The 72,089-nt window shown below is 34.5% G+C and overlaps 2 protein-coding genes across 2 annotated transcripts in view; one reads left to right on the top strand and one right to left on the bottom strand.

Moving 5' to 3' along the window:
• The window catches only part of LOC131842340 (probable multidrug resistance-associated protein lethal(2)03659), a 58,862-nt gene extending 27,120 nt beyond the window's left edge, over positions 1-31,742 (top strand). The window contains exons 3-34 of the mRNA XM_059190881.1: positions 748-810; positions 1,716-1,792; positions 3,104-3,206; positions 4,120-4,224; positions 5,414-5,516; positions 5,991-6,222; positions 7,265-7,421; positions 7,917-8,267; positions 8,790-8,952; positions 9,912-10,073; positions 10,924-11,053; positions 12,038-12,147; positions 12,853-12,978; positions 13,388-13,522; positions 15,605-15,704; positions 16,223-16,373; positions 17,018-17,253; positions 17,706-17,877; positions 18,471-18,597; positions 19,477-19,627; positions 20,232-20,468; positions 21,695-21,804; positions 22,513-22,627; positions 23,423-23,621; positions 24,432-24,618; positions 25,015-25,187; positions 25,784-25,900; positions 26,972-27,029; positions 27,615-27,650; positions 28,695-28,798; positions 30,126-30,225; positions 31,088-31,742. Coding sequence (XP_059046864.1) covers positions 748-810; positions 1,716-1,792; positions 3,104-3,206; positions 4,120-4,224; positions 5,414-5,516; positions 5,991-6,222; positions 7,265-7,421; positions 7,917-8,267; positions 8,790-8,952; positions 9,912-10,073; positions 10,924-11,053; positions 12,038-12,147; positions 12,853-12,978; positions 13,388-13,522; positions 15,605-15,704; positions 16,223-16,373; positions 17,018-17,253; positions 17,706-17,877; positions 18,471-18,597; positions 19,477-19,627; positions 20,232-20,468; positions 21,695-21,804; positions 22,513-22,627; positions 23,423-23,621; positions 24,432-24,618; positions 25,015-25,187; positions 25,784-25,900; positions 26,972-27,029; positions 27,615-27,650; positions 28,695-28,798; positions 30,126-30,225; positions 31,088-31,123 — 4,426 coding nt within the window. The 3' untranslated portion in view covers positions 31,124-31,742. The remainder of the gene's footprint in view (positions 1-747; positions 811-1,715; positions 1,793-3,103; positions 3,207-4,119; positions 4,225-5,413; positions 5,517-5,990; positions 6,223-7,264; positions 7,422-7,916; positions 8,268-8,789; positions 8,953-9,911; positions 10,074-10,923; positions 11,054-12,037; positions 12,148-12,852; positions 12,979-13,387; positions 13,523-15,604; positions 15,705-16,222; positions 16,374-17,017; positions 17,254-17,705; positions 17,878-18,470; positions 18,598-19,476; positions 19,628-20,231; positions 20,469-21,694; positions 21,805-22,512; positions 22,628-23,422; positions 23,622-24,431; positions 24,619-25,014; positions 25,188-25,783; positions 25,901-26,971; positions 27,030-27,614; positions 27,651-28,694; positions 28,799-30,125; positions 30,226-31,087) is intronic.
• A 9,136-nt stretch (positions 31,743-40,878) lies between these two features.
• LOC131842320 (zinc finger protein swm) lies at positions 40,879-71,763 on the bottom strand. Its single transcript, XM_059190860.1, has 25 exons — positions 71,577-71,763; positions 65,459-65,577; positions 64,437-64,568; positions 63,575-63,768; positions 62,945-63,019; positions 62,558-62,652; positions 61,101-61,283; positions 60,132-60,269; positions 59,588-59,691; positions 59,086-59,184; positions 58,196-58,325; positions 57,647-57,726; positions 56,637-56,639; positions 56,386-56,522; positions 55,668-55,799; positions 54,897-55,049; positions 54,144-54,300; positions 53,751-53,869; positions 52,903-52,947; positions 46,081-46,164; positions 45,228-45,322; positions 44,000-44,156; positions 43,139-43,267; positions 42,616-42,723; positions 40,879-42,102 (listed from the first exon to the last, which is right to left on the bottom strand). The coding sequence occupies exons 1-25, from the start codon at positions 71,633-71,635 to the stop codon at positions 42,016-42,018; spliced, it is 2,814 nt and encodes a 937-aa protein (XP_059046843.1). The 5' UTR covers positions 71,636-71,763; the 3' UTR covers positions 40,879-42,015.
• Positions 71,764-72,089: the final 326 nt, after the last annotated feature.

Below are 72,089 nucleotides of genomic sequence, written 5' to 3'. Positions count from 1 at the left end.
AGCCACAGTCCTAGTAATGTAGCCTGTCAAGATGACTGTCCATCTGTAACCGTTATGGTGAATTCATACCTAACCTTTACAAATCGTATCCCTGCGTAATATATATTTTAATTGTGAAATTGATTTCGTTTCTTTTGACTGTTTAATGGTTAACCCAATCATCATGAGGGGAAAGCATTGGTTTTTTTTGGATATGATAATGAATAGGTACACCCGCCTGCGCTAACGGTTTACGCTGGCTGGGCACCAGTGGAAGATGATAAGATGAGAATGAGGTCAGGTCAGTTAGCCCATCCATGGTTTCCAGGGGAAACCGCGTGGAGGTCAACCTGACATGGTACATTGCTAGCACTGGGGTCGAGAGTCCACATTATTCCTATCCCTTTCTCCCCGGGAGAGCATTGTTAGAAATATGGACTAATAACTCCATTGCTGGCAGTGTACCATGTCAGATGGATCTACACGCGGTTCTCATTGGAAATCACTGGGTAACCAATGACTTCATTTTCATGGTCTCCTTCCCCATTGGCGGCCCATTAGCGTATAGTGTTAGCGCAGACAGGAACATTCTATCATCATCATCTGCTTCTTCCTTATCCCATTTATTTGTGGTCGGCGTAATATGTTTTTCGCTTCCATTCATCCCTGTTCGCAGTCATCGCGTTATTTACTTCCTTTCTTACCATATCATCTTTCACACAGTCCTATCATTGTATGGTCACACATTAAAATTAATTTACCTTACAGGTACACTTGGCCCATATTTCTGAAAGGTCGCAAAGGCCAGCTCAGCATATCGGATGCATATAGGTAAGTTTCGGTGGATCCCGATTTTTATAAATTCGATCGATTCTTATTATTAATAAGTAATTTTATAAATTCTTATTATTAACTAGCTGTGCCTACGACTTCGTCCGCGTGGAATAGTGTATCCTATAATAATTTGGATAGTATTTTTAATTATTTTGGCTCATTATATTTTTCAATACGACACATACTTACTTACATCAATACTTTAATAACGTATTTGCAGTGAAACAGTTATTAAAATATTTATTTAAAATGTATAAGGTATAAAGTATTTATATGATTAATATCAAAATGTACAATGTAATAATGACGTAATAACATGTAAATTCGAAAGTACTAGATTTAAGTATGATGATCAGATGTTGTCCTCCGTAATCCATATCCAATAATAAACCGTGCATGGTTTAAATATGGTACATTCCCATGCATATGGACGTATATTTATATAAAGTCATCTACTTTATATAAATATACGTCCCATCGATCCCCCGTTCAATTCGAACTGGGTTCGAAATTACGGCCTGAGCGAACGAGGTTCGAACCCCTAGCGGTGCCCTCGGACTAAAGTGGTATCTGTCAAACGGGAGTTGGCCTTCAGCCGCTCTATATGTCCTACTGCGGGTTTAAAGTGCCATCTATACTCGCTCCCTATCTTCCGGTGAAGCTGTAAAGGCCAGCTGCGACCAACAGCGTTAGTGTAGTTAAGAAAAAAAGTTATATAAATTCTACCTCTGGCAAATCTTTATTACACATTGATATTTATTTTATACATAGGAGGCTTCAACAACTATATATAGAACTTAATAAAAATTGTGAAGGAATTTGTAGCTTTTAACCGACTTCATACAAGGAGGAGGTTCTCAATTCGACTATATGTTATTTATTGTATTTTTTTATTTTGTCAGATGTATAGCAGATCATCGAGCAACACCGCGTGGCGATGTTATGTATGAGAAATGGGCCAAAGAACTAAATAAAGCAGGTAAGAATGTATTTATACTACAAATATAATTGCACACGTTAATTGCTGCGTTCTGCATACTTTTCTTAAGTAATTTGCTTACTTTATGTCTGTGATCATTTATGTCATATACATACATGTATTTCGACTGTAGTCTGTTACAAACTTCCAACAACGTCATACTTTAAGCAAAGTGTGACATTGTGTGACAAAATGGCGGGAGTTGGAAAGGCGGAAAACTTAATTTTAAACACGAAATTTGAACGGACGACCTAAACATGTTTCTATAATATTTATAACATTACTGCAAAATATGTGACCAACTGTGACAAGGACGGGGGAGAGTAAAAATCATGAAATTAGTACTTATTGCGTAATTTATGGATAGTCCTATAAGTGGGACGTCAGTGACAGGTATGACGTATTTTCCAAAACAATAGTAATTAAAAAAATAATTGATAAACATGAACTTATAAGAAATGTATAATAATACATTTAATCTTTAATACCTCTGACACGTTTTCATTTAAACATTAAATGAAGTCGCAATTTTGCAAATAGTTATTTGTAACTCGAAGTCAGTGTTTAACGTTACCTATTTTTATCTGTGATCTATTTATTTTGTAATAAAATGATATGTCATATCAGGACCATAAAATTATTAAGCACTTAACGCCTACTTGATGAAATGATAAGTGAAAGTCAAGAAAATGTCTTCTAATGATTTAAAATAGACAAACAGATAATTGTAGCATTGTTAATTTTTTTAAATATTTTTTTAAGTTACTAGCTACTTGTCCTGGCTTTGCCCGGGTGTACATGTATTACACATATAAACCTTCCTCTTGAATCACTCTATCTATTAAAAAAAAAACAATTCAAAATCCTTTGCGTAGTTTTAAAGATTTAAACATTCATAGTGACGGACAGACAGCGACAGCGACTTTGTTTTATACAATGTAATAAAGTAACGTAGTAATAAAATAAAATTTAGTGTTCTTTCAGCCCTGTGTGACCAAATGTGACAAACTGTCAAAGATGGCTTATCACAGTTGGTCACATTTATGAGACTCAGTGGTTTGATATTACATATTTTGAAACAGTAGGTACTAGTAATACTATTTGTGCCCCACCAGCGTTTACTGCATATAATTGTAATTGAATCTATATGTGTGTATTAAGACACAAATAAAAAGCTTATCTGTCTATCTATCTAAACCACACAGTTCTTAAAGAAACCGCTTTACGGTTGTCGGAAATGGTGTGATAGAGGTTCCTTTGGTAGATTTTCAAAAAAGGCTCATTAATAAATGTTTGCTTTTGCAATTTCAGACAAAGTAAACAAGCCGTCGTTGCTACGGACGATACTTAAAACCCATGGGTTGCGGTTTTTCTTGCTCAACATTATATTCGCATGTTTCGAGAGTGGCACCAGGTATGACTTTTTTTATTACTAATTTGTCTTGACTGAAACTATGTACCAAATGAGAATCTTAATCTCAATATATAATATTATAAACGCGAAAGTTTCTAAGTATAGATGTTTGTTACTCTTTCACTCAAAAATTACTGAACGGATTTTGAAAGTTTTCAGTAATGTCGCTTATGCATCAGAATAACACAAAGGCTATATTTTATATTGAAATTTAATGCGGGTGAAAGCGCGGGCGCAACTAGTACAAAATAATCCTATTCAAAAGTGCTTGTAATTTAACGGCTTGTATTTACTAAACCTCTAGACTATCCAAGTCTAGAGGTTTAGTACACCGCCCTATATCCGATGCTCGTGGATTCGATTCCCCGCACGTTGCAAACATTTGTATTTATGAGTACAATAACAATAATAATTTCAGGACAATTCACACAGCGCCATCTAGACCCCAAGTTAAGCTAGCTAAAGCTTGTGTTGTGGGTACTAGATAACTGATATATATACATAGATATTTTTTTTGTAAATACATACATATTATTCATAGAAAACACCCAGACTGATACAAACAATCATACTTATGAATACAAATGATTCGTGTGACGCACCATTAATTAAAAATGGTAAAGTCAATAATCATGTAACCTGAAACGGAACGTCAGAACCCGCAAGTGGATGACGGATGATTGAACATCGGACGTAAAAAAGTTGTGTGTTAATTATTATAAAAACAAATAAGAGATAGGTAATTGTGAATATTGTAGGATTGATGTGTCTCTCCCTGACTAGACCAAGTCGAGGTCGTCGATACGGACGTAAAGGAAACCGTACGATTATACAATTATTTGCATTGGTTGGGGTGTTGTATTAAAAAAATATTAATTTTCAGATTTATTAATACCACCATTATCGTTTTCAGATTATTAATACCAGTGTGCTTGGAAGGTTTAATACGATACTTCTCACCGTCTCACTCTGGCGTTACAGACAGACAAGCCTATATGTACGCGGCCGGTGTAGTAGGGTGAGTTTCGTTATTTCAATCATTGTTGTAGACACGAAATATATTGTCACAAGTTGTACCAGTAGTAGATTTAGTAGATTTTGTATGTTGTTTGCTGTTAGTCTCACCTATTTCTGCCGGTACGTAGCTTGTTTAGTAAGCTGTGTAGCGGTTGTATATATATAGATAGATTAGGCAGTGATAGTATAAGAGGCGTGACATCCTAGTACTAGTACTCCTACACATCACAGTAGACACACCTACAGTATCATATGGCAACGCATGAATGGAATCACAGGTGTAACAAAATAATGTTATGTTGTAGTGGTATTCATGCAGGCCCCTCTTCCAGGGAACACTGGGCACGTGCCCAGGGCCCCGCAATGGATTGAGCCCCGTAGTCTAGTCTAGTCTCTACTCCATTACCAAACGATAACTGACAGCTACTGTACTCCCCTGAAAATCAGTCATAACAAATGTTTTCTGTCTATGGTCAATTTGTTCGTTTTTGTAATTTTTTTTATAAATGTATAATTTGAAATCACATAACGACTTTTATACATCTCTATAGAGTTATGTTCAAAAATGACTGTCTATTCTAACAAAATAGTGCTTTATTACTATGGTCATAGGGGCCTCATTATATGTGCCCAGGGCCTTTTATAGGTGAAAGACGGTCCTATGTGCATATCTACTATGTAGCCAATGATTACCGCTGGGGGATTATTAGTAATGTGCCAAATGTCAAAAACGGATTACCTCATTGCCAGCAATATACCATGTTAGGTTGACCTCCACGCGGATCACCCATGGAAAACATTGTTAGAAATTCCTAGTGAATTTGTCACGACGTGCTAACTGACCTCATGTTCATCTTATGATCTTCCACTGGTGCTCTCCCAGGATATACAGTTAACGTAAACAGATGCATCTTTCCAAAATAATCCAATAAAAAAAAATAGTTACCGCTTACCATCAGTCATTATTTTGTTTGCCATTCCAATTAGAAATATTACTACATTATAATATAAGTATAGATTTAAAGAACTAACTCGTAAAATTCTCACATAAAAAAAATTCAGTACTATTCCTAAGACGGACAAAAAATGACCAAAATTAATAAGGTGGATTAGTGGCCACATAGGATTAAGATCTATACTGGTTACCATCAGGCTGGGCTGTTTACTAAACTACATATTTTATATTTCAGTTTAATGGCTATTAACGCTGCAATGTTGCACCCTATGTTGCTGTGGTTATTAGAGCTGGCATTGAAAATCAGGATTGGGTGTTCATCGCTAATATACAGAAAGGTTGGTCACTACTGTCTGTTTGTAATTTAAAGATAACAGCTTTTCTCTAAATGCATATGTAGGCTCTGACAAAAAAATGTGTGTCTGTTTGTTCTTGCCAATCTCTGAAACGACTGCACCGATGTTGATGGGACTACACCTAATGTAAAGACTTACATGAAAAATTAATTTAAATTATTTGTCGGTTTGTTTGTTCTTGCTAATCTCTGAAACGACGATACGGACTAACTCAGGCTACTTTTATTATTTTAGACATTTTAGAAATTGTTTTTATGTATTAACTAGCGACTCGTCACGACTTTTGAATTTTTAGGCTTGTTCTATTGCTGAAAACTGATTTAAAATCCGATCCTTAATTTAAAAGATATAAGCGAACAGACAGTGTAAAGATAAAGAAAAGGTCATTTCCACGTGAACGAAGTCGTGAGTAACAGCTAGTTTTAATTAATATCGTCAATAATAATTCCTTCGCAGCTTCTTCGACTGGACCTGACGGTCGGTGGCAAGGCGTCCGAGGGTCTGGCAGGTCACGTGATCAACCTGCTGACCACAGACGCCCAGAGGTTCGACATGGCCTCGCTGTTCATGGTAGATCTGGTGAAGACGCCAATAGAGAGTACCCTGATTATCTACCTCATGTACCGGCAGATTGGGGTCTCTGCGCTTATAGGCGTGGCGTTTCTTTTGATGTTTATTCCGTTTCAAGGTCAGTCAAACTACATACAACTATATATGTGGGAAAGAGATAGAAGTAGTATGTCGTCTCTAACGCACACTGCTGGCGTCGTGAGGACATTAAGCTGTGAACGTCGAGTAAGAACAGTGATTCCTGAGAGCGATAATTTGGAAGACAAACTGTAGCTAGTAGCGTACAATGCTTATACATGCACATATCAAATAAAAAAATATATATTCATGTAGGACATTTTAGCCGCGTATGTACATCGAGTTTTTATATTAATATTATTTTCTTTACCATCCAGTTCAGTATACAGATTCAATTGAGAAGTACTGGCAATAAATTTGATTGTTTTTTTTCTCTCTTATCTCTAGATTTCCCTCTCTTCTCCCTCTCTGTCTCTATCTCTCTTAAACGTATTTACATATTTATGCACATTAGAGCCATATACACACATAGACATCTTACAGACGTTTTTATGAGATGTGATGTCTGCGAACAGGGATGAATGGAAGAGAAAAACATATTACGCCGACCCCAAATAAATGGTATAAGGAAGAAGCAGATGATGAGAAGTTACTACTTGTAACTTTCATTCAGAAGTTTTATGAATACCCTTAATTATATCACGGGAAGTGTTCTGAGGAATTGTACGGATTAATACCAGCTGCTGAGTTTCACCACCGTACCACCCGCCAGAAACTGAAATACCATCCTGATCATCTGGATGAATGGCGGTCTTCCACAGTGCAGTTTTCTAGAAACGTTTTGCTTCGCACAACCACATTGTGGAATCACCTTCCAGCAATGGTATTTCCGAACCGATACGATATTGAAACCTTCAAGAAAAGAGCTTATTCCTTTTTAAAAGGCCGACAACGTACTTGCAATTCCCCTGGTGTTGCGGGTACTCATGGGCGGCGGTAATCACTTACCAGCAAGTGAGCCGCTAGCTCGTTTGTCCAGTGTTATAAAAAAAAAAATTATTGCACTTTGTATTTCACTTTCTGAACAGTTCAGTTTATTTTCTCAATGGTATCATATTGACTGATCATCCATTTTTCACCAGCGTACCTCAGCAAGGTGTCGAGCAAGCTCCGCAGGCAGACAGCCATCCGGACAGACAACCGGATTAGACTGATGAATGAGGTGATACAGAGCATCGAGGCGATCAAGATGTACGCGTGGGAGGATGCCTTCGCCGGGATCATAGGGAAGGCCAGAAGGTGAGGAACAAACACCTTATAAAAACATTGAGGAATAATTTGATACAGATGTATAACTCAGACCACCACGCGGTCCTACTTATGAATTACATAGAGGACCGCGTGACTACTTCAGTCTAAATAGTACAATGGATTTTAATGATATACGAAGATAAATGGTATTATGAATACTTAGTCTATATATTAGGTATATCAGCGCATTGAGCTTGTGTATTGTTACACGCAAACTCAACTTAGGCCATGCGGTCAAACACGTTTAAATTTAAATTTAAAAAAATTTAAGGAAACTATAAATGTTATAAAAATTGAAGTTTTTGTTTTTAATTTCAAATTGTCATTTTTTCAGCAAATGTATATGAAAGTATATATTCATAGGAATATAATATAAAAAAAAATTGTCTGTCTGCTTGTTCTTGCTCTGAAAGGGTTGCATCAATTTTGAAAAGTCTTCTCTTACTTGTAATATATTTTTTTAGCTTTAATTTTGTGTTTCAGAAAAGAAATGAACGTAATAAAGAAGATGTCCTGGCTGCGCGCTGTCATGATCTCCTGCGTGAAGCTGAACACGAAAGTGGCAATATTCCTAAGCATAATATCGTATCTGTCATTCAACAACGATTTAACAGCGGCCAAAGTGTTCGTTATATTCACATATTACGAAATGCTAAAGTTCACCCTCGTAGACTTTCTACCGCTCGGGATCACGTTCACGTTGGAGGCGTACGTGAGTGTGAAGAGGATGCAAGAGTTCCTCTTACTCACCGAGATCGATAATAAAGATGGCGTCGATTTGGTGACGATCGATAAGGTGCAAGCCAACGGTGTGTTCGAGAAGATTGGGAATGGGTGAGTGATTTTTTTTAGTGAAAATAGTTATAATGTACTAGCTGTACTTGCGACTTCGTCTGCGTGGAATAGTGGACCAAATAAAGAAAAAATATTTAATATTCTAACACAAGAAAGCCAAAGAGAAAATTTCATAGTTCTAGCTTCAAAAATTGCGAATTTCCCCTATTTTATTTTTATTATATATTTTATACAAACTTTGAATGTCATATTTATTTATATTTAATCAACAGCCTAAATAAGTTTCAAGCTTCTAGCTTTAAAAATGACAATACTTTTATACAATTTTCATCTCTCCTTTCAACCCTTAGACCCCTTTTTTTTATATTTTCACTTTGTTTCTCATTAACGTTGTTCGGTTATATGAGTATTTTACATGATTTTCTGCTTGGTATACCTTTTACGACTGACCCTCAATAGTAATACTTAAATAGCGACTGATCCCCTATAGTTAAATGCCATTTCTTCATCAATTCTTAACTGAACCTTTCATAGCTTTTTCTTATTATTTATATATTTCAGTCAACAAGCGTACATACGATCAGACAGTACGCTGGAGCAACCGAAGCCTCAATACATGGTCAGTATTAAGGACTACACCGCACACTGGAGGAACGTGGATGAAGAAGGTCAGGATAAAGTGGTGGACAGGAAGGTAGCCGCGCTCACTGATATTAATTTAAACGTGAGTATTTTGTAAATGATCTCTAGAGACTTTGTACATAGCTGCAAATCAGCTCACTTTGTGTATAATAATAATAATAATAATAATAATAATAATAATAATAACACACATACATCACTTACTTGGTTTCGGCCCGTAAGTGTGGAGAAAACCAGCAATAGCTGAGAAAAAATAAAGAATAATAATAATAATAATAATAATAATAATCTCAGGGCAATTCACACAGCACCATCTAGACCCAAGTTAAGCTAGCTAAAGCTTGTGTTATGGGTACTAGACAACTGATACAAATACATAGATATTTTTTTTTCGTAAATACATACTTAATATACATAGAAAACACAGATAAAAACACAGTATAATAGAAAAATATTAATTCATACGAAATATTAACTAATTTACTACAATATAGTCACTTATTATGATAAGTTAAATCTTCCGTCAAATATAAATCGTAATATCGTCAAACGACTTGCTTTATAAATCTAATAAAAAAACAATTATTCAATCAAAATATTAACAAGTTTATATATGTCCTGTATAATTATGTACAACAAACTGCGCTTTTTAAAATTTATGTGAACTGTTTGTGATGATTTTTTTAGTGATCAAAAATCCCTAAAAAAAATCATTTTAATGATGTGGTTTCATTTATAATAATCATTTATAATAATCTTTTATAAACTATTGTTTTTACATTTGTAAAGTAGTTAATAGTTAATCATTTTAGCCCAAAATTGATACGTTTATTGTAAATTGGAATATATATTAAATTTTTTATGTTGTCACTCGGTAAAGGCAACTTTTGCCCTAAATTGTACGTCAGTTCAAAGTTACATCCCCTATTCGATCCCAACCTGTCAGAAGCGCAAACTCTAAGCGGCCGGACTTTAAAAGTAATTCATAGATATATTAATTATTCGAGTGTTTAATCGTAAACGATTCGATATTGCTTTCAGATAAAACCGGAATCCCTAACAACGATAGTGGGGACAGTAGGGTCGGGTAAATCGACACTACTGCACGCGATACTCCGCGAGCTGACGCCTACTGCGGGACACCTGCAGGTCAACGGTGTCGTGGCATACGCCTCACAGGAGCCCTGGCTCTTCGAGGCTTCGGTAATTATCAAGTACATCCTTTATTCATTCATTCATAATTTGAGAGCTGTGCTCTTGTCGGTGGAGCTCCCAACATCGTTTATTAAATCAGTTATAAATGTTTTTTAAAAAGAAATCTGTACTTCCCAAAGGTAACGGGCAGAAAATGATATACCATTATTAAGTCCACCTTTTGTACCATATTATATTGGTCGAGCCGTCTCGGCTTCGCACGGATGCGTTACAAATCTTCGAAGTTCTCGGAAATTTATAAATCTTTCTCTTGAGTCACGTTTTTGTTGAAAACCGCATTAACATTAGTCGCGTAAATTAAATGACTTTGTTTTAAACCTTGTAAAGATAAAACATATAAATAATTTGGCTTTTTGTCTACATGTAAATAAAATTGGAGTGTCTGTTTGTAATATTGAAATAACGGTTTTTAATTACATGCATATTAGTAAATACGGTACATACACCAAAATAACATTTTTTACAATTTTTGTCTGTCTGTCTGTTTGTTCTGGCTAATCTCTGAAATGGCTGGACCGGTTTTGACGGGACTTTTTTTGGTAGGTAGCTGATGTAATAAGGAGTACCTTAGGCTACTTTTATTTTAGAAAAAACATTTAATTTAGAAAAATAAACTTAAATTCCACGCGGACGAAGTAGCGGAACCAGCTAGTATAATATAAATCTATATATTAATACTCGAAGCACAAATTTTGCACCCAGGGCGAGTTGCTAGTTAATTTATAAATGTTATTATAGATGTTATATACATTTACGCAACATAGTACGTAAGTTACCTTTAAACTTAAATACGTTGTTATTTTCGGACTCGGAGTAAATCTACTTTTACACTCGGCAGGTGCGTCAAAATATTCTATTCGGTCAAGACATGGATCTGCGCAGATACAAACAAGTGATCAAGTGTTGCCAGTTGAAGACTGATTTGGAGATATTGTCGCACGGCGACAAAACCATCGTTGGGGAAAGAGGTGACATTTATTTTCCTATATTTCTATGAAAGAAGAAAGAAATAAAGAAAAATGTTTTATTCAGTGCAATGTAAAAAATACAAGATGATATTATATTTATTTGTCAAGTATCAACTACGCGTTTCAACAAAATTTATATTTATTTATTATTAAAAATAATCCCTTGTAGTTTTATATATGTATAAAAATATGCATGATATGGATTATACATACACAATACAAACTATAACAAAAATGGCACCAGATGACAATGCCTCTGAATATATAAATATTAAATATACATATAATATTACCAGAAACATTCTGGTAATTTTAATGAACTGGTTAATTAAAATGAACCGGCTCATCCACATCCCTTAAGAGGGTGCAGGTAGAGTTGCCCTGGCATTCAAATTCAAAATATCTTTATTCATGTAGGTCTATTACAGACTCTTATGATATGTCAAATCTACCGTCAGTTCGGAATGATGTCGAGATGAGAAGAACTGACAAGAAACTCAGCTCATATTTTTTCAAATAATAGTGGAACATGTTTATAATAAATACAGTTATTAAAATTCAAATTTGTCTTGGTTGACGAAGAAAGCTACAAATTATTTTTTTTCATAATGAAGGAAAGGAAGTACGAGAATAGAGTGACCACCAGCATATGCTATCGCAAAGAACAAATAATCAGTGATCACAACCTGAACAGACCAGTCCCCACAAGCTGCACCCGTTCACGAGTATGACGTATGAGCCAGCCATCATTGTACTCAATCATATTTGAGGGAGCACATCGACCCGGCCCACCACGCCGCCACAAGTTTGAACTTTATAGCGAGCATGACTGTTTCAGGTTACTCCACTACGTCAATTATATTATTTACAGCATAGGTTGTACCGATCACTGTTTTCACCCATTGCTTCCGGGGGCAACGATATAAGCGCTTTTATATGAATAGAAAATTTACAAAAAGATTTTTTTCTGATGACGATGAACAGGCACGTCGTTGTCCGGTGGACAGAGGGCGCGGATATCGCTGGCCCGATGTGTCTACCAGAACGCGGATGTTTATCTACTGGACGATACGCTAGCAGCAGTGGATGCGAAGGTATTTGGTAGTGTGCTATTGTTACTAAGAAATAACTATTAATATTAGTACTTTCATAGAAGAAAAAAAACCTTAGAAGTTTTACTATTATTTGTACATGTGTAGACTAACCTTTAAAAGTTTCACTACATTTTTATAAAAAAGAAATACTAAAAATAATGTTTTTCTCTATACATATATATACGGCTTCGGTGATATAACGGTTTAACACACCGCTTCTCTTCCTATGGTCGCGGGTTCGATTACTCGCACGGTACATTATTTGTTATCTATGTGTATTATGTATTTATATCAGCTGTCTACCCATAACACAAGCTTTGCTTATCGTGGAACTAAATGGCGCAGTGTTAATTGTTTAGGGTTATTTAATACATACTATATTATATCTAACTGTTCTAAAGTTGTGTAACAAGCTGACGGCTGACGACGGACGGACGATAAGAGGCATGACATCTTAGTCTATAGTGAAATGGCATCAGAAGAGTGTTATCGTGGGTGTCACGTGATAACGTGATGTACCTTGTGTTGTTCATGTATATAGCCAACGCTTACCTCTAGAGACGTTTAGTTATTAGTTGCTTGTCGTTGGGAAGCCGTCTAGCCGGCTAGATTTGAATGGCAAACTATCAGAATATTTCTCCCATTTTACTTAAAAAAAAAGTATAGGTTGTATATGGAACCCTAAAACACGGTTTTACGCTGCAGGTGGCGCAAGCGATCTACGAGGACTGCATCCGAGGATACCTGCGAGACCGCGCGGTGGTGCTGGTGACGCACCACGTGCAGTTCGCGCGCCACGCTAGCCACGTGGCCGTTATGAGGGAAGGCCGGGTGCGTACACACTTCTCATTATTCATTATTGTTTGTGATGAGAAATAAGATTATTTTTATTTATGCGTCGTTACTATATTTAATCTTTCACATATTGTACATTATTATTATATAATTTACGATAATACAGTCTTCCTACCGAAGAACTGGTTAGGGCTAAATATATGGTCCTTCGAGCCGGATTGAACCAGCGACCTATGGATGTACTTTACTAATGTAATAAATATGAAAGTGTTTTTGTCCGTTTGTTTACTCACTACTGCTCCACAACTAAATGACAGAGCGTAGCGAATTTTATACTTTAAACCAATACTCATATGATTTTATATTGATTAACATTAAAACATATGTAATTATTCGAAAACTTCAAGTAAATTGGGTAATAAAAAATTAACATTTTTTTATAAAGATAGTTGCCCAAGGCACCTACCAAGAACTCAAGAATGGTGTGCCGGAATTCGAGGCGCTGATAGAAATGGGAGAGAAGGTCGGAGAAGAAAAACAGAAGCAAAAAGCTGTCGCCTACGAAACGCAAGAGTCTGTGGTGAGTTTATACTTTAAATAGAATAATTACATTCTGTCTTCATTTCTAGAGATTAGAGGCTAATGTCTAATGATATTTTATTGTATATTTTTAATCAAATACGTGCTTACAGATAATTTCCCTGTCGAGAATTAGTACAAAGTCATCTGCTTAGATACCTCTGTCGATAGTGCAGTGAAATTACTGGGTACAGATTATTAGTGAAGAAGAAGAAAAAACGAAAGAAAGGCAGATAACTTTGAAATTAGCGTTTACACTATACGTGTGTAGGCGATTCCCACACATAAATACACAGCTTCATAAATTTATTTACAGTTATTTACAAATATTTATTACATACAATTATTTAATAATAATAACCTTAATTATATACAATATACATATACTTATACAGAAATATATACGTAATATTTATTTACACTGTTATCAATATTAAACCGTACCGTTCGTCTAGTACAATTGCAGCGTGCAGTGGAAACGCTCAATAAGAGGTTGACGTCACAACTCTTTTGTTCGCTATGTAAAATATCAGCGCGCCGAGGAACCGGCCAACAGCGCGAGCGCACATTCAATTCGATATTACCAAACCAGTCGAGAACTATCTATGACGCGGAACGCTCGCTACTCGCTTGATAAATCGGCCGTACTGTAATTGATATTGCTCTGCTTATTCTCATTTACATATATCACCTTATTCATTAGTGCTTATATTCATTCTGTGCTTATTTCTTTATTGTGCTTGTGATATTCTTCTCCTTCTACTGTATATACTTTCTTCCTATCTAAGTGTAACTATGTTTACGTGTTGGGACAATATATACATACATATTTATCAACCGTAAGTCGAACTTTTATTTTATATCTACACTAATAAGAAGCCCAAACGTGTTTCATGTGCGATCAGCCAGTTTAGAAAATATTTGCTCTAAAATATGTTTTATCCTAGTTAGGCGAAATTGTTTTTTCATCGTCTCCACAGTTAGGAGTTTACGTTTTTTTTATAACGTATTTAATATTATACATTTCCATACCAAGGTGTGCATTGTGGCGGGAGTTAATGAAGAAAGAAAAGTGGATATTAAAAGTGTTAGTTTCAATTGTGTTTGTAGTAGTTACATAGTTTTAGTGACGTAAACTATACTTTTGGAGCTGATACTCCAGCTTATTCTAATGGTACACATTTGGGGCACTAGTGTAAAATGATAGGACGATAATGTGGCGAATTTACCAGGATTCAACTAGCTAAAATATTTTTTAATAAGTATCGCCAGTTTTATGACTTATTGTAGTGTAGCAATTAAATATTATTCTTCTTAAAACATACCCTTTTTCGATTAGAATCTAAGCGTTCAAATAAAATTTAACTGATTCATAATTTTTTCTTAAATAATGAAATTAGCTTCAAAGAAAGGGACAAAATAGTTCAATAGCTATAATATATGTATAGGTTTATTAGACCCGTTTATTATATATTGTAGTATTGCATATATAATTACTACCTTTAATATTTATTTTATGTTATTTACTTAAATACACCGTCCTTAACCTGTTGGCCTTATGGTGGACTGGGAGAAAATGCCATAATTCAATTCAATTTATTTATACATAATGGTCTGAAAACTATAATTATTCCAAACATGCCATGCCGTTTCCGGCGTGTAAAAAATTACAATAATATTTTAAGGTACAATAATACTATACAAGTTACTATAAGAATATCATAAGGTATTATATTCGACATATGCAGTTTTATTTATGTACATGTGCATTAAAATTTTAATAAGTAAAAATATATGCATCCTATTGTGATTATTACGGCTGGCAACGGCAGTGAATTAGGTAGTAATATAAATAAAATTACTTACCAAACTTGAATGATGTATTTAGTGGTAGAATATATGACACAATGTAGCAAAACAATATAATAAAAAAAATATATAAATATATTGTATATAAAAAATATATGGTATAAAAACAGAAATATCTATAAAAAGAGGTCTGTCGCCAACAGTGATGAACAGTCATAATTATCTGAAGTATATATTGTTTGATATAATTATATAGTAAAGCTTATGTTTACAGGAACACAATTACATGTTACGCTCGCAGAGGTCGATGTCGGAAGCTTCACAACTCTCGTTCAATTTGGATCTGGAGAACAATTTGGACCCTAAATACGAAGGTAATTTTTGATTTTAGAAATAAGGTCCACTTTTTAATTTGCATACAACCTACCACAACTAAAAATGTGTTGAGCCGTGGGAATTGTCAAGGGTTGTTATTATATTACTAGCGACGCCCGCGGTTTCGCCGCGTTACATTTCAATAAAATATATAAACTATATGTTATTCTGATGCATAAGCTATATTATTGTAAAGTATCATCAAAATCCGTTCAGTAATTTTTGCGTGAAAGAGTAACAAACATACATACTCACAAACTTTCGCGTTTATAATATTAATAAGATGTTTACTTAATACAAAATGAAATCGCTTCCGCTGTCTGTTGGCTTAGATCTTTTAAACTACGCAACGGATTATAATGCAGTTTTTAGCAATAGATAGAGTGATTCAAAAGGCAGGTTTATGTGTATAATACATGTACACCAGTGCGAAGCCGGGCCGAGTAGCTAAGTTTAGCATTTTAGTATATATTTTTTTTATTACACGTAACACTAAGTATATATTTTTTTATTGTAGGCGAAAGTCAAAAGAAAGGTTCCGTGGACAGCGGCGTGTATATGTCGTACATAAGGAGCGGAGGCAACAAATGTACAATGCTACTGTTGTTCGGATTGTTCATACTCGCGCAAATGTTCTATTCCTCTACGGACGTGTGGCTGAAGGAATGGTAAATTATTCTCTATCTAAATAACTTGATTATTCGTTCTTTCATCCATAATTTAGTTCGTAAACATTATTTCATATCTACTTTTATGAAAAAATATAGAGATATTTTTAAATTTTTCATTCATTTTCATTCAATTAACGTAACAACATTCACATGTCTACTGTTATGAATAGAAAGTAAATCTCTTATAAGTCTACTTTTATACATTATACACAAACTTGAAAGCCGTGTGAGTAAAGTTTGTAATTCGTTTTATGGTACGTAAGGTTATACCACAAAACTACCAGAGTCTGTTCTAAATCTACCTTTAAAACATTCAAATGTCATAAAAACATTTTCTTAGTAAAAAAACCCATATTATAAAATTGAAGAGTTTGTAAATGATAGTAATCTTTTTGTAGACAAAACTTAAGTCATAAGCACTATATTGATTATTGCATACCTCATACTTGTTACGGTGTATGTATTTAAATTAAAATAACATATATTAAAAAGAGCAACACACAAGTTTCTTACTCTTTCTTCTTGTGATGAGTCTGCGCTCTGAATGAATGATAGCATAAAAAAATATGACTATTCAAGAGTGCTTAGATGTATTAAGTTTATGTAACTGAAAGTTAGAACTTAGCAAATTTTTTTTGTAGGGTTAATCTAGAAGAAGCTAATAGTGCTGCAATGAGAAAATTAAGAAATCAAAGTCTAACAACCGATGGTTTTAACTATACCAGTCCCAATGGCAACACACTTAATGTAACTAGTCAATTTGGCGAAATTGTGAATCAAAATGCAGCTATAAACCAAACCACCGACTTAAATAATGCCGACAATCAGGACAGTTTATTGAACAACGTCATAAAGGAAAATATTACAGCCATTCAAAGTAAGTCACCTCTATTTTCTACTCCTTTTAATAATAAATCTGTTTGACATATTCTTATGAAATTTTATGAGTATATTTAATAGAGCTGAGAATAGGACGTAAATTATTTTTCATACAAGTGAAAGTCCACATCATTGATTTTATTATACAGCATTAAAAATACCTTAAACTTTCACCCTTCCACCAACCCCTAACTTCTTCGTAAGATGATACGGCAAGTAAGGGAGTAAGTAACGAGATGACTGCGAACAGGCACGAAGGAAGCGAAAGACATATTACGCCGATCACAAATAAATGGGATAAGGAAGAAGCAGTTAATAACGATAATAGTTGTAAGAAAGCAGTCATTATCCCAAATAAATATATATATTTGGCACATAATTAATGGTAAATGTTACTTTAAAAACATAAGTTAAATTAAGGCTGAAAGTAATCAAAGTATTCCTGCCCAGATGTGACCTTCCAAGACCTGCCAAACAACCACTTCCACTTGACCCGCGAGCAGTGCGTCTACGTGTACGCTTCACTGATCCTGGTCTGCATCTTCCTCACCTGGAACAAGCTGGTCATCTTCTACAACACCTGCATCCGGGCCTCCGTCACTCTCCACGACTCTATGTTCAGGTAAGTACGTAAAAAGTTTGTGCGCATGGCTGGACGTTTGTTTTGAAGGCCGTTTTGACATTTTTTATCAAGCTCACTCATCGATGTGTACAAATATACGTACCGCGTACCTATCCTGCACTATATAAAACATAGTGAGTAGAACTTTCTACTGAAATTTTTAAAGAAAATTCAAATCGCCTAATATAATTATAGTTATAGTTTACTATAGTGGGTTTTTATTATACACTAGCTGTTCCCGCGACTTCGTCCGCGTGGAATTTTATTTTATTTTTATAAAATAAAAGTAGACTAAGTTACTCCTTATTACATCAACTACCTACCAAAAAAAAGTCCCGTCAAAATCGATCCAGCCATTTCAGAGATTAGCCGGAACAAACATACCGACAGACTGACAGATAAAAATTGTAAAATAGATATTTTGGTGTATGTACCGTATTTATATTCATATGCATGTACTAAAAAACGGTTATTTCAATATTACAAACAGACACTCAAATTTTATTTATATGTATAGATATAGTTTACATGCCCTAATTTTTCCGAACCTTAAAAAATATCATCCAAATATAGCAATTGTTTTATTTATACAGGGGTGTAACGAACGCGCCAATGTGGTTCTTCCATCACAACCCGTCCGGCCGAATACTGAATCGGTTCTCGAAGGATATGGGCCAAGTCGATACACTGCTGCCTGTCGCCCTGGTCGACTGTCTTGGTGTAAGTACTTTTTTTTTCTATAATAAGAAAGGCAAAAGTTGACTGCTAATGTCTAAGTAGAAACCATTATGTATATACATGACATTCCATAGGGATAGTAATAAAAAAACAAAACTACAAAAGGTCCTATACTAATAAATAATTGGAGATCTCATTTATTAACTTTTTTAAAATATTTTTGGGGTACTTAGAGGGACTTATTCTTTTATATTATTTTTTCTCGACTTTCGCCGGTAATCTTGGTATGTATGGGCCTAAGCCAAGTACATAACAATGTTCTATCTTAGGTGGATATACCATAATACAAATGTAGGCCTAATCTGTTTGTAGAAACTTTCTAACAATGCGGCATGTGTTTAGAACTACAGCCTTCTGTAGTTGGCAGTATATATTAGGGGGCAAGTTCAAGGTATTTAGTGACTGATGCATGTGTTTCGGTATGACACCTGTAGTTGAGAGGACGATTGGGACTATTGTTACTTTTTGTAAGTGCCAGAGTCGGGTTATTATTATTATTATATAATAATAAAAAGGGAGATATATAATATATATATATATAAAGAAAAATAATAATAATAATAATCTCAGGACAATTCACACAGCGTCATCTAAACCCAAGTTAAACTAACTAAAGCTTGTGTTATGGGTACTAGACTACTGATACAAATACATAGATAATTTTCGTAAATACATACCGATGGTCGTGGGTACGATTCCTCGCACGGCACAAACATTTGTATTCATGAGTATATATGTATTTGTATCAGTGATCTAATTATCTAGTACTAATAACACAAGCTTTAACTTAACTTGGGTCTAGTTGGCGCTGTGTGAATTGTTCTGAGGAAAAAAATATTATGAGGTTTTTCTGCTCCTCAGTTCCTGTTCGAAGTGCTGTCGATTCTGGTGGTGGTGTGCCTGGTGAACTGGTGGTTGCTGGTGCCCACGGCTGTGATGGCGGTGCTGCTGTTTCTCCTCCGAGGGTTGTTCTTGTGCACGAGCAGGGAGTTGAAGCGGATTGAAGCTATCGGTAAATTTATACTTATATATTAACTAACTGACCTGACAAACGTTGTTTTGCATATAAATTTAATATCGTAATTAAAAATATTGCGATGGTAGAAGAGTGAAAATATACTTATTAATACTACTCATTCATAATTTAACACATATAAAAACAAATTAATATTACTTCTTAAAGGCACAACATGATATACACCATCTGTTTTAAAAACTATATATACATTTAATTTATGAGCTTTAGAGCATGTGTGTTTGTGCGTGCGTGCGTACGTGCGTGCGTGCGTATATATGTGTGTATTGCATCGGTGTACGTTGTTTTCCGCATGCATAACGCTGAGTGTCATTTTTATGTAAATACTAGCTGTCCCGGCAAACGTTGTTTTGCCTTAAAATAAAAAAAATTTAGGGGTGGACTATCCCTAACTTTTAGGGGGATGAAAAATAGATGTTGGCCGATTTTCAGACCTACTCAATACGTTCATAAAATTTCATGAGAATCGGTCAAGCCGTTTCGGGGGAGTATGGGAACGAAAACTGTGACACAAATTTTATATATAAGATATAGAATAAATACAGCAATATTATATATATAATCTGTACAATACGATCAGCCCGCAGTCAGTCTCTCAACCACGCGGCGGCCACAGTCTCCGGTCTGACCACGATCCGTTCAGCTCGGGAGCAGCAGCGGACCCTGGCGCGAGAGTTCGACAAGCTCCAAGACTTGCACTCGTCAGTGTGGACCCTCGTGCTCACCACCAACAGGGCGTTCGCGTGGTGGATGGACATGACCTGCTGTCTCTACCTTGCGTTCGTCACCTTCAGCTTTTTCCTGTTCACCGGTGATGGTAAGACGGAAATTTATTGGCGGTTTAGTTCTTTAGTTCTTTAAATGGTGGTGACCTTCGCATTCGTCACCTTCAGTTTCTTTCTGTTCACCAGTGATGGTAAGATAAATAATTATTGGCGGTTTACTTCTTTAGTTCTTTAAATGGTGGTGACCCTCGCATTCGTCGCCTTCAGCTTCTTTCTGTTCACCAGTGATGGTAAGATAAATATTAATTGACGGTTTAGTACTTTAAATGGAGGTGACCCTCGCATTCGTCACCTTCAGCTTCTTTCTGTTCACCAGTGATGGTAAGATAAATATTAATTGACGGTTTAGTTCTTTAAATGGTGATGACCCTCGCATTCGTCGCCTTCAGCTTCTCTCTGTGCACCTGTCATGATAAGTTAGAAATTATTAGAAATAAAGTTATTAGAAATTACTGTTAATTAATTGCAATGACATTCCATATGTGCGGTGATGATCTTGGTGAATTATTATCATAAAACAACATAGTCTTAAAAAAATATTACGGAATTATTCCTAAGTGTTAGAATTCACATCATTATTGTAGAAAAAATCCGATATTTAAAAATATATTAAAAGAAGGTAGTTTGTTTTTAGTACTAATGAAGTACCCAATGTAAGGATTATTACGAATATTGTAAATAGCGCCATCTAGTATTTATAGACTAACCAACTACACTGACTTTGGTCTATAAATACGGAGGTCGGTAGTTGAATAATCCTCTTTCGTTGCGTGAGCCGCGGCATTCAGTCAACGAGCGCAGAGCGTGTCAGTTGTGTTTTGGATATTAAAGGGAATTGTATTAGCAATGGGTTTATCCCGGTCTTAGTTGGGCCTGGGGGGAAGCTGCAAGTAGTGAAGGTGAGTGTTAATGCATTCTAAAAGGGCCTTTTAAACCCACACCCGTGTCACAAGTCACGGGCGCTACTTGGGGTTTCCCTTACGGTAAACGGCTTCAAAGTCTCAGTCGTCCATGATAAATAGTGCTTCTTTCATAAGCAAGACACCTTTTATTGTATTTTTGGGATTACAATAATTAAACACGCTTTGAACTTGTTGCTCGTCGGCCATTCATCCAAGAAGGAAGATGTCAAGACCGAACCGTACTTTATTCAGTTTTTACCATAGATAACAATATTCCACAGATATAAAATTCAGATACTTTTCACTATAACTTAACAATTAGTAACTAGTAGTGACGCAATCGCCTCTAATTGCAGACTCTCTAGGCGGCAACGTGGGCTTGGCTGTCACGCAAGTGATAGGACTTGTCGGCATGTGTCAATATGGGATGCGACAAACCGCCGAAGTGGAGAACCAGATGACCTCTGTGAGTAATACTAGATGTATATATTATGTGTGACACAGTTACCTAGATATATCAAAATAATATTTGCATTTAATAATGTTTAGTAAGACAAATCCAATATTGTGTACTAAGTACTGCTGTGTCTAAACTGTGTCACCCCACCTTACATTTTCCTATTGTCATTTAGTATATATGATCAATATTTCTATGTACATATGATCTAATATAATCTTTAATATACATCGTCTCTACCAACAACATCGTATCATTTACCCGCAACATCTTACATAGATATTTACACGAATTGTTTTTTTTTTTTAAATTTCTTGTAATATAAATAGTGTACATGTACAGACGGCCGAAGATAATTAACACAGCGCCATCTAGTCCTAAGCTAAGCAGAGCATGTGTTATGCTACACTTGATATAGATATTTTTTTTTTTGTAAATGCACACATAATATACGTAGAAAACACCTAGATTAATACAAACAATAATACTCATGAATACAAATGTTTGTACCGTGCGAGGAATCGAACCCGCGACCATTGGACTTAAAGTAGTGTGCTAAACTGCTAGATCATCGACATTGTCAATTCGTATTAAATTTAAATTAATTACTTTAAGTTAAACACATATTTTTGATCCTCTAACAGTGACCTCTGTAACTAGCGAATAAAAAAAATATTTATAAACATGAGGATAAGGACGAAGTTTGCTTGAACACAGGTAGAGAGGATCCTGGAGTACCAGAACTTGCCGCCAGAGAGTCCGGTGGATGTGAACCAGAAGGCCCTAAGGGCCAACCATCCCGACTTGGATTTCGACAAATGGCCCAGTAAAGGTAATTCTTTTCATATATAGAAATTGATGCTTAAAAATGGCAATAAATGTACATAAACAGAGTTTTTATATAATGTTAAACATAGACACCTACATAAGTACACAATAAATTGGCTTAAAAAAAAGAAATTCTCTCTTGAGTTTCTTGCCAGTTTTTTCAAATCTGAATACTGAACTGGACGGTATGGAAAAAATATTATTATAAAATAATTAACGTTCATAAACGACTAAAATGCCCTACATGAGTTAATTAGTTTTGATTTGATTTGATGGTTGGATGTAGGTGCATTACCTACTTGTTTTCTTATAGTTGATCGTGATAAATTCAGCACGCTGGTTTCCAAGGGAAAACGCGTTGTGATCATGTCGGGGTGACGTACCATACATTGCTAGCAATAGGGTCAACTATCTAAATTAGTAACAATCCGAAGGGGATTACGTCACGCCGCTATTAAGTTTTTTTTATGGATGATAATGGAATGGTGCACCCGCTTGCGCTAAAGGTTTACGCTGACGGAGCACCAGTAGAGGATACTAAGATGAGCATGAAGTCAGGTCGGTTAGCCCATCGTGACAAATTCACCAAGAATTTATCACTTGGTATACATTGCTAGCAATAAGATTTCAGTCATCATTACTAACAATCATCTTTTCCCCCCGCCGCTATTAAGTTATAAATATAAATTGACACAAAATTTTTTTAGACTTGAACTCACGGCCTTTGGTGTCTGTAAATCGATTAGGCTAGGCTTGACGGTCTCTTGTTAAATATAGTGATGTGAAATGAATTTTTCAGGGGAGATAGTCTTCGATAACGTGAGCCTTCAATACGAGCGTCCACCAAAGAGAGATGAACAAGTGAAGTCAGGCGAGAAACCTGACGAGCCTGTGTATGCTATAAAAGGTGTGAGCTTCACCATCCATCCAGCAGAGAAGGTCGCTGTGGTGGGAAGAACTGGTGCTGGGAAGAGCTCGCTTATCAACGCTCTGTTTGGGTATGTATAGCTTTTCTCTCTAAAATATGGTCGAGCGCAGTGATGGCTGGCTCATCAGTCATAGTCGTGAACGAGTGCTGCTTGTAGGGACTGGTCTGGTCTGGTCTCTGGTCACTACGACTGATTTAGTCTTGTTTAGTTACTCAACCAATCGGTCGTATATTTAATATTTTCTCTATTTGAGTATTTAATTAAATTAGTGCTAGTTGGTATAGTTTGTATTCACATACTTCAGCTTAAAAATGTAAAGTAACAAAGAGCAGCACGCAAATTTCTTGTACCTAGTTCTTGCGACGAGACAGCTTTCAGAATGAGCAATAGATAGAAAAAATGTGTGATGACTATTCAAAAGTACTACAATATAAGTTTATTTGAATAAATTATATTATATTTTTTATATAATTGGAATGACAAATATTATATAACATGAATGTGGATGGAAAGCGAGAGGATGATCGAACAGAAGATGGTTGGATTATAGGAAAGATGAGTCCTTTTGCCTTTCCCTGGGACGGGAAAATCAGAACTAGAAAAAAAATCTAATTACATTTATAAGCATTCCATATTCAAATTTGTGTTTACATTATTTTCGTACTAAATTTAAATGTAGGGTCATCGATAATGCTTTTATGTATCGATATTTGTACTTAACGAGGTAATGTGTATGAGATAAGGCTGAAGTTTGCGTAACGGTTTGAGCTCTCGATCGATTGCGCCGTATGGTGTGATCGAGGTCGTCGACTTCCCCGGCGAGGACGGTGTCGTGTATGTGCGGGCGTGGTGGTTTAATAAAGACGTGACCGTGGGCAGGCTGTGCCCCACGGAGGGGGCGGTGCTTGTGGACGGGGTGTGCGCGGGGGAGGCGGGGCTGCGGGCGTGGCGCGCGCGGCTGGCGGCGCTGCCGCAGCGGCCCGCGCTGTTCGCCGGAGCCCTGCGCGACAACCTCGACCCGCGCCGGCACTACTCCGACGCGCAGCTGCTCGACGCGCTCGACCAGGTGACCACTACACTTTTTTATACTACTAGCGTAGTAGTAGTAGTTTATGGACGTCGACACCGGGGGTGTTACGTGCGTCTCGCCGACCCTTAAGAAACTATAGTATACGCTTCTTGAAAGAACCCATGCCGTAGTCTTGCGAGAGAACCTCGGCAGGCAGTTCTTTCCGCCACTCGATGTTGTAGCGCGTATACAATAAACGCATATTTCCGTTCTGTCCGTCGACTGTATCATTTCGAGCTTCCAGGCTCTCGACGAAGTAGACCATTGAGTTAAAGTACCGAGCCAAAAATATGTTTTAATCTAATCGAATCTCATGTATGTACTGTAACACGTTTTTTATGTGTGGTAACGTAAGTGCTATAGAGAATATTATAATAGTCGTCGTGGTGGCAGGTGGAGCTGCGGTCGCTGGTGTCGCGGCTGGCGGGCGGGCTGAGCAGCCGCGTGGGGGACGGCGGCGGAGCGCTGTCGGGCGGCCAGCGGCAGCTCGTGTGCCTGGCGCGCGCCGCACTCGCCCGCGCCACGGTCCTCGTGCTGGACGAGGCCACCGCCAGCGTCGACCCCGAGTCAGTACTCCGCGCCTGGACTACGATACGTCCCGACACACCCCACACCACAAAATCATAGCTCCGAAACCATTGTTTGTTATAATTATTCTAGAACAATATATATGTAAAGAGTTTGTTTATTTTGTTGAACGCATTAATTTCTGGGTCGAATTTTTAATCTGTTTTCGTGTTCCAATCGATTCAAAATATCTTTATAAAATCTTATCAAATATTTCAAATATCTTATCTACCATCAGTTCAGACCGCTTTAGAGCTAAGAACTGACAAGAAACTCAACTCTTATTCTTTTTAAATGAACTTGTACATGATTGCAAAAATTCTGATTCATTCTGAATTTCAATTAGGGAGAATGTAGTGACCATCAGCATATGCTATTTTATATGTTTTGTATATGCAATACATTAACTATATACAAAGGCTGATGTATGGTAAATCACTCGATGTCCGCTACGAACGGAGCACGTATGAAAAACAGAAATAAAATTGCACCAGTCAGTTTATATATAAATATAACATAATGGTGCAATATATATAATACAGAGAGTCAATATACTTGATATAAATGGGTAATATTATTTAATATATACTTACAGAACTGATAAACACATTCAAAAAACAATACGCACAAAGTTCGCCAACTCGACGGTGCTGACCATCGCTCATCGTCTCCACACTGTTATGGACTACGATAGGATCATAGTGATGGACAAGTAAGTTACATTCAGGCAATCTGAATCTTACTCATATTGTAAAAAAACTGTGCTATAAAAACTGATTTTTATCTTGGTTAATATAAGCACAGATTAAAGAGTTAGTGTGAGTTAGTGTGCTACCAAGCGTTCCACTATATCCTCGTATATGCAACGTGGAATCTATTAGTTTTCAGCAAGAATGCACTCGGTTAATGATCTCGCTGTGATAATGCAGCATTGTGCCACCGAGCCACGTCGGAGGGCAATAATATATGCGCTTTGTTTGGAACGAAAATTTTAATAATGCATTATTTAAATGTTACTGATATTATAAACACGAATGTTTGTGAGTATGGATGGATGTTTGTTACTCTTTCACGGAAAAACTACTGAACGGATTTTTATGAAACTTCACAGTAATATAGCTTATACATCAATCATCAATCAATAACATATTATTACACAGTATAAAACAACTTCGCGGTCTGTATAAAACAAACTACGCAACGGATTTTGAAGTGGTTTTTTAATAGTGATTCAAATTCAAAGGAAGGTTTATATATATAATACATGTACACCCGTGCGAATCCGGGGCGAGTAGCTAGTAGGTTATAATTTTAAAAAATATGTAAATTGGCCGAAATATAATGATAAATGTTAAGAAAGTGTGATGCAGACGAAGTTCCGCGGGACAACTAGTCACTTATAATAATAATATGTTATATAGTAAGTTTTTACACGCCCATACAGAAAATAGTTAACTAAAGATATTTAGTATTACTCGGTCAGTATGATCCGTAACTCTAAATTAAGAAGAACATTTTCGAGAGTTAAAAGAAAGTAGATATAATAATAATATCTCAAGAATAATTCTCACAGCGCCATCTAGTCTCACGCGAAGCAGTGTGTGTTATGGGTACTAGACAACTGTTATAGATTCTTTTTGTTTTGTAAATTCATGGGTGTTAATTGTTCAGAGTTATTTATTTATTATTATTATTTATATTTAAATTTATTCTCAATTTTTGTCTATGATTTAGTTATATTTTATGTTTAAAACGTTTTAAAATTCTTATCGTTGTGTTGCAGAGGGCGTGTAGTTGAAACGGGACATCCGTATAGTAAATTGACTCAGAATAATCGAGCGGCCCCGACAACTGGTCACTTATAATAATAATATGTCATAAATTAAGAAATCTTTATGCCAGTCGGGATGTTTTAAAATTAAAATTTATTGTTATTCCTACAAATTTATAATTTACTAGCTTTTGCTCGCGGCTTCGCTCGCGTTAATTTATCCCCTTAGGGGTGGAATTTATCAAAATCCTTTCTTAGGGGATGTCTTACGTCATAAGTAGATTTAATAATAAAAGTCTCAGATCGGTTTAAAATTGACAGTTTCATACAAACTTTCATCCCCTATTTTATCCCCTTGGGGGTAGAATTAATCAAAATCTTATTTAAATGTTACTTAGATACCTACGTCATAACACCTTTGTTTTTAAATTCATCCAGTGTTTGGGCTGTGCGTTCAGAGTCACTACGTTTCAACTTTATTATATATATTTATATATATAACCCGTATATTTAGTGTTTATTTTATAATTATTAATATATTTAGTTGTAGTTTATGTTTAAAATGTGTTAAAACTCTTATCGTTATATTAAGAGGGCGATATTTTATTAGATTGATGACGGGAATCCGTACGAGATTGTTCTTCCGATATTACAGCGCGGCCCAAGCGAAATGGTTTTGACCAAAAGTCAGGTAAATTAAGAACATTATGTCAGTCGGGATGTTAAAATTTATTGTTAATCCTACAAATTTATAATATACGTTTTATTTTATGATTATATAATTTTATAATATTTGTATATATTTATGTAATACATTATTGTATCCCTTAGGTTCATATCTAAGGGGCATCTTTTAGATTATGGTATGAACTACTTACCGAGATTTTCTTCCGATATTACAGCATGAGGTTTTCCAAGAAGGGTATATTATGGTTCTTAAGGGTCATCAATGCGCACGGGTCATAAGCGTCAATAGGCTACGATAACCGTTTACCATCAGATGGGCCAAAAGCTTTTTATACCTACCTATGTAGTATCAAAAAATATTGTTTTTGTATATATTTTCATGCATTTTGTTTTTCATTTATTATATTTACTACTTGAATGGTATAATGGTAAAATACTACATTTGTATAGCGTGTATTAAAGTTAAATAAATAAATATATTTATAATAACTATAAAAATACTAGCTATTATAGTTTCAAACTTAAATTCTACTGGTAACTCTGAAAGTAATTTCCACTGAGCATTTCATTGTAGTGTAACCAAGTGATACCATTCTAATAAATATGCAAGATCTGTAATAAATATAATCATCATCATCATCATCATCGCAGCCCGGAAAACGTCCACTGCTGGACATAGGCCTCCCCCAAAGAACTCCACGACGATCGGTCCTGCGCTGCTCGCATCCAATGCCTTCCAGCGATCTTGACCAGATCGTCGGTCCACCTTGCTGGAGACCTTCCCACGCTGCGTCTTCCGGTCCAATAAATATAATAAATATCTTGATATTTATTATATCAATATTAAATAATTTATATAATAAATATCAAGTCTGTATTCATATCTGATTTGTATGTATATACTATTCACCGTGCCCTCAAGCAATTATTTATTTAAATTTTACTTAATATAATTGTGCAACATTTCCAAATTTATTATACTCAATTTAATCCACGTGAGCTCTTATTAATATATGTTTAATAGGCAAATATTGTTTTTTTACGACAGGCCCCACTGGCGATACCTGAGAACTTTGCGTTCGATCAGCGGTCGGAACACGAAGATGCTGGCCCTCCTGTTGTTAGGAACCGGCTGAGGACCTACTCCAATAGGTAACTTCATATACTGTAATATAGAAATAAACTTAGTACAAGTATTTTTGAATAATCACATTTTTTTATTCTATGGCTCATTTGGAATGCAGACTCATCATAAGAAGAATGAGCAAGAAACATTTGTGTTGCTCTTTTAAATAAATATTGTTTTAAATAGATTTGGTTTGACAAGGATTAGGCATGTGACAATCAACATAGAAACCGATCTTTGTTCAATCAGATAACATTGTCAGCGCTATGAATTTTAAGTTAGATTTTTTCTACAAAATCATTAGTATCATTTATAAATTCTGCAATTTTATAATAAGCTTCTTACAAATATATTTTATAAGACATTTGATTATTTTTTCTGGACAATGAAAATTGAGGACAGACTCTGGCATATGTGATTTAATTTACTTATGGAGCCACGTATATTGTATGTCAGTTCAATCTGCTAACTTTATACTGTATTTGGGAATTTAATAAATTTACTGTTTTCGTCTTAACTACAATTGCCTTTTTCGCCCTAAAATATGATCGAGAGCAGTGATTGCTGGCTCATCCGTCGGTGGTCTAGAGGTTTAGCACACCGCTTTACTTCAAATGGTCGCGGGTTCGATTCCTCGCACGGCACAAACATTTGTATTCATGCGTATGATTTTTGTAACGCTCTGGGTGATCCCCAGCTATATTATGTATGTATTTACAAAAAAATTAAACCAGTTTTTTGCTATTTATATTAGTTGTCAAGTACTCATAACACAAGCTCTGCTTACCATGGGACTAGATGGCGCTGTATTTATTGTCCAGGGTTATTTATTTATTATATAATCTATACATATAAATAAAATTGAAGTGTCTGTTTGTAATATTGAAAAAACTGTATTTTACTACATGCATACGAATATAAATACGGTACATACACTAAAATATTTTTTTTACAATTTTTGTCTGTCTGTCTGTCGGTCTGTTTGTTCCAGCTAATCTCTGAAATGGCTGGACCGATTTTGACGGGACTTTTTTTGGCAGGTAGCCTGATGTGATAAGGAGTAACATAGGCTACTTTTATTTAATAAAAAAAAATTTTTGAAAAATCATGTTAAATTCCAAGCGGACGAAGACGCAGGAACAGTGGGACGATCGAAACGATATTCTCCGTTTTCGGGGACGATTTCGGAATGAACGTTTTTCATGGTACGAATCACACGAAATATCGATCCGAAATTTCGGAATTGCACTTCGCGGGAACAGCTTACTAGCTGATTCCGCGACTTCGTCCGCTATATAATATAATATAAATAGTTCAGTATTAATTATAATAAACTGTAAAATATATTTTCAGATCTGAAGTCAGTGATCAAGACAGTGTGGGTATTTTCAAGACGTTAGTGGAACAAACTGGTAAAGAGACGGCTGCTATGCTGTACAAGATGGCCGAAGAGGTTTGTTCTTTCTTTATTATTATTTGTCTCTCGTAAATCTGGATTGTTATTTCTTCACTACTATATATTATTAACGTACAACACTATTATATATAATTTACTATAGATAATTCTTCTTAGCTGCAACTGTACTGTACTGTACTTTGTGTATACAATTTATCCTGGATTGTCTAGTTGGGATCAAGCTTTCAGTCGCAATGAGATTTTTCACGTTGTAATCAAATGTACTCAATAAAATTTAAACACTTGATATGTCCACATTTTGAGTTGAGTCTTACGCTTTTAAGGGAATATGTGTATACATCCCTTTAAGGTTTAGGTCTAGGACTCACTTCGTCGACAATAATCTGATGAAATCAAGTGTTAATGTTGTTCGAGAATCGAACCTGTAACCTTCGACAGTAAAGCAGTATCCAATGCGAGGCTGTCACAAAATTATGTTTATTTTTTAATCTAATATATAAATAATAACTTCAATAGATTAAGTAGGGTATTAGATATTGATTTGTTTTCCGATAGAATATCTTTAGCGAGGGCCGTGATGAGCAGGCAATTCTTTGATTTATAAGTATCTAATTTGATGTTACTTATATGCATTTCCATTATTTAAAAATGTTTGTTTGTTAGTTTCAGCATATGTTTTAATTTAGTAGATTGTTATTTTTTGCTATATGATTTTATGAGTACTTATGACACATACAGGCCTCACGTGTTAGTACTGTAATTTATTTTATATTACGTTTCTATCCGTGAACACCTGTAAGTGGCCGTTCTGATTTAATTATGTTTATAACTATGTTTGTAAATAGCCTTGGTTTTCCAAAATAAATAAATAAAATAAAAAAATAAATATTTTTTACAGAGCTACAAAAAACAACAGCAAAAGAAGGACCTGTGAAGAGATTATGAAGCCAATGTTGCCTTCGTTTTATATTCGAATTATTTTTACTGATCAGTATTTTATATTTATTAATATTAATTTATATTTGTTTTACAAACGATCAAAGATATGTTACTTTGTATACAGTTTAATAGATAATTTGTTTTTTTTTAAACCATGGATCTCTATGTATAGTGAAATAGATACAAATTATTTTGTAGTAAAATTTATTTCTTTTTTTTTATTTTAAAGAAAGTTTATTTTACAGTGTATAATAATTAGTGAAGATATTTAACAATTTCCCGCCAAAAGTTCTGTCATGTAGAAATGTTATTTCTATAGGCTATTTCTGTATGAAAAAGTGGTATTATTTCTATTATTATTAATTTTATATGCAAGCATGCGGAGAAATGGAGTTTAATGTAATTCAAATGTATTATTGTACATTATTTTATGTGACATCACATGAATGAAAAATTTATTAAGTATTTCAATTGTAATGTTCGACTCACTCGAATTGTATCTTTATTCTGTACTTACTAAGGTGCTATTTGTCAATTTCGTACTTATTATTAAATTTATGCAAAAAAATTGATGTAATAATTACTGCAAATTCAAATTATAATGTCATTTATTCATGTAGACATTTTAGTCGCATATGAAAATAAAGTTTTTTTGATATTGTTTTGCTCAACGAATTTGGCCATGAAAGTGTTACTTACTTATATATTTAAATGTGTCAATTAATTTTATTATCTAATATATAAAATTGTCGTGTCGAGGTGTTTGTTATCAAACTCAGCCAAAACGGCTTTACCGATTTTTATGAAATTTTGTGTGCATATCAGGTAGGTCTGAGTATCGGCCAATATCTATTTTTATACCCCTCAATAATAAGGGTGACCCACCCCTAATATTTATATTTATTATTTTGATAAAAAAATATGTTTATTATTTTATGATTCGGCACTAACAAATTATGCATTTGTTAATTATTATTTACCTCTATTATCAGTCAGCTAGTTATAACTATACATAGAATCGACGCAGGCTCGTCGATACTAAATGTATTTGTGTTTAGTATTATATATACAATAGGAATATCGCCATTGCGTTTTCCAGAAAATATTAAAGATAATGAACCTATTATCGATAGCGTGGATTTTGTTCCGAAGAGAAGGAAATTTATTTTCGGGTTTAATGGATGATAATCAAATGGTGCACCCGCTTACGCTAACGGTTTCCGATGTAGGGGCACCAGTGGAAAATGATAACATGAGAATGAGGTCAGGTCAGTTAGTTCATCGCGACAAATTTACTACGAAATTATCATGATGGTTTCCATGGGAAACTGCGTGGAAGTCAATCTGATGATGATTATGAACAATTCTCTTACCTGGAGCGAAATTTTTGCATGAATTTCTTGCATGTGCATGTTACTAGATTCTTTTCATCAATTCTGCTCTGGATTTTATTTTCATAGTGATCTAGTTCAGAGTGAAGTCTGTTTTAATTACAAGATACACATATATATCTAGTTACAAATGGTGCTTCCTAATGTAAATTCTTTAAGATGTTGTATAAATCCATTTTCTGTATGTTACCAGTAGATTATGATAACGTGCTGTGATTCATGTCTTAATAGAAATTGGCATTTATTACCTGATTGTAAATTAAGTAAGATTATTTACGTTGTCCTTTATGCGTGTGGTCATCACAGAATATACTGTTACGTCGGTCGTATCCAATACGTGTTATTCCCTTTATGAACAGTATTTCGCGACAGGAATATGGCGTAGTTTGAATATAATATATATATATGATAGACTTATTCATGACAAATCTTATTTATTGAATGGTTTAATTAAATCAATATTTTTGAAACTATTCTCTTCAATTCATACAGAGACGAAACTCAATTAGTAGAATTCGATATATATATTAAAATATATAATATGTTTACCAGTGGTATAGTGCAATATTGCATTTCACGTATTAACGCACTTAAATACATATGAAGTTAATTAGAATGCATGTTTTAGTATTGAGGTCCATTCTACGAGATTGATTTGGTGCCCACTACACACGTTCATGGTGCTATCATTACCTTAGCGTTAGGATTCCATTATTTTGTCAATTAGGAAACAAAGTTTCGAAAATTAGAATTTAACTATCCCCAAATTAATTTGCTAATTTTTTAATAGTTAAACGCGCAAAGCGTATTGTGAATATCGTTGAAACTTTGGTTAACTAGAAATTATAATGTATTTTTGTCACAGTGATAATTAAATTTTTATTCATAAAAAAATGTTAGGGTTATGTAAATAACAACTTACAACTCAAACAGCGCCATCCACTATAGACCCGAACTTAACAAGGCTGGAGTAATGGATGCTAGTTAACTGTATAGTTTTCTTTGAAAATACGTAAACATCCATAATATAAAAAACACCCGCTGTAAATATTTCGATCGTATTTTTTCCATTAAAATATCTAAAATTGAGATTACCTAAAAGAAATTATTTATATTTTTAAAACATGTAAGTTAAATACTAAAGAGCCCATGTAACTGAAAATTATAAAATTCCAATAAGTTGTGAAAATTGCGCGGTAAAACTAGTACCTAATGCGAATAAGTTATTTGTGCAGTGCTAACATCTACGACCAGGGATGTTAACGAGCTCTGTAACCCTAACCGAAACTATCAGATATCCGATATAATAAAATATCCGTAACCGTAACCGAATCCGAAATAAAAGTTTCGGACAATATCGGATAGGGACGGAGCGTAATTGAGACACATTCTGTAACGATTTTATTTGGTATTTGTATTTTACTTTTGAAATTTCTTAAAACATTAATATCCGTAACTGAAATTATCCGAAACTAACGGATAATCCGAAATAATTTCATATCCCCATCCGTATCCGGTATAATAATCAATCCTATATCCGAAATATCATATCCATAACATCCTTGTTTACGACTGTACTTACGCGAAGTATATTGTTACTCAATTGAATAATGATTCATACTCCTTTTGAAGGGATATTAATATTCTGTGGCCGAAACAGATTGAATAATCGTTTTAATTTCAATTTGTTACGGTTTTGTAAAGGTTTGTTTATTTTTGTCATAATGTATCTACAGATGGCGGGATTGTCGTATTTCTTATTTTTAATATTTCCTTTTCATTTTCGCAATATTGTACATTTTAAAAATGGCTATTTTTCATACCTGATTATTTTCATAAAGTAGTTTCAAATATGGATTGCAAAAAATTAAATAAAGCAGAATGGAATCCCGCCGTCTCAAATGTCTAACATCCATATTATTATGTACTTACCTACATAATTCTTTTTTAATTTTCAAAATGTTACCACTATTGAAATCATATCAATAAAGTATATTACTATTTAGTTATTCTATTTTTAGCATAGATAATTATATTGATTTATGTAAATTATTTTATCGTCAAGAATGTGAGTTTATTACAAATAATTATAGAAATTAGAAATTATAGTTAATTTGTTTAATTACTTAACCCAAAATAGAACACTCTTTACTACTTTGAAGAAATCAAAACGCAAAAACGACTTCATGGATCTTTCGTTAATTTTTTATAAGCATCAGCTATCAATTGCCAAATTATATTACCGTATATTCACTAGCATCTTGCAAATAGAATTCGAATAGCATTTACCTGACGGTCCACCTAAAGGAAAATCGTAAACGTCGTCGTTGGAAACTTTTATTAACCTTTTTTGTACACAATATATTGTTTTTACATGTAATATAAGTCATTACAGTATTCTGCTATACCGGCGCCGTTTGCTTTGCTCGTCGTCTTGATATTCTTTCTTCACACGTCGCTTATATACATGACTACCATTGCATAGAGAATGATTATGACGCTTATGGTATTTCTTATGCGTTGCCATTTTTGAGGTAGTGTCTATCGAACCTTGTAATTTCCCTGCCATCAAATCAAACCAGAACACAGGTTATACAGTAAGCTGGTAGTGAAAAAACGGACAATAACTAGAACTAGATAATAACTAGACTACAATTATTTGGAGATCGATTGCTGGCTTATAGAAAGTTTACGAGAAATGTATTTAGTTTTAATTTATCCTTCATCATACGTAGTATACAAAATTGCATTATTATATGGGAGACTAGCTGTTCCCGCGATTTCGTCCGCGTGGAATTTAAGTTTATTTTTCTAAAATAAAAGTCTTTACTCTTTATTACATCAGTTACCTGCCAAAAAAGTCCCGTTAAAATTGGTCTAGCTATTTCGGAGATTAGCTCGAACAAACCGACAGACAGACAGACAGACAGACAAAAATTGTAAAAAAGTGGTTTTTGGTATATTCATATGCACGTACTAAAAAACGGTTATTTCAATATTACAAATAGACACTTCAATTTTATTTATATGTATAGATTGAACCCAGGAGAGGAGTGGTAGCGACGTCGCGACCGACGCATGGGGATTGAAATAAAGAAACTAGACCATTTAATATCTTCCAGTTTCAGTCTTCTTCATATTCAATTTCTTGTAAAATCATTCGCTTATCATCATCGTCTTGCCTCAATCCGTACTGGAGTCCACGGAGTATATCTCCTCCCTCCCTATATCCCTTGCAGCCGTCATCTTCAAACTTACTTCCTTTTTTTTGCATATCCTTCTCACAGACCATCCTTTTGTTTACTATATAATTAGTATGGACAGACTCATTTCATACAAAATCTTTAAAGTACTAATTAACTTCGTACCTTTGCATATTTTCTGTGAATATTTAAAATATTTCTTATAACTAATTACTCGACCCGTTTTCGATCGGATCGTATGTGACTATTGAATATTATTGTGTGGGAGATTACTTTTCAGCAATAATAGACATTGTAAAAGAACAGTTGTCAGCAAGTCAATATACAATGTTTATAAAAACTACGGAAATGCTAACATTGCTTTCTTAATGATGTGAGCGTTGCTTGTTTTCTTTACACTAACCCGCTTTTTGTCCTTTTAACTCCATAGGACTGGCGTACTTTGTAACAAATTATTATTATTGAGGTACAACAACGAATTCACGGTTTTCCCTACAGATCCATCTCAACATTTGCATCTTCACTTCTGCGATCATACGTCTTCCATAAACTAACACTCCAATTACAGATCAACATTGAAACCCATATGTTGTATACATATGAGTTGGGTATTTCTTGACGATCTTCAAACTGCTTGATCAAGTCAATTGACACATATCCATGTTTAGCTGAAAAAGAATTTGACGTTTGACGTATTTCCTCCAGAAACATAGAACCATTTTTTTTTTATTTTGGCGGTTGCATATTTTTTTTTCAACAGCATATTTTTTTTTACAAAACAAAATCAAACTGAAATATCACAAGTCTTTTTTTTCTTGCGTTACAAATCTCTTTAGTGCGTGTAGCAACCGCCATAAAAAAATATGCACTGACTTTTTAAAAATATCTTTTGGCGCCGCCATGTTGCGGGTCTTTTTTTTTAATTGCGGCTCGTGAATATCTTTTTATGCATCTTTTTTACAAGAATTACACAACTAAGTCAGTAACACATTAAAACTATGACTAATTAAATTTACAAATCAATGTTAACAAACTTCAATTTGTTTATCCAAAATAATTACATGATATAAACTTGAAGCCACGCTTCAGTAAATAAAAATGTCACCCAAAAACTTGTATTAAAAATAATAAAAACACTCTGTTCAATAATGAACTTGCACTTTTATTTTATTCTCAAATATCTCCACAACCACGATAAAATATTTTGGACAAACAAATTACAATATTATCCGTGTAAAACTATTTACAAATGGTTATTATCATCTAAAACAGCAAAATATTAAAAGAAAATCTAGCCATTATACCAATGGTACTACTCTAAACAATATTCATAAATGTTTTATACAGTACATTCTAGAAATCAAAACGATAAACTGACTTTGTACACTTGATTTTCATTTCGTATTCAATATATTTTGTATCGATCAGCGAAATCAGTATAACCGATGCTCCTATACTCTCAAATACATGTTTGTATTAAAAAATATACATTTCATTACACTATAATTTTAAGAACATCTGTTTTGTGAAACATGTTGCATGTTTTCTAATTCCCTTATTCGTACAAATATCAATTCTATAATAAATCTACTGTTGATTGAACTGTCTCATTTACTCAAGCTAATTCTTTCATTTGAAAGAATGCGACAAAAAAAATAATAGTTAAAATAAGTGAGCTGGTTAGTGTAATACATATATATTAAAAAAAAAAGATTCTGTTTGTTTTATTAGAAAATAATACAAATTAAATAATTACGATGCCAGGTACAACACGTATAGCGTTGAAGCTAAGTTATTAGTGTTTATAACGAGAGATGTTACATTAAATATGGTTTACTGTAAAACATCGTCTGTCTGGGTACTTCAGTACCACCTATTGTAGACGCCATATAAGCTGTGTCAGTTGTAGGGTACAATTAGGCAGTGAAATTACAGGATAAGAGGCGTGACATCTTAGTTCTCTAAATGGATACGCCCGAGTGTTACGTACATCACATGATAACGTGATGTCCATAATGCTGTTCATTTGTTTGGCATAATAATTGATTAAAAAGGTATTTTTACCTATATTGACGGCCTAACCCTGAACAGAAATATCATAATGTTATCCAAACGCATATATTTTCACTCTATTTTCAATATTTCTTTTGTAACTTGAAAATAAAAACATAGTTGTAATCTTTGCGTATATATACATATATATGCTAAAAATCTCTCATTATATACACTCAAAACAGTACACACAAACAAACAAAAACCAACAAAACATAACTACCACTTCGAAACCTAAACCTAACAAACATCAATAACTCAAAAAAGAAGACATCAAGAAATCTACACCAATCTAAACGTCGACCAAATAATTCGTTTCTTTCGCTTTTATAGGAACTGAGATTGATGGCAACCTGCCGTTGGTCAACGTCGGAATATAACGTCAATATTTACAAAAAAAAAAAAACCATTGTATTTACAGAAAAGAACTCCCTACACAACTGGGATTGGTACGTGATATAGCGATATTATGTCGCTACGACAGGACTGTGATGATTAAAATTTGCGACACACGCGTCGACACAAAAGTGCATACCAAACACAATAACAGCTGTTTGTTAAAACCGCCGACACGACTGGGATTGGTACGACGCGATATAGCGACAGTATGTCGCTACGACACAACTGTGATGATTAAAATTGGCGACAGACGCATCGATACAAAAGTGTATCGCCAATTTTAATCATCACAAACACAATAACAGCTGTTTGTTAAAACCGCCAACACGAGTGGGATTTGTACGACGCGATATAGCGACAGCATGTCGCTATAACATGACTGTGGTGATTAAAATTGGCGACACACAGGCGTCGACACGAAAGCGATTACCAAACAGTATAACAGCTGTTCATTTAGGTCAGTTACAACAATTCTCAGTTGTAATAAACTAAAAACGATTGGTTTGCAATTTTATTGTTGTACAGTATTAATTTACGGACCAAGAGTATTACATGTTTTTCGCAATTACAACTGCAACGGTCCGGACATAATTACGAAACTGCAGATTTAAATCGACGATTGTTATGACGATTTAATTTGAGCATAATTTAAGCCATTACTGGCTTAAATAATGCTCAAATTGCGATTAACAGCAACAATCAAATGACGGCCGTGTAAGCAGGTTAAAAACGCAATTAAACGCCATTCGTGCGACCACAAGACTTCGATTTAAATGAGTTAAACCACAATATAAGTTATATGTTATGTAAGGATTGAAACATTTACCTAAGTTAGGTAAATATCAATAGTATGCCATTTCCCATTACTGCCCTTCAACCGCTTTCCAATTCCCAATTCGCCAATTGTACATTTATTTTCGATAGTGCAATAAAGAATAAATAAATATAACGCAACGACCGCTCTGCGATTCAATGGAAATGCGACCACACGACTGTTTAAACGTATCAAGACTGACTAAACAAAATTATAACGTTGCGATTCAACACAACATAACTGCGATTCAATACAATACTGCGATTCAAAATGAGAATACTGTGGTTCAATACGACGACACAACTATAACTTAATCGCGTTAATAGACGATACATAAGATTCAATGTGTTCTCAGTGCAATTTAATGCGACCACACGCGACTGCAATTTGAACGTATCAAGGCTGTGACTAAACACAATGACAACATTGCGATTCAACGCATCATAATGACTGCAATGTACAATATAAATGTATCAAGACTGTGACTAAACACAACGACAACATTGCGATTCAACGCAACAACACTGCGATTCAATACGACAATTCTGCGATTCAATTTGACAATACTGCGATTCAATGCGACGACTCAACTACAAATCAAAGTCGTTAAGACTGCAATTAAACGACGTTACAACAGAGCTTATTGCGCACTCTCGCGACATATAAAACGGACGATGTACATAAACACAGCCATAATCCAATGTAGAGGTAATTTTTAATCACTTCAAGTCCTAACACTATTAAAATAGGATTCAAATAGCACAAGAAATGAAAAGAAACAGCATCACACTGTTTATGTGATGTAGAATTTGTATTAATTTTAACTATAAGGAGAGGACCGTAATTTTAATGTCATATTTGAATTAAAGAAGAAATGAAAAGATATGACAAGATGAAATTATAGTTTGCTCTGCTTATCATTGAAAACATAGCGTAATCTAGGTAGTTATGTATTAGCTGTAGGAAGGAAGAAGAAGAAGGAAGGAATTATAAAAGAAAAAAAGTACCAATTTCTGAAACGAATATAGTTAAACTTGATATTCTTTTCTATACCAATATTATGAAGTGGAAAAATCTGATGTTTTGTATGTTTGTTTTTTTTTAATTCTTCTGACAATAGATAGCTGCATTTTCAGAGAATGACATGGTTATTTTTAAAGTTTCGTGTTTAATACACATTACTATTGTATAACATAGAGAAAGGTAAACCTTTATGTACCTTAAAATTATTCATGTTATAATCTGACATACTGTATTAATAGAGAATAACATAGTTTATATTCTTTACTTGTATAAAAGCTGTAAAAATGACGTTGTATAAAAAAATCTAACACGAATTCCACACCAAGCTGTATTAGATCTAACACCTAAATCTTTAACTGACTCAATAACTTTGCACAAGTTGTAATAAATGAGAATTGCGTCAACAAAACACTTGATTGTAACTGTATTATAAATAAAAACATTGTACAGATTATTAATCAGTTATTTTAGTATATTGGGTTGTATTTCATAAGACTTAGGTGTTTATTCAGCCACCACTGACCAAATGTTAAAGTTTATTTGTATATGAAATACATTTACAATTTATTTATTCATTCTGTTTAGGAATTGAATCGTTAAATACTCGAATTAAAGTGGCAATTACTAATTAATGTATTAAATAAATTGCCAGCTTTACTTATTATACCTAAAAAATAAATTCTGTAAGTATATTTCATGTTTACTCACCAGACAAATAACATTTGTTTCTAAAATTTATCTATTTGTTTAATCTTTACGTAGTATAAAAAGAAGTTGCTTCTGTGTCTGTTGGCTTAGATCTTTTAAACTACGCAACGGATTTTAATGCAGTTTTTAGCAATAGATAGAGTGATTCAAAGGGAAGGTTTATATGTATATATACACCCGTGAGGAGCTTGGACGCGTAGCTAGTTAAATATAAATGGTATGTATTTTTCATAAGGGTTCAATATTTATTTTAATTAACATTTTATGATCTTGTTATTATTAATTTTAATATTATTTAATTAGTCTGGCATTATTAGTTATAGACTTCACAAACCTATGTCAAGTACCGCATTCATGAATGGACTGTCCATACCAAACGATTGGTAGAGAATGCTTCTATTAAATTAGCTCTTTATACCATGTTTCGTTTGGTCAATACAGTTATTTAAATAAATAAATAATTGCGTTCCTTTCTTATGATTTATCTCCAACTCAACATTTCTGTTTCTATTACAGAATAAACATATTATTGTCATTATTATTTTAACTTTAATGTACTAAAACAATGTGTACATATGGCGGACTTATTATGTATTGTGATGTGTTCTATTTTGTATTGATTTCTTTTCTAAGTCGTATATGTTTAATAAATAAAAATTTCTTTCATAAATGTGTTGTACAAAATGTTCAAATAATTGTAATTTCCAGTTTGAAATATATGGAAAATACGGAACCCCTGTACAGATTAGGTCACTTCCCTTACTGTCTACTGTACAATATTGTTTTCTAGTACTGTACATTACACTATATTGCTTTCTAGTTTAGGAGGACCGCAATCTAATAAATGTTATTCTTTTACTTTGACATTAGGCAAGTGGTGACTGAACGAGTATGTATATAAATTGTTTTAAATGCTATTACAATCTGTGCGCGACTGTGAACGTATCTATTAATAATAATAAAATATTGTATGTAGTATTTTACAGATGATAATGGATATTATATTAATTATAATATAATATTAAACAAAACAGCAGATACTAATAATGTGTTACTAGCGTTACCTACCACGAATGCGAAGATACGTTCGTCACGCACAGGCTATCAACATTAAATATATACATATAGAGTAGAGTGCTAGCCCCGCGACCGTGGTGTGGTGGAGACGAGCTCGTAGCGCGGCCGCTGCGTGCGCTGTGCGTGTCCGCAGCTTGGCCGGCGCGCGCGCGCAGCGTGTCCCCTGCGTGCGGACGGCGTGTGGTCTGCGTGCGGGCGGCGGCTAGCGGCCGGCGCGACGTCAACGTCTCCACGACCGGTCCTCGGCGTCTTCATCCTCCTCTTCATCGAACCGGAGCAACACATCTTCTGACACCTCGGGCGGTGTCTGTAAATTTAACAGATTTAATTAAAAATAATTAATTTCAATACAAATAGCATGTCTGTTTATATGAATAAATAGACTAGAAATATTATATTACGAGTGCATTCAACTGAAATGCGAATGTTGAGAAGATGTGGCAAGAATGGATTTGATAAAGAATGAATACATCAGAGAAAGCAGCGCCACTGTCGGAGAACATGAAGAGTGGTCTCCACCACATCTCTCTCGAAATGAGCATTGGTATGGGCATGTAATGCGTAGGAATGAGAATTTTTAAAGCAAGTGTTATATATGAATGTGAATGGTTATAAAGGCAGAAAAAGAAATGATTGGCCTATATCAAAGATAATATAGCAATAAAGAGAGTGAATGACGAAACGACTGCGAACAGGTATGAATTCACCCCCGTTCGCAGTAGAGAAAACATAATACGTCGACCAGAAATGGATGGGATAAAGAAGCAGATTATGAACCAATCATGTTAAGAATATAGGTTATGCCGAGACAATATCTCACCTCTGCATCTTTAATCTCCTCGGTCCCGTTATCGCCGTTTTGCGGTGGTGCCCGCGGCTCCACTTCGTTCGTCGCTGACATAGGCTTAGGATTCGCAACCCACGTCACCTGTAATAAACATATTTGTTAAAAAGTCTTGTATTGGTATACATTACCTTAGAGAGGGACAAATAATTATCTTTATTACAAATAATCATTATTCCAACGCGGAACATCGACGCAGTGCTCCCAAGATACTGGCAGAGTTCCCTCTTAATTGCAGTTCTTTTTTCTGGGCAATTAGCTACCAGATCTCGTTCACTAGTAAACCTATACTATACTGGCCCGAGAATGTTGCCTTGTGGTACGCCCTACAGCAAACTGTTCACCGAGAGCGACAATTCTTTCCATACTAGCACACTGACTCCAGTGTTACTCTACTTATACTCTACAGGTAGCACCTCACCAAGAGGGTCCACTCATTTTGTTTTAGTACACCGGTCCTAGTGACGCCCTGTGGTATAACAAATAACTAGTTTCTTACCGAAAGCGTCCGCTCGTTATAGTGCTTCCCGTGAACCGCCGCTTGTTCGGCGTGGGCGCGCGCGCGGTACTGTAGAACCAGCTCCGGAACCGTCAGATTTGCATCCTTATGACATACCGGGCCATATTGCTGTGGATAAATTAGTAACATTACATATCAAAATACATACACGAGTATAATCAATCAAATGAAAGACGATTCTGTATTGTACGTGAATAAAAATATATTTATTCCTCTTTCAAACGTTATCGCAAGTAATCAAAATACATAATTAGTCCATATACTCTTAGATCACATGTCCACGTGTTGAATATACATAATATTCACTACAGTTAATGGAGAAAGCGTTTGATATTTCCCTACATTGACGTTCAAAATACAATTACCTTAGTTTTTTTATATGATATCCATTTCTATAGCAATATGTATTCACAGTAAATAGAAGCATGATACCTTTATTGCTCAGGAACGGCAACACATGTGAGTCTCACGAGAGATGTCTATGATGCTGTTGTATATAGGCGACGTCAAAAGGGGGAAGGGGGGGTAGACAAAGTGTGACAACCGTGGTAGAAGCGATCCTAAATTTCGTGATCTTTCAAAATTTAATATATCTAAATATGAAAACACTAAAGTTGAAATATAATTTATAAATAAGGTTAAAATTGTTTTGTTGACAAGTTTACAATGGCCCTACAAGTGCAAAATTGTTAAAGACGCTAGAATGATGATAGTCACATAACATCGTGTCGTCATTCTAGCGTCTTACAAATATGAGCAGCTGTGACAGGCTGTCTCCTCTCCCTTGAGAAGGGTATATGGCCTTTATTTGTAAATACAGTTAAAGAATAAATGTAGTACCGAGAAATGCGCGACCAGCGCGTCCAATTCATCAGCTTCAAAGCCGGAGATGAGTAGCGCGCGCGGCCGGTGGTCCACCGACTGGTTCTGGCTGAACGTCTTCGGTGCGGCGGCAGCGTTGCGAGTGAACCGAGTTGATGTGTTGAATCGCCCGCCCCTGTTGCATATAAACTACTTGTAGATACAATTATAATTAATAAACTATTTATATTGTTAGCCGGGTCTACGACGATACGTACGCCTAGGTTCGATTACACAGAACTACGTAATTACAGAAAAATATACCAGTTATAGTCTGCTTTTTAATCCCGGAGACAAATTTGACATTACCGATGTTGCCATTTGATTTGAATCCGAGATTAAAAACAGACTAATAGCATTCCACACATACATTTCCTATATATCTACATTTTTTATATCGGGCTCAAAAAGACGAGTCCTTCAATCGGAGTTTAATTTAATCTAATTTTGTGTTTTTATATATTCGTTTTTTTGAGATCTGCAGGAAAATATACATCGTGAAGTTCATGAATCGATTTTCTGTAAAAAAAAAGCACCGCAATTTTACACGTCCGATATGTCCGAACATGTTTTGCCGTGCTTCAGGAATATTTATCAAGAGAAAAACAAGAGGTCATGCATACAAAAATGAATTTAAAGATTCTCACCTAAGTTTTCTCTTCACAATACGATAGCTTGAAAAGTAAAAAGCACATAGATGAAAGCTATAGAGGTTAAATATATAAATAAGACACTATTACACTTGTTTAATCCCACTGTAAATATCTCAGTATAATAAATAATACAAAACGAATGAAAATAAAACGTACATTCAATATGATTATCATATTTTCACCTACGAAATTACAAATATTTTGACAAAACAAAAAATTAGAAGTTTCTAATTTTTAGTTATGGTTATGGTTGCCACTTCTTTTTTTGTTGTTGGCAATACTCTGTATTAATGACATGTAAAATGAGTATAGGTAGCTATAGGTAATTTATACAAACGGAAAATTTAATAAGAATTTATTTTTCATTTTTTAGGTACGAATTTTACATTAAATATTTAACTTAAACTTCGATGGATGTATAGGGAGATTTACGAGAAGTAGTAAGTACGATTACAAAAAGATGGATGCATTGTGTGAAAGAAAATTCCTTTTGTATTGTTTTAGTTATCGTTCTTATAAAATACCACAGATAACAAAAGGAGTAAAGATCTAACCTGGATTGTTGTCGTCTTATTGGTGGATAGTTTATTGACATCAACCTTCTTAGTTCTGCAACCTTCTTGACTAGATCTGTGACATCTTGACCCTCCTACAAAAAAATCACATGCTATAAAAATTTGGCGGGTAAATGGAAATATTTTTTAAGTCATATTTTTATTCACCCACTCATTCGGAACGCGGACTCAACACAAGGATGAGTAAGAAACCAGCGTGTTACTCCTTATAAATAAATGAATGATGTTCAGAATTACATTTTTAATGATTTTTGTGAATACAAACTGCCAAATAGCAAAGTTCACATAACAAAATAAATCAGTATGAAAAAAAAAAATGCAAATCCGACATATTTTTCTTAATTCGTATTAATGCTTTTACGGCAATTTTTATAATCCAGAGTTGCATATGTGTTATATTAACATCCTGGGTATATTATAACGGGTGATATAATAAGAGTACATACGTTACATAAGTGAGGCTATTTTTTTTTCTATTTTTTAACCCACCATTTTTTAACAAAAAGTGATGAAATATCGAGGCTTATCTGAACAATTGAATTTCTAATTATCCAATCATTCGGAAAACTATATATTTTGGTGTTCAAGAATATTTTAGAAAAAATGGATCGAATATTATAATAACAAATATTATTATTTGATGAAAATAACAATTCGATATCCTAAATCGTTAATAAAAATCATTACTTTTATTATGAACTTAATATACTAATATTTCACAATTAATTATGATTTCATTTTAGTCGTTGCTCACACACACCATACGAATATTTCTAAATTAAATCAACTAAGATGTGGTTAATTAAAAGTCTGCTGTATTACAACATCTCACCTGTTGCTTTGTGAACAGGTCCAGTTCAGCATCCAATATCTCTCTCTGCGCCTCCTCTCTTGTCTTTGGTTTCTTCACGTTGGCCTGTGGACAAACGCATGTACTTAGCTATATACAAAGCTGCCAAGCTTCATCAGTGCTATGACTATGTACATCATATATTTATGTACATAACATTTGAAATCATTAGCTGTTGATCGTCAAAATGTTACGGAAATATTTACTATCACCAAATGACAAGCTGATTGGAGTGTAATTGAGTATACAGTCAAATTAATTGTATTAATCCGTACATTAAATGGTTCATTACCCAAAAAGTTCATACGGATTTATATAATCTTTGTGGGCCCAAACCCTACTAGTTAACAATATAACCCTAACAAACGACTTTTAAACTGTCACCTAACTATCTTGATAAATTCCTAGGGCATTCGCCATGACGCTAACTGATTTGACTTCACCCTTATCATATTATACTTCATCCATTGAAGCCTCTAATGTTTCTAGTGCGTGGGGAACCTTTATTTTATTATCATCCATAAAAAAAGGATTTTGAAGAATTTTTTAGCTGTTGTTAGGAACACCTAATGCACTCTGCATTTCAGTTATAGGGACATAAAAATTTACAACAGTTTTTTTAATGACGTTAGATATTGTTTTAGAATAAATCCCATTTTGATAGTTACGCTATTCGTATGCAAGCAACGCGAGAATAAACCCTATCAATTGCAAAATGAATAGACAAAATCCGTTCACTTTTGTTTAAAATGTCGTACAAAAACAAAACTAATTCAAAAAGTGACCATCATTTTAAAGTAATTTAATTATTGGCAACCAATTATTCAATAGTTGCATGTTTTTTTGTCATAGATTCGATAATTCTAGAATAAATCTAAATATAGTTGGCTATAATAAACAAAATTCCATACAACCACACCCATATAAAAACAATGTTATAACAAAATAATTAACAATTACCGTATTACCATTACAAAAGTAAAAGTGTTAAAAATATCCATCTCATTTGTAGTACACAAACCAAATTAGATGATTTGGGAATAGATATAAATAAGTTCCCTCAACATAACAATAAAATATGTATCAAATTAAATGAATTAATGCAAAAAATCTTATTAGTATCAAATTCCACCCACACCAAACAAAAATGGCGGTTTTTATTAACATGTGATTGTAAACTAGCTTTCCCATCCCAGCTTCGCATGGGCGAGTTACAATAATAAAATATAGTTTTTTTTTGAGGTGAGTACAAAAAGACAGTTTACTTGGGATTTCTGATACAAACATATGGTCTTTTCCGTTTTTGTATGGGCGAGTTATAAATAGTTCTTTTGAGGTGAGTATTTAAAACAGTTTACCTAGGAGATTTCTGATACAGATATATGGTCTTTTCAGCTTTGCATGGGCGAGTTATAAATAGTTCTTTTGAGATGAGTATTTAAAACAGTTTACCTACGGGATTTCTGATACAAACATATGGTCTTTTCCGTTTTTGTATGGGCGAGTTATAAATAGTTCTTTTGAGGTGAGTATTTAAAACAGTTTACCTAGGAGATTTCTGATACAGACATATGGTCTTTTCCACTTTGCATGGGTGAGTTATAAATAGTTCTTTTGAGGTGAGTATAAAAAAACAGTTTACCTACGGGATTTCTGATACAGACATATGGTCTTTTCCGCTTTGCATGGGTGAGTTATAAATAGTTCTTTTGAGGTGAGTATTTAAAACAGTTTACCTAGGAGATTTCTGATACAGACATATGGTCTTTTCAGCTTTGCATGGCCGAGTTATAAATAGTTCTTTTGAGATGAGTATAAAAAAACAGTTTACCTACGGTATTTCTGATACAGACTTATGGCCTTTTCCGTTTTTGTATGGACGAGTTAGAATTTGTTCTTTTGAGGTGAGTAGTTTATCTACGGGTGTTTGATACAGACATATGGTCTTTCCCGGAATAAGGCCTTGTATGAACTAGCTGAATACGCATATGTTTGGGCTGATGGTAAAAAGGCTGCTTAATTCTTATACACGTTATTAATTAGTACTAGACTACACTACTAACAAACTTCGAACTACAAAATAGTTCTATGTCTACATCTACAAATTAAATTATTTATAAAAACATACTACTGTACAATAAACAAAAAAATATAAAACAATACTTGAAGTATTGTTTAATTAAAGTATTTTTATACAGTGCTCTGCCAAATTTGTATGTCTGTAAAAACGAATCTATGAAAATAAATAAATTACTAGAGATTTTAATACGGGATTCATTAGTGTACACTAACTAATATTATTATAATAAGAGTTTCATTTTTCAATATCTTTGTAATAGATAAACTCATATAATACCAGACCAAATAAAAAAAGTATTTCAATAGAATACGGGTTTATATTAATAATAATAATAATATTTTATGCTGACAGTGCCGCGGGGATTAAACTAGCATATACATATATATATATATATTATGTATATAAATAAATTAAACAATATTATTAATATTATACTATTTACAATATTATAACAAAAATAGTAATTAATAATTAACTATTTACAACTGTGATAGTTATTCTTTTTACATGTAAGTATGTAATGATGATAATCAAAATATTTATTTAACTAACTGTTTAGGTAAAATATATAAGCGAGCATATATAGAACATTATCAGTATATCTATCTATATATGTTTGTGTCAGATACTTCACCACCTTGTCAGTATATATTTGTCTCATATATATATACTTAGTTATTTTTAAACTTTCGTGTTCAATATACATTATTTATATTATTAACCGGGTCTGAACACGGATAATTTTATAGCAAATAAAGGTGGACTCAGGTAGTGACTATGGCTATTGCATTCTAGTCGAAACGTCGAGAGGTAAATATCTTTACTTGCAATAAAGTTATTCAGGTTACGACCCAGTTATAATATAAATAAATTACATGTATTTTCCTCGACAATTGTATTTCTCCTTAATTTTACATAAATTATATTCTATAAAATACAGTTGATTATGCATTTTTATTTCTTCTTTATACGAATTCGTAATCTAACACGAATATTGATAATTATTTTATTTAACACAAGCATTTACCCGTCGTTTTGGACATATTTAAAATATTCGGTCATATTTATTATTCAACAGAATATGAAATCAAGCAAATATCAATTATCAATAATTGCTTATCTTATACAGAGTGAGTGCAATACATAGTGTATCAATATATAATGACATAACAACTAATTTTAATACATTAATTACATACATAATTACACAAAACATATGTTAAATAATTATATATTACAATGAGAGTTGGTTATGAATACATGACACTACGATAGAGGACGTGCGTCGCGAGTGCGCATGCGTGATTATATATTTAAATCAAATACAAAGACAAACACAACACAATACAAATATAGAGGACAACGACAACACGAAGAACTAAAACGGTATGTATTTGAAATAGAAACGTTTAGGATATATGATACGAGTCCATGCAAATAATTAAATACTTGACGTACAGAATCGCAAAATAAACACATACAGGTGCGTGTTCAAGTAATAAGAAATTAAAATACTGCGAATTTTTTTTTTATATCTACAATATTTAAAGTATGTAAAGTAATAAAATAAAAAGGCAAGATTTATTGTTTTTAATGGATCAACTGCTAAATATACTAATTTATTAAATAAAAAAAATTTTTTTTATATCATAGGGGCATTTTTCTTATCATTAATAAAAACGCGCTTGCGGCTCACCTGATGGTAAGTTACCACAACGCCTGAACACCTAATATACGTAATACTTGGGGAATTGCAAGTGCGTTATCGGCCTTTTAAGAAGGAATAGGCCATTGAAGATTTTAATATCGTATCAGTTCGGAAATACCATTGCTGTAAGGTGATTCCACAATGTGGTTCTATAATACTGTTGCGAAACTAGGTTTTTTTTAAATTAATTATATTGTTTGTCTTCTATTGTTATTAGATGATACTACTTCAGCCGCGATTTCATACGGCAAAAGTTTTAATCGTTGGCGACCGACTGCCGAACTCTTTTGATATTTTTATTATTTTTAAATGTATATTTTTGAAGAGTTCTTTTTTATATGTCATGTTATTTGATATACTTCAATTTATTGTATCATTCTATCGTTGTCTTTCGTATAGTTCGCAATTGCACATATTAATATATTATTATTGCAAACTACGTGTTTTCATCATTTAGACACCCATACAGTCCACCGATCCATTATATTTTGGTCCTTTCGTCGCCGTAATACTGAAATTTCATACATTTTGGTCCTTCAACGTGTTTCTCTGAAGCGAGGCTCGGTTGGGTCGCTGGTTCATAATTGTGTAATTTTAAAATATCGCGTTTATTAGTAAACTAGATCCCTCCATAATGTACCATTAGGGCGTGTATGCATGTACAGTCAACCCTCCTATAACGCGGTGAGTGCGTACCGCGTTGTATGGAAACCGCGCTATAAGAAACTCGGATTTAACCATACAAACCAGGCTAAGAGCGCGTATGGAAACCGTCTAAGTGTATGGAACCGCGCTACAAGAGACTCAGAATAAGAAACAGTACCGCGTTATATGGAGACCAATAAATACAAAAGACAAGATAAAAATAAGGAAATGATGAAAAAAATGAAACAAAAACTAAACTAAAAAACTGTTTTCCAACAAAAACAAAAGAAAGACTTTTGTAAAATATTATTTTCAACACTCATCCTCACTGTCAGATATTATTTAACTCGTTCTTTTAATGGGCAAAATGTCTTCCTCACTTGGTTGATCTTCACATTGGTTTTAAGCGGCTAAGACATAAGCAGAACGTAGTTTTTCTTTAGTTAACGCGACAATGTAGTCAAAAGATCACATATATATCTTTCACGTTACAGTTTCGTTAGACACACACACGCATGGCACGCTGTCGATGCGAAACTATTTAGTTAATAGATTTTAGATAGCGCATGAGGAGCCCCATCTGAACCACACTGATATAAACATATCCAGTTAAAACCATTCATTGGGTGCACGGAAAGAACTGATGGGACGTTGTTGAACGGAAACCGCGCTGTAAGAGTACCGCGTTATAGGAGGGCTGTCGCAATTTCAGTTCCGCGTTATATGGAAACCGCGTTCTGAGAGTACCGCGTAATAGAAGAGCGAGTAATAAGTGAGAACAAATGTCGAGAAACAGAGCTAGTTATTAAGAACTTTTGGGCATAACCTAGAAAGTACAACAGTTAGATATTATTTTAAATTTAACGGGTTTATTATTTATACGTATAATTAGGAAAAAGATAAGATACTGTAAGTATAGTTTGCCGAGATGAATATCGAGCGTGTATCAATAGTAGCAACAAACGAAAACGTTATAAATAATTTTGTATTTATTTTAATAGTTATCACCCAGTAATGGCACCTGATAGTGTAGTGCGAGTTATAAACAATTTTGTATTTATTTTAATAGTTATCCCCAGTAAAATATTTTATAAATAATTTTGTATTTATTTTAATAGTTATCACCCAGTAATGGCACCTGGTATAGTGTAGTGAGAGTTATAAATAATTTTGTATTTATTTTAATAGTTATCACCCAGTAATGGCACCTGGTATAGTGTAGTGAGAGTTATAAATAATTTTGTATTTATTTTAATAGTTATCACCCAGTAATGGCACCTGGTATAGTGTAGTGAGAGTTATAAATAATTTTGTATTTATTTTAATAGTTATCACCCAGTAATGGCACCTGGTATAGTGTAGTGCGAGTTATAAACAATTTTGTATTTATTTTAATAGTTATCACCCAGTAATGGCACCTGGTATAGTGTAGTGAGAGTTATAAATAATTTTGTATTTATTTTAATAGTTATCACCCAGTAATGGCACCTGGTATAGTGTAGTGCGAGTTATAAACAATTTTGTATTTATTTTAATAGTTATCACCCAGTAATGGCACCTGGTATAGTGTAGTGAGAGCTATAAATAATTTTGTATTTATTTTAATAGTTATCACCCAGTAATGGCACCTGGTATAGTGTAGTGAGTTATAAATAATTTTGTATTTATTTTAATAGTTATCACCCAGTAATGGCACTCGGTATAGTGTAGTGAGAGTTATAAACAAATTTGTATTTATTTTAATAGTTATCACCCAGTAATAACACCTGGTATAGTGTAGTGAGAGTTATAAACAATTTTGTATTTATTTTAATAGTTATCACCCAGTAATGGCACCTGGTATAGTGTAGTGAGAGCTATAAATAATTTTGTATTTATTTTAATAGTTATCACCCAGTAATGGCACTCGGTATAGTGTAGTGAGAGTTATAAACAAATTTGTATTTATTTTAATAGTTATCACCCAGTAATAACACCTGGTATAGTGTAGTGAGAGTTATAAACAATTTTGAATTTATTTTAATAGTTATCACCCAGTAATGGGACCTGATATAGTGTAGTGCGAGTTATAAACAATTTTGTATTTTTTTAGTAGTAATCCCCCAGTAATGGGACCTGATATAGTGTAGTGAGAGTTATAAACAATTTTGTATTTATTTTAATAGTTATCACCCAGTAATGGCACCTGGTATAGTGTAGTGCGACTTATAAACAAATTTGTATTGTTTTATAGCCATCCCTTAGTAATGAGGCCTGATGAAGTTTTCTGCGAGTTATAAACATTTTGTTTAGCGCCACCCATAACAAGAATGATTATATAATATCACAATGCAAACAAACGCATGCGCAGACGCAGACGTGACCGCGGTACCTGTGCCAGTTGCAGCCGAGAGAGAGATCGCGTTACCGACTCGTCCTGTCATCACATTATTCATTTACTTCTCATATTCATTAATCACGTCACATAAGAATGGGGATTGGTGGTAATGGGGACTGTTGACCCTTTGCTAGCAATGTACCATCATTTCAGATTCACTTCCATGCGGAAATCATCATGACAAATTCCTGAATTTATCACGATGTGCTAACTCACCTGACCTATGTTCATCTTATCATCCTCCACTGTGCCAAGATATACGCTAGGTACACCGTTAGAGCAGGCGGATTTACCATTCCATTATCATCCATTAAAAAAAATCACTTCTAGTCATAAAGGATGTACATATAACACAGAGGAGAATAAACAGAAAAACAAACAGAGACAGAAAATTAATAATTCTGTTTCTTCTGAGATAATACACGAATTATATATGGTACACATAACATAAAAAAAACAAACAGATACAAAAATAATATATCTTTCTCACCTTAAAAATCGGATATATATACAGCCCCAGATCGTCAATTTTTTGAGGGGGAGCAAAAATAAAAAATGCCGCTTCCCTAGGTCTCCCCTCGCCCTCCCCCTCCGGCCAACATTTTTATAATATACATATTACCAAACAATTTACTTGACGTCTCAAACAACCACTTGGCGTTGTCAAAGACGCGTTAATGATGAGTTTTGTTTCATCTGTCAAGTTCGTATTTGCCGTCCCCAGAACTTGCCGCCCGGGGCACGAGTCCCTAGTTGCCCCATCCCCAGATCCGGGACTGATATATAAATTTAGAAAGGGAAATAGGGATCGAGAAGCAAGCGAGTGTTATGCAGGTACTTACCTTCACGGCGGCCAGCATCTTGCCGTAGGAACGGATCTCGTTGTTCAATTTCTCGATCGCTTGCTGACCGGAGCTGATAGCTTCCACTAACGCCGGTTTTTGCTGAACGGTCACGTTACCTGTTCAAAAAATGTAAATTTATAAATCGAGATTAGTTCAATTCTGTATTCCACTTGAATGATAAATATTATATTATTTTCAGAGATTAGTCGGAACAAACAGATAGTCAGACAAAAATTATAAAAAATGTTATTTTAGTGTATGTACCGTCATTATATTCATATGTATGTAGTAATAAACGGTTATTTCAGTATTACAAACAGACACTGCAAGTTTATTTATATGTATAGATTAGATAAATAGGTAAAATATTATAACAATTACTACACTCACCAGACTCTAGCCTCTCAATCAAGCATTTCTGCTGCTGTAGTTGCTTGTCGAGTAGTTCGCTAGCTCTCTGATACATTTCCGAGTTTGTCTTGAACTTCTCAATTGCTTTTGGCGGTTCCTTTTTAGGTTCTTGACCGTTCGTTATCTCTTTTGTTTGCTGAAAGATGATGTGCATATTATTAAAGTAGATTATTAGGTAGAAGGTGAGATGTGGCCGCTGTGATACAACAGTAGGTCAATGTGACCAATTTAAGGGAACAATGATAAAATAATACATTAAATTTTTTTTTTCGGACTACTCTAATGCTGTTGGCCGCAGTTAGCCTTTACAGCTTCACCGGACTACAGGGGGCGAGTGCAGATGGCACTCCAAACCAAAGGAAGGACTTATGGAGCGGCTGAAGGCCAACTCCCGCCTGACGGATACGAGTTTAATCTGAAGGCACCGCTAGGGGTTTGAACCCCGACTCAGGCCGTCGTCATATCGATCCCCATTTGAATTGGACGGGGGATCGATCGGAGGTGCAACCAGGCGCGCGCAGGCCCGGTCTATTACGCGGTATTGTGTTTGGGGTCATCGTCTTCGCCAGGGAGGACGGTGTCGGGTGTGTGTGTTAAAATTGTGGTACGCGTGTGATACGAGCTGATTTACATATTGAAAACTGCTGAAATAAAATCCACTTTGTGAGCAAGTGTGTTGAAAGTATCTTAAAGATTATTTGGTCCTAAATACTAGAGCAATATGAATGTTACCTTTTCCGTTTGTTGTTTGGTGTCGGCCGTCGCTTTGATATTCTCCCGGTTGATGAACACCTTGTTGTGTGACATCACATGGTGAGGGTTCTGTCTGTCTATTTGCATGTTTTTCTGTTGACCGCCCACGTGGTTCGAGTTATCTTGCTTAATCTAAAAAATATAAGAATTTATATGACTTTTGAAAATGAATCATGCGAACACTGATTAGATTCTTTGTTTTTTGCAATAGCAAATGCTGGTGGTCACTCTATTCTCCCAAATCTGAATTTAAATGACTGTGTATTACTGTAAGCGTGTACAAAAATTGTTCACTAGGAAACTTAAATATTCTTTATATATAAAAAAAATATGTTTCACGTTGCTAGTCCGCGATGGATTCATAAACTACTGAACCTATTGCAAATTAGATTTGCACATTGTGTGCAATTTGATCCAACTTGTAAGATAGAAAGAATAGCTTACATCAAAATTTATAGTCGCAATATTATTTTATTCAAGAACCTTAGCCACAGAAACGGCATCTTTTTATTCATGAGTATGATGGTACACAGAAAACACCCAGACCGATTCTGGGTGTTTTCTGTGTATATTATGTATGTATTTACAAAAAATATATCTAAGTATTTATATCAATTGTTTAGTACCCATAACACAAGCTCTGCTTACTGTGGAACTAGATGACGCTGTGTTAATCGTCCAGGGTTATTTTTATTATTTATTATTTACACTTTGTACAGTCTTTCTACAGATACAAAAAGTATGACTAACCTCAGGGTTGTGCCAGAAGACCTTGATGAACCTGTTGTTGAGCACTGCTTCTGTACTTTTGTACGCTATGTTGGCCTCAGTGGGATTGGAGAACGTGATCAGGGCCGCCTCGGGGTCACCCTCGTAACTCACCTGTTATAGATAGATAAAACTTTTATTTTCCATTAAGGGGCACCACAAAATACTGTGATAAAGATAAAAAAAAAGGTAAATATACAAATACATCGGTCAGTTAACAAAAATCGCTATTAAATAATAGTGGTTGATGGTATAAGGGTGAAACATTAGGGTCATATGTATTTTTTAATGCCACATAATAAATAATATTGTCCAAAAATAAAAAATAAATGTCAAGGGTGGTCAACCCTTATCACATAGGAGTATGAAAAATAGATAGCAGCAGATTCTCAGATCTACTGAACATGCATACGAAATTTCATAAAAATCGGTCAAGCCGTTTCGAAGGAATATTGGTAAATAACATGTGATACGAATTTTTTTTTATATAAGACTAGCTACCCACCCCGTCTTCGCACGGGTGTACATGTACTATACTTATAAACCTTCCTCTTCGATCACTCTATCTATTAAAAAAATCGCTTCAAAATGCGTTGCGTAGTTTTAAAGATTTAAGCATACATCCCTATGTATGCTTAAATTTTTAAAACTACGACAGCGACAGCGACTTTGTTTTATACTATGTAATAATAAAGATTACCTGAATGTTAACGATCTTTCCAAACTTAGAGAAATGGTTGTTGAGATGCGAGATGTCGTTCATGCCTCGCGGGACCTTCTTCACTTCTAGAGAGCAGTTGATGGCGTTGGCAGCCAGCGGCGGCGGTCGAGGAGCACCTATTAAGAAAAAATCATGTTTTACACTGTTTTTAACGTCTGTGGTAAAGATTCTACTTATATAATGTATACGATTTCCATTATATTGTTGTATTTCAGGCCGGAAGACATCACCTGCTGAATAAAGGCCTCTCCCCAAAATTGTCTATGGCATAATTAACAATAAAATTTCAGGACGATTAATACAGCACCATCTAATTTCATGAAAAGCGGATCTTGTTATATGGGTAATATGAATACATATATATGTACATATATTTTTTTATAAATGTCTACATAATATACATAGAAAACATCCAGACCGATACAAACGTTTATACAAATGTGTATACTGTGCAAAGAATCAAAACCGCGACCATAGCAAGTTATGGGACACAGTTACCTAGATACATCAAAATAATAATTACATTTAATAATAGCTAATAGACAAATCCGATATAGACAATATATTGCGCCAATCAGAATGTATTATAGATATCTCCATGATCACACATTTATTTACATTACAAACTATAGAATTAAATCAGTTCTCTATAATATGAGGGTTTTATTTTTGCACTATATTGTTATTATATTGAGTCCACATATATAATGACTTATGTTTCGGGATAATAATACGATGTTGTTGGTAGAGACGATGTATATTACAGATGATAATTGACTGACAATATGTACATAGAAATATTGATCTTATATACTATATAACAATAGGAAAATGTAAGGTGGGGTGACACAGTTTAGACACAGCAGTGCTTAATAGACAATATTGGATTTGTCTTACTAGGCATTATTAAATGCAATTATTATTTTGATGTATAAAATATGATTAGGTAACTGTGTCTCATAAGCTCCACTGACAAGAGAGTACTATTAACGGAAGAATAGAAGGAAAGAGAGGAGAATCTAACGCCTACATCAAGCAAATTAAAAACAAAACAGGAGTCGTCTCGCAACATTTAAAGAGCATGATGGAAGACCGTGGAAAGTAGCAAGAGCTCCACCGACAAAAGAGTAACTCTTAAATTATGAATCATCATCTCAGCCCGGAAGACGTCCACTGCTGAAAAATTATGAATGAATGAATTAAATGCATTACCAAGCATTTTCAATGCTTAGTTACGTACCCAGACGGTTGTAGTCGAAGGACCGTTGCTTGGGAGCAGGCAGCCGCGGGGGGGCCGGCCCGACCGGCTCGTGTCGGATCCTGACAACCAACAAACATTATATATATTTATATTTTACAAATGTTGAAAACAATAACAGGATTCATAATAAATGCATTAACATTAATTACACAGAAAATCGCCCTTAGTAGTTTTAAAGTAGATTTCCTAATATTTGTAAAGTTTGTTTGGCTGTTCTCCCGTATGAGATATTTATGAGTATTATCAATTATCGACATCATGGTGACATGACACATAACCTTATAAATTTCGCTCAATGTATTTGAATTCCAAACTGCTGCGGTTGTTTTCTTCATCGTAAAAACCAACAGAAATATAAATTTAAGCACACATTATATTTATTTGTGTCGGCCAGATTTAATATTAATTTACGACCCTAATTCAAGCCGGTAAACTACTTGGCCATTACACTTTGGACGATCGATTGCACTCTAGTAATACATGTATTTAGACATGTGGTATGAACAGTATGTAGTGGCAGGTGTATACCTGGGTATGGATATGAGTTCCCTGGGGGGGTGGAGGTGGAGCGCGTGCGGGGGGTGCGGGGGGTAGGGGGGGAAGCCCCCCACCGCGCCCGCCGCGCCGCCCCATATGTCCGGCGTCAGCGGGTTATACTCTGGAAAACAAATACGTTACTTGAATTTCCCTATTCTCAATACAATGCAAATAAAATTATGAAATCATCAAATTTTACAATAGTTCGCGCAAACGACATGGCGGGGGCTCACAAGGGGTTGCTCAAGGCCTTATGCCTTTTGTAACCGGGCATGGCGCTCCGTTTTACCTTTACTTACCACTGTACGGTGTAAGCGCGTATGAACAAATCCCTTCTATTTGTAACGCATTATTTTAAATATTGTCACAGTTAATAAATATATTACATTTTCACAGTTCACAGAATTTTGTTTCATCTCCAAGGAGTTAGATCCCAACAAACAGTCCTTCGAGCCGGATCATTTGTTGAAAACCTACTTATACTAAAACTGCTATACCTAGCAGTGTGCGTGCGAACACAATAGTTTTTGCGACTATCAATTTCAGCCATCAAGCAGCTTTCTTAAAGCTATGATCTGTTTTGAGAAAATATACGCATATATGGCACTCAAATTACAGGGTTTTCGTCTTTGTCGATTCCTCAAGACTGAGGGTCATGATCATCAGGAATACTCTATTTAGAGCCAAGTGAATCGCTAGATGTACATTTACCTGCTTACTAATTTACTATGCTATATTCTACAGATATATTGTAGCAACTAAGCAGATGTATCATGACATCACGAGAGATGATGTGGTGCCTTCGTACTGTTCATATCCATAGACAATTTATGAGCCATCAGGTAAAACGTTAAGTAATAAACTGTATTTTTTAGGTATACCTGGAACAGGCGGGGGAGCGGCGAGCACGTCCTGCAGTACTACGGGGTCGCTCCCGTGATCCCACTGGCACAGATCACCGCGCATGCAGTATCCTTTTTCTATTAAACAAATACATAGAATATAAGTATAAATTAATATTGCAAAAATGAAGGACTTAATTTATTAATGACTAGCTGTGTCCGCGTGTGTGCTGGCCGTTTTGAATGACCCTTTTTTTAGGTCATCAGATCTTCATCAATTCGTTATCAGATACAGCATCTAATCTGAAGTTTGTGTTCATTTGTCAATACAGATTTGTGCCGACTCGATACCAAGTATGTTTCAACACCAGGAAAGTATTAAAAAGATTGATTAAATACTAAATCTTCTTGATATAGAAACTCCGTACTCGTGGTTATTTTCACGAATGTCGTGAGTGTGAGAGAGATAGAAGTGGTACTGACCATCATAGTCTCTACAGCGTCGTTTGACGAGTGTGAGAGAGATAGAAGTGGTACTGACCGTCATAGTCTCTACAGCGTCGTTTGTAGGGGTCGAGGTCTGGGCGCGGCTCGAGGCGCGGCGACAGGGACCCTCGGGACCTCTCAAGCGACCGCTCCCGGGACCTGTGGGAAAATATAAACAAAAATTTAAATATATACATTACATGAAAGTGGTTTGCTGCTCGAATAAACAATACTGAGATGCTGCCTTTTTTGCGATGCACACATACGCATACGTTACTCACATATTTTTTGTAATTATATTGTATTTTGTTAACTGACCTATTGGTTGGGTGTATTTTTCTTTATATTACTGTACATTGTGTGTAGGCCTAAAAGTTATATAAAGATATATCTATATAATTGCTTATATTTCGACGCCGTTACAAATGCCACACTATGTCAGGTTGATTGAAGATGCTAGTATGTTTTATTATTATGAGCAGTTAAATTTAATATATGTATTACAGATGAAATACAATACTGGAACAACATCTTTGAAATTAAACTTTAAAAGTGAAGTCCCTGTCGCGGTGTCGGTCGTGATCGCGATCTGCACTCACCTGTCGCGCTCTCTGTCGCGCGAGAGTCGCTCGCGGTGGTCCCTGTCGCGCGACATCCGGTCGCGGTCCATCTCGCGCGTCACGCGCAGTCTGTCGCGATCTCGCTCGTGATCGCGACTCCTTATTGGCGACTTTGATCTGTACCAAAAATTATATTATACTATACGACGTAGATGGTCTAGCGGATTAGCACACCGATTTAGTGTATGGGTTTGATTTCTCGTACGGTACATTCGGTACAAACCTTTGTATTCATGCATCGGTTTGGCAGTGTATATATATTATGTACCTATTTATAAAAAAAAATGTATTTATGTATATAATGCGATAATTAACGAGAGAATACGATTCTTAGATGATACAATCATTTGTATGAATCGGTTATAATGGATATGTATAATGTATAGGTTATTTCCTAAGTACCACTAGGATAAATTCTGCTTTTTTTGGCACTAGGGGTCATTGTGTAAGAGCCTGAGGTAACCGCGGGGGTGGACGCATCTCCAAGATAAGTACAAGAAGGTGGCGCCTTCTCAGAGTGGGGGTTGACCCTCCAAAACAAAAAGCGAAGCTCGCACATTACAGCGGGACGATGGCGCTGAAGACGCGGTGGACAGACATTGCTATCCCGTGACATCGGCAACAGACGCTTTGTCGGCATTGGAGTTTTTTTTAAATGAGGAGGAGTCTCACAATTCCCTTACCTTCCCCGGGATAGGCGGGTCTCCATGAGGGATTTTCTCCAAGTAAAAAAACGGAGACATTGTGTGAATTGTATTATGTTTGTGTGAATTGTATTATGTTAAGTTTTTAGAAACTCAATAAAAAATATTGAGTTTTGAGATACATATTTTAATGTCAGTAATTTTTTAAGAAACCAAACCAACCAAAACCAAATATTTACAATATTTATATTTACACGGTAGGATGGTACGTCGATTTTTTTGTCAAAATAAAACTATAACAGACCTGGATCTGCTGTTGAGCCGGTCGAGGCGGTCGATGCGGTCGAGCCGGTCGAGGCGATCGGGTCGATCGGGTCGATCGGGTCGGTCGGGTCGGTCGGGGCGGTCGAGGCGGTCGGGCCCGGCGGCGGGCGGGCTGCGGTTGCGGTAGCGGCCGCGGGGGGACGGCGACCGCGGCGACGCACGTCTGCACACCCACATACAATACAATACAATACAAAAACATTTATTCAAATAAACTTAATTTAACCACTTTTAAATAGTCATAACATTTTTTTATCAACCGCTCGTTCGGAAAGCAGAAGAGAGCAACACAAGAAGAGCGAGCATGAAACTGTTGTATTGCTCTTTTAAATAAACCTTGTAAATTTACATTTACAAGTCGAAACGTGTGAATACAAATTACCAACCAGTACTAATTTATACACATACCCATATATACACACTGTCTCGATATATAGAGAGATCATTGTGCAAATTAAAATAATTACAAGTAGATGTACAATCAAATAAATATGAATCGTTATTACTCTTTTAAAAATTATTGATTATTTTAACATTTTTAAAAATTTTGTATAAATACAAACTATCAAGTAGCATAAATATTGTGCGTGCTTGTTCAAAAAGAAAAGTAGCACCAGTTCCTGAATGACGAATCACGCAATTTATATTTAATCTACACATATAAATAAAATTGGAGTGTCTGTATGTAATATTGAAATAACCGTTTTTTACTACTGGCATATGAATATATATACGGTACATATACCAAAATATTTTTTATTATAATTTTTGTCTGTCTGTCTATCAATCTGTTTGTTCCGGCTAATCTCTGAAATGGCTGGACCGATTTTAACGGGACTTTTATGTTTGAAAAATTCTTTTATTTTAGAAAAATAAAGTTAAATTCCACGCGGACGAAGTCGCGAGAACAGCTAGTATTACATAAAATAACATAGTTTATATTCAAACCCACTACATGAGTACTTGACAACTACTCTACTACTATCTACACTTTTGAAACGCAATTCTTAGCATTACACGGATTCACCGTGCGGGAGCCGGGTCCATGGTGTGGCAGAGGGAAGTCAGAGCAGTTCCCGGGACTTGTGAGCAGGGTGTAGGTTTAAGGAGATCCTTTCTAACGTATTTCAATACTCAAGATGTGGCAAAATATTCCAATTTTAATTTTTTTTTTTATACCACTTAGGTGGCAAACAAGCATACGGCCCATCTGATGGTAAACGGTTACCGTAGCCTATGGACGCCTGAAACACCAGGGGTGTCACATACGCGTTGCCGACCCTTTCTTTTTTTGTTTTTTTTTTTAAATTGCAAAGGGAAACATTTTTTATATATTTCTTTTGTAGAAAAACCACATAAGGTCGCGCTAGCTTATACCACGACTGCATACGACTTGCTTCCTTAGGAGACGACACTAGTAGTTTTTCCACTATTTACCTGCGCACGTGGTCATGTCTCTCGTCGTGCCGACGCGCACGTCTCCTCTCCCATGACACAGATCGTCTCCTTCGTCGTGCTTCTGCGTCGCGCAACTGAAAATAACAGTTGTTTTAATATATACACTGCTATGTACAGTGTGCTTCGTATAAATTATATGTCTGGAATGTTCCATTTCTATTTTGTTCCTGGGCTGTATTTTTAAAGATATTTTCGAATTGTATGCGCCATTTAAAGCACAGTGCTGAAGACTTGTTTAGAATAGAATAGAAAATCATTTATTCAAATAAACTTATATTGAAGCACTTTTGAATAGTCATTATATTTTTTTTTAATCTACCGCTCTGTATGTTTAATTAATTAAATAGTTTAAGAAAGTATACTCACAGAGTCTCCACGTCTATCTCTTCTTCTGGGTGGTTGATCAACTGGCTCTTTTAGTAATTCAGTCAATGGTAATACCTGTGACGAAAATAAAAAAATATTTTTACCTTACATATAAATAAAATTGGAGTGGGAATGGAATGCATATGAATATAAATATATTTTTTTAAATTGTTGTCTGTCTGCCTGTTTGTTCCGACTAATCTCTGAAATGGGTGGGCCGATTTTGACGGGACTTTTTTTGGCAGGTAACTAATGTAATAAGTAGTAACTTAGGCTACTTTTATTTTAGAAACATTACTTTATTTTAGAAAAATAAAGTATAATTCCACGCGGACGAGGTCGTGGGTACAGTTAGTTATATATATTTATGTTCTAATGAGCAAGCGCCACTTTTCCTATATTTACTTTCTCTACTGACAGGTAATCTGGAAGTGATTGCTTAGCGATAAGATAGTGCTTGTACCCGTTTACCATATATAAACTAAATATTTTATTTATTTTCTGTATCTGGTGAAATACAGATTATAAATAAATGAAAAAAATATATAGTTGTATAAAGCGATACCTTTGCATATAAATCATATTATTCATTAATTATTAAAATAAAATATACAAGAAGTAAAAGTTCACCTTGACGAGCGTGTGTTCGTGGGGCGGGGGCCGCGCGGTGGGCCCGGCGGGGGCGGCGGCGGCGGCGGGGGCGGGGGGCGCGGGCGTGGGCCCCGACAGCGACGGCTTGCGGGACACCACCACGCGGTGGCGGGGGGCGGCGCCCGGCGCGGGGGCCACCACGGCGGTCGCCTCCTCCGATGTACCGTTCGGGGCTGCGTGAAAAGCGTAACAAACATCTCTACTTTCACATTCATAATATAATTTTCACATACTATTTCTTCTTTACAACGTTCTTTTCCATCCCTCTACTCCAGAATATCTAAAAACTCTTTATTTCACACTAAATCCCCGGGTTCTGCTTTGCGTAGCACCAGAAGCCTTTGTCTGACGATCCCTGCTCACTCCTCCACATATTATTCCAACTCTTTCACTGTCCAAGCCATTCGCCTTTGGAACTCTCTACCACTCTCCATTCGATCCGCTCAATCTCATACAATACTTAAAAATCGTCTAAGATCTCATTATCTGTCCCTATAGCTCATTTTTTCCTATTTAACTCTGAAATCTTCAAATATGTAGTATATGTATATGTATATTTATATATATATATGTATGTCTATTAATTCGTTTGATAATTATAGTGTCTTGTGTGTGCTATCTACCTCTTCTGTGTACGTTAGTCCTATTTGCAGGTTGTCTGTAAGAAATTACTTATAGCGACCGCTTTTTGTTCAAGATATTCTATTTATTGTTTTTTTCTTATTGTATTTCTTCTATTTGCACAATAAAGAGATTATTATTATTATTATTATAATAAGGCAGCTCTATTACTGAAAGCTATTTTAGCCTTTTTACCCTGACAATACAGTTTTTGACTTACGGTGATTCTCAGCGTCGGCTTCCCGGTCCGGCTCGGGCGCCCCGGGCGGCGGCGAAGGCCGCTTCTCAATCGGTTTCAAGTACTCATGGCTATCCAGGGACTTGAACAACATATCCACGAACGGTTTCGTTTCTGTTAACAAGAGTAAATATACATTAATGTTAAACTTTTGAAATTTTCAGGTTCAGAAACATATCTTATTTAGTTACACATGATTACATAGTATAAAACAAAGTCGCTGTCCGTCCGTACCTAAGTATGCTAAATCTTTAAAACTACGCTACGGATTTTGAAACATTTTTTTTATTTTTAATAGAGAGTGATTCAAGGGGATAGTTTATATATATAATATATGTACACCCGTGCGAAATTGGGGCGAGTAGCTAGCATTATATAATTAAACCTTATTTCCATTGATCACTGATTCTTCATTCACTATCACGCTGATTATTTTTTGTCGTGTTTGATACTGTTACAAGAAGGTTCTTATGAAAGGAAAAAAAGTTCATCAAAAAAGTGGAGTCAGGATGTCTAATGCTACGTTCACATTCAGCCGCTTCCCCTGCCACTCGCGCTGCAGGAAATATTGCCGAAAACTGAGCGAGAGGGCTGAATGTAAACACACACTGCCACTCGCGTTGCCAGTCCTTAGACTCGCGCACGAAAAACTGACAATCGAGGGAGCGCCGGGCAGCGCGAGTGGCAGCGCCAAAGGCATGGGAAGTATTGTGTTTACACTCTCGCGCAGCTCACTTCCCTGCCCACTCGGGCTGAGTGTAAATTGGGCTTAATGAGTCGGGTAGTTAGAATAGTATATAGCCTAATAGTATACTAAGCATTTCTTTTTTTCAGGGTTGACTGTTACATGACTTATACATTTAAATAATGTAAAGAGGCTAACGTTTCACTCGATGGTGAGTACTTACAGTGCTTGGCCGTAGTACACACTGTTCATATATCTGAACTATGATTTGGAACCTTCATCTATCCAGAACTCGGTAGAAAATAAAAAAAAAACTTACCATGCTGCAGGAACACGTCGAGCTGGTCCAGCATCCCGTCGCGCAGCTCGTCCAGCGGCTTGTCTTTCTTAACGAGGGCGTACACATATTTCGCGAGAGCCGCGGGGTCCGCATCGCATCTGTGAACAACAAAATAATATCTCAGGACAATTCACACAGCGCCATCTACGCTGCATTTGACACGATATAAAAATTTTGACGTTCACAAGCGGCAAAATTGTCCTAAATGAATAAATAATTTTTGAATTTGTAATTTTGATAGATAGATCAAGCTTTTATTTGCGTTATTACATACATACAAAGGCACAGTAATATGAAAGACAAAAATAAAAAGTAACATTGGTCAGTTTACAAAATACAATATGGTAAAAAAAAACGTAATGTGTGTACCGCCCATTCGCAAAAAAAAAGGCAGCACCTCACTGTATTGTTTGCTATATGCAACACCAATAATAATAATAATCTCAGAACAATTCACACAGCGCCATCTAGACCCAAGTTAAGCTAGCTAAAATTTGTGTTATGGGGTACTAGATAAGTGTTACAAATACAAAGTTTTTTTTCGTAAATACATATTATACATATAAAACACCCAGACCTATACCAACGACCATACTCATGAATACAAATGTTTGTGTCGTGCGAGGAATCGAACCTGCGACTATCGGAAATAAGGCGGTGTGCTACACCACTAAACCACTGTGACCGTAAATGTGTTATGATCTATAAAAATGTACAAAAAATTCATTCTTTGATGGCGAGCATTATTTTATGAATAGAAATAGACATCAATTTTTTGGGAAGGAATTGACTCCAGATATATATATAATACTAGCTGTCCCAGCAAACGTTGTTTTGCCATATATATTAATAACGCTATAAAAAAATAGGGGTTGATGATTGAAGGGTGAAAATTTAGGATTGTATGTATTTTTGTATGTTGTATCATAAAAAAATAGAAACTAAAAAGTTTGTAAAAAATAAAATTTAGGGGTGGACTACCCCTAACATTTAGAGATATGAAAAATAGATGTTGGCCGATTCTCAGACCAACTCAATACGCTCACAAAATTTCATGAGAATCGGTCAAGCCGTTTCGGAAACTGTGACACGAGAATTTTATATATAAGATATAGCTCACGCTAGTTTGGGAGTCAGGACTGCATCAAACTGTACACTGATGAAGGTTTAAATAAACCTATAAATAAAAAAAAAATTCTAAGTAATATGATCATGCAACTATTTATCAACTACAGTCCACGTGTTGACGTATCTTATCAATATGATAACGATGTCTATTGTGACATGTATCTTGTTTAGTTACTTAGTAACTTTATGTAATATTTTGTAGGCCGTATATATTATATCTGTATGTTAAGATAGCAATGATTTAAAATAAAATATATAAATATAGGTCTCGGTGGTCTAGTGGTTTAGCACGCCGCTTTACATCTATGGTCGCGAGTTCGATTCCTTTCCATTCCCACGGTGTAATCATTAGTATTAATAAGTATGAATGTTTGTATTATAAATTCCGTGTTAAAATTAGTACAACTTGTGTGATCATTTCATAACACACGTAGTGGACAAAAATAGACTCAGTCCCTTGGTATTTAAAATTATTTTTAAAGTAATGGGGAGGTCGAATTACTAAATTTATTATTTATACTAGCAGCCATATTATGTGCTCGTGATTTCCTCTGCATGGTTAGATGAAAGACCTACTGGTCTTCGGAACCATTAAGAATGTTGGGGAGGCCAATCAAAGGTCAAAAATTGTCCATTAATCACATGATTCTTGAAAGGGTAGGCAAAAAACACGAAAATATCACAAGGGGGAGGGGGAGTGTAGTAGTGTATATACCTATGCATTTAAAGGTAACATTCTAAAAAAATTACACGTGTTTTGATGGAAGGGGGGGGGGGGATCTCGCTTTAGTTACATAAAACTTTAATGAATTATACACCCAGTTTACTCGGTAATAACTGTTGATATATAAAAACCGCATGAAAATAATGTATTTTCATATGGTTATAGTTTTTATATAGTACTTTCAAATCAATACAAACTGACTTACACATTGATAAAATTTCTATTAATAAAATTTATTTTATTTTTTGATAAGATAAAGACGAAACAATCATAGAAACATGAAATAGCCTTATTTTATATTTTTCTTTTTAGGAATATTCTTATTAATCAATATAGAAACCGCTACACACTAAGAATGAGTGCGTAGCACTTTTTATGTTGATTATTGCATGCCTCTTACTTATTATTGTATAATTATTTATATTATAAAAACATTTATTTAAAAGAGCAATACACAAGTTTCTCGCTTATTCTTCTTGTGATGAATCTGTATTCCGAATGAGATGTAGAATAAAATTTAGGCCTATTCAAAAGTACTTGTATTGAGTTTATTTAAAGAAAGATTATTTCTAATTCTATTAATCATCATCACATATCATAGAAAGTGAAAAACATTTTAATTGTGGAAAACTACATAGATTTCATTATGTAGTTTTATTAAGGGTAGCATTTATAAAATGATTATGATTCTTTGTCTACATATGTAATAGATCATTTAGATTAGACCAAAACATGATGATTAGTATGATAACTGCTTATCTTTCTAAATTAATTTATCATTATAAATATCAACTGTTGCCTGATTAATTAACATTTTGTAATGAACAATTATGCAAATGAATGTAACATTCTATGAATATTTTGTATAATTATTTGAAGACATTAATCATGTAAAAACATTTTTTTTTTCTCTCTATCTGCGATCAGCCCTTCCGGCTATAATCAGATTTTTTGAAGTTATTGGCTTTTTGAGATGAGGCACCTCCAGTAAGGTGCTATCTCATTTACTTTCTTTAGATGTTGGCAAGGCGAGCTCTTTTTAATCTAGATGGACAGTTATTTATATCCAGTAGTTTTGAAGCTAACTGGTTCTTATGGCCGGCTAATCTGTGTTTATATCTTCCACAGTATATGTAAAAACAAATTGACAAGCTTAAAAGGAAAGTCGGAAAAGGTGTACAGGTGGTATGGAATATACTAAAGTATGATTATTAATTCCAGTCTATTGTAACTGGCTAATGAAGAAATGTTTTATATTTAAAATTTATAGTTCCTTTTGTAGATTCTTGTTTTGTTACTTCAATTCCTGTGGGTATTCATTGTGTGTGTACCTGATGGTGTAACATGTGGTTGTGGTGTATATTTTAATCATGTATTAATAAGAAAAAAGACTAGGTAAATGGAGAAAAATATATATTAATTTAGACTACTGACAATTAAATATAATAGAAAAAAAGGAATTGAAGTATCAAAAACAAGAATGTAATATAAAAGAACTATAAATTCAAATAAAAATTTAGAATATAAAATACATAATTATCTGATTACCCAGTTACAACACAGTCAGTAAAATGAGAAGTGCAACTGTCACTGATACAAAAAAGGGGTGACCCGCTACAATAGTGGTGTTTGGCAATCAATAGACTTAGACATTTAGTCATGCTTTATTTTATTAGGTATCAAAGTGTCTTTTTTTTATTCTAAATATTTAATACATACCATATTAAATAGTAGGATTTTAGAAATATGGACCTTACCAGCATCTTAAAATTTTTCACTACAACATTATTACAAAAGCTGGGAAATAAAATGTATAAAGAGATTCAGAGGAATTAACACTAGAAAGTCGGGAAAATACAAATAATTTTATACTAATTTAAAGTTTTTATTAGTAATGGCGTCCATAGAGTGACAAGTGATGACGATAGTGTTTCCATAGGAACTCTGACTTCATGTAATTATATTTTAATAATATTGATTGACATTAGTGGAATACTGTGACATTTATTATTTTATTGTGGTACCTATTATGTTTTAATTAAATTTAATGACATATTGTAATTATGATATCAATTTCAATATTTGCATACCTCTACGGGGTGCTGCATGTCGTGTACTTATATTATATTGTAAGATCAAAATTACCATGTAGCAGGCAAATAAATAAATTATTATTATTATTATTATTAATAACCAAAAACAAATAATATAACAGTATTTTATGTAATAATACTGTCCCGGCAAACATTTATTTGCCAAATAAATTAATAACACTATAAAAAAAATAGGGGTTGGTGATAGAAGGGTGAAAATTTAGGGTGTATGTATTTTTTAAAGACTCATAATAAAAAAAATTTGCCCAAAAATAATGTTAGGGGTGGACAACCCTTATCACTTAGGGGTATGAAAAATATTTAGTAGTCGACTCTCAGACCTACTGAATATGCTAAACTTTCATAAAAATCAGTCAAGCCGTTTCAGAGAAGTATGGTAACCAACATTGTGACACAAGAATTTTATATATAAGATTTAATTACTTACCCTGTATGTCTTCTGTTTAATTACCGTAAATTACATACTGTATCTATATAATGGCAATTTGATTTGAATAAAAAAAATGTAATCTCGACTAACTTTTAATTAGAAAAACTCGATTCAACCACATCACTATTTATTTGGGACTATAAACCTGCAACACTGGAAATGTCATTTTAGTGACTGGAATTAATAATCGTACTTTAATTAATTGGGAAGTGTTTTTTTTTTATAACACAGGGGACAAACGAGCATGCGGCTCACCTGATGGTAAGTGATTACCGCCGCCCATGAGCACCCGCAACACCAGGGGAATTACAAGCACGTTGTCAGCCTTTTAAAAAGGATTAACTCTTTTCTTGAAGGTTTCAATACTTAGGGTGCTTTTTAATGAGTAATAATGTAATGGATTGTCTAGGTGCATGTACCAGCATGTTCATGCTGGTGGGGTCTACAGAAGGGTGATAGTGTGGGCTTGAAATTTGGTCAGTTGTCCTGATAATTTACATGAAATTAATAGAAATCGAAATATTTATTCAAATAATAAGTTTATTTGATATAAATACTTCAGAATAGTGATTTTTCTATTCTACTGCTTATTTGGACAGCAGCATGTGTCAATACATTACCATTCATAAAAAAAATTGAATTGATGGTTTAGTAATTGTATTTTACTTTCATTTGTTGCACAAACCAATTAATGAAATATATAGAACTAAAGAATAAACTTCTCATAACCTGTCATAGTTACAATTCACTTTATAAACATATATAAGATTAGCTGTACACACAAATTCATCCACATGGAATTTAACTTTATTTTTCTGAATTAAAAGAATTTTTCTAATCTAAAAGTAGCCTAAGTTACAGCTACCGGCCCAAAAAAAGTCCCGTCATTATCGGTCCCGCCTTTTCTAAGATTAGCCAGAACAAACAGACAGACAGTCAAAAATTTAAAAAAATGTTAATTTGGTGTATGTACCATATTTATATTCATATGCCCGTAGTAAAAACTTATTTCAATATTACAAACAGACACTCCAATTTTATTTATATAGTATAGATGTGTAGATGACTGGAAGCATATGGACATTTGAGGTTATCAAATTATTGTAAACATGAAATGAATTATGTACTTATTAACAACAAAAGTCATTGGTGGCCAAGGGAATATGAATAATTTCAATTTTATTAAATATTTTAATGTATTAATGACGATAATGATAAATAATTTGAAATGTTATCAATAATTTGCTTATTAATGTACATATTTCATTGAATAGCTTAAAAAATATGCTCTCTTGATAAGATTTATATGAATTTGACTATAGTACGGCAAAAGCAATAACATGTTTTTGAGCTATATTCTGTTTTGGTACAGTGTAAACATATCTATCCACAAAATGAGCAAAATGAATAACAATATAATTAATAGAAGTAAGAATAAATTAATGTATTTTAATATTACATAAAATCATCAACATGTGAACACAATGTCAAAAAATGAAAAAATATGTATTTGTGTAGCAACGTAAAGCCATATCGACACTTGGAGGAATATATTCATTCAAAATAATATATTTTAGGGACTGTGACATGAAATTAGGTCGATTACTTGTTTATTTTAGGTCAATGTAGAATTTTCGAGAATGTTTAAATATAAGTATGTGCTATTCTACAGTAAATTAAAATGGCTGCGTGCGTACTCACAGGGGTTCCAATATGGACGTCAACCACGATTTAAATACGTCTGGATTTTCTATAATCATCTCGTCTACGTCAAATTATGGTTTATGAAGAACAATCCATTAAAGACACAGTTAAATTTATTATATTGCTTTCGTTTTATTCACAGCAGTCTATAAATTGCAAATTTAATTGGCATATATGACGAATCTTTGACTTGTTCTTAATATGTCAACTTTTTTAATTTTTTTTGGACACTCGTGACATTTCGTGTATATGTCAGTCTATACGTCAAACATTATGACATCATTCAATCAATCAGACGAAGCGCGAATGTTGCCATAAGTAACATCAATATCTCCCATTTTAACGTTACTATTCGTACAAAAAATTTATTACAGTGATTACATACTTACTTAGGCTAGCTAGGCTACTTGTAGTATAATAAACTAAGACAAATTATTGTAATTTAAAACCAAATTAATGGATATTATTGCCCATCCCGATTGCATAAATATTGACAATATCATTATGCTG

The sequence above is a fragment of the Achroia grisella genome, unplaced genomic scaffold, assembly GCF_030625045.1.
Source record: "Achroia grisella isolate CSIRO2021 unplaced genomic scaffold, CSIRO_AGI_Agris_v1 utg2156, whole genome shotgun sequence".
In the NCBI taxonomy this organism is placed as follows: Eukaryota; Metazoa; Arthropoda; class Insecta; order Lepidoptera; family Pyralidae; genus Achroia; species Achroia grisella.
The sequence above is the reverse complement of the archived record's forward strand: the minus strand, read 5'-3'. Positions and strand labels throughout refer to the sequence as shown.

Bases quoted from the DNA above. Each gene is read 5' to 3' on its own strand.
- LOC131842320 (XM_059190860.1), bottom strand. From the start codon at position 71,635: ATGATTATAGAAAATCCAGACGTATTTAAATCGTGGTTGACGTCCATA. The intron at 63,020-63,574 runs GTGAACTTTTAC...TTTTCGTCACAG, and splicing joins ACGAACACACGCTCGTCAAG to GTATTACCATTGACTGAATT. The intron at 58,326-59,085 runs GTATACCTAAAA...TTTGTTTTCCAG, and splicing joins CGCTCCCCCGCCTGTTCCAG to AGTATAACCCGCTGACGCCG.